Here is a 72089-nt window from a genome sequence, read left to right on the forward strand (position 1 = left end):
GTGTTAAGGGGAGAAATTCCCTGAAGAGAAGGATCTTCTCCCTGAACTTTAGAAGTGATAGGCCAACTCTAATGATGATGGGAGGAGATTCCAGAGTCGTGGGCTGTAGACACAGAAGACCTGTCTTCTGGTTCTCGCCTTCCTGCACCTCCGGAGTTCAAGTCTGCATGTATCATTGCTTCTTGTGTATTGTAGGCCTCAGGAGATACAGAGTTTCTCAGTGAGGAAGTTTGGGGATTTCAGGGTAGCAGCCTAGTAGATGATGCAGCAGGATGAGTGTCGGGGTGATGTGGTCGAATGTCACTTGAGATAAGACGAGCTGCAGCATGCAGGACACCTCTCAGGGGTGCTATGGTAGTCACTGGGAGGCCTTCCAAAAGGGCATTGCCATCATCTAGGTGTGAGAGGTCCAAGGCCTGGACAGTAGATCTGAAGTTGTTTTCTGGGATAAAAGGCTTGATTTTTCACAGGAGAGCGAGTTGTTACTAAGCTGTTTGTGTCCTCGTTGGTATGTTGGGTTTGAAGGAGAGGTGTCTGCCAGTGTCATACCTAAGAGTTTTGGCGCAGGTAGGCAGCTGGGGTTTGCATTCTTGAGAAGCATAGCATAGAGCAAGTTATGGATGTCAGGGTGTTAGGAGTTGTTATTCAGCAGTAGGAATTCAGTCTTGAAGGGGTTCAGCTTCTGGTAAGCACTAGACATCCGTGAAAGGATCAATGTGAGGCTGGCCTTAAGCCTGTGGATTCCTTTGAGGGAGGAACTCTTGAGGAAGATCTGCATGCCATCTGCGTATTGGTGGGTGTGGATGTTGTGTGAAGCGAGGAGAGTTCCAAGTGGTTCCATCTAAAGATCGAAGATCAAGGGGGAAAGGACAAATCCTTGCAGGACTCCCCAGGTGGTTGGTAGGGTTGGTGATCTAGAGGAATCCATTTGTATGAACTGGCAGCCTTTAGCAAGGTAGTATTTGAAGCAGCTGAGGATGAACTCAAATACCCCCATGTGGAGATGTAGATTTTTGGTGATTGTTTGTTGATTACTGTTTTGAATGCTGCTGAGATATCAAGGAGAGCAAGGAAGCAAGGATGGCCATCATTAAATGTTTTACAGGAATCATTGATCACCTTGATGATAGCTTAGCTGTTTCTGTGCTGCATCTTGTTCTGAAGCCAGATTTGTAGGACTGAAGGAGATTGTTAACCTCGACATGTTGGAGGATTTGAGTGGCTACTGCTTTCTCAAGGATCTTACCTATGAAGGGAAGATGGGTGATGGGGCGGTAGTTTCTGATGTCGTCAGGATCCAATGTTGGTTTCTTGAGAAGTGGGAGGATTTGTCTAGTCTCAAGGGACTAGGGGAGGATGCCTTTGGTAAGGGAGCTGTTTATGATTGTTAGGTCTCGGGGGAGTGCTTCAGCCAGAAGGATCTTGCCTACAGAAAAAGAGGATTACGTCCATGTGCAATGTTGAGTTGAGGGATGCTAAGGTGCCAGTGAGATCTTCAATAGTGAGTGTCTTGAAAGGTGTCCATGTAGTTTTGGTTTTCGGAGATGGGATGTGTAGTGTGCTGTCAGTAGTGGCGTTAGCGTCTATGTGTTGGCAGGTCATACTGACCTTGATGAAGGAGAAAGACGTGATTGCACTGGATTTTTCTATGGATTATTGTACAGGTAGGTCAGGCAGAATGTTGATGGAGTTCTTGATAGCTTTGAAGAGGGCTCTGCTATCATTGTTGGCCTTGGCAATGGTCTTTTGGTCATAATTGGCCTTGGCAGTGGTGATCAGTCGTATGCGTGTAGCACAGTGTTTCTTAAGCAGAAACTGGATAGGCCAACGATATAAAAGCAGGACTAACCCACAACAGTGACTGACAGCTGTGATTACACTTTAGTAGTGGGGAAAACAGAGTGGTCGGGTGGGAGTGGTGTTGTGATTCTAGGCATTTACTCTGGGCTTATACTGTGATATACCTGTGACTTTAAGGACACTAAATACAAAGGTGCTTTTGCTCAGATTGATATTGTAGTCCTGTCTGGAAAGCAGTTTATCCGAGCAGTGTCTGTGGTACAATTGGTTAGTACTATGGGGTGCTAACTGATAGGATGGTGGTTCAAGTCCACACAAGGGTGGTTGGCTTCAGGCATTACAATTAAATCACCAATTATGTTTATTTAATGTATAGCAAATAAATGAAGAGGTCTGTTTGTAAAAAGGAGGTTGAAACTCATTTCTTCCAGGATGGGGTTTTCAAATCAAAAACTCTGAGGTCAGGGGCACAGATTGCGGAACTTTGGGACAGTCCTGGCAAAACTGGGACATCTGGTCACCCTACAGACATATCATTGATAAATGAAGAATTCACCTGAATACTTTAATTGTTAGGCTTTGCAGGAACTCTGAAGAAGTTTGTTTGTTTGTTTGTTTTATTTCTATAGCGCACCGAACCTGGAGGTATCAGGGCACATTGGAACCGTTACAAGTGTTACAGATAGGCATGATCACAGAATACAGAAAAATACAATAAAACAAAGAGTAGGACAATTGGTTACAGGTGATGTCCAGTCATGGGAACAATAGCAGTGCAGAGATGAATAATGTACAGTATGTGCCCTTGGCGGTGCTGAAAACCTATTCTTGGCGTAGGTACATCTTAGTTAGCCATAAGATAGATTTTCTTCTGAAGTCAGAGAAAGAATGGGTCATCTTCAGGGAGGGTGGGAGTGAGTTCCATAGCTGGGCTGCCATAACTGGGAAACTGTTTCCTCCTGCTTTTTTAGTTTGTACCTGGGACTACCAGGCAGGAGGTATTTGATGACCTGGTGACCCATACTGAAGATCTGATGTTGAATTTTTCAGTTAAGAATGGAGGGGCTACATGGTTCAGGGATTTGTACATGAGACATGGTTTTGAGTTGGATCTTATCCTTGATCGACAGCCATTTATGCTGTCTTCTTGTTTGGGAGATATGTTCTCTCCTTGATATACTCAAAGCAGTCCTAATGCATTATTTTGCAGGATTTGTAATTTATTGATAACGCACTTACTTGCACCTAAGCAGAGTCCCTTACAATAATCCAACTTGGACAGGAAGAGGGCTCTGGCAAGTGTAAGGTAACACTCCTTAGAGAGCAGAGGTTTGCAAGCCCTTATCAATTTACCAGTATAGGCAGTAGCCGAAGCTGTGGCGTTAACTTGTTTTTGTAAATTGTGTGTGGAATCTAGAGAAAAACCTAATGTTTTTAGCTCTTTAGCCACTAGGATATTGTTCCCATTGATATTGAAGGAGGCATAATCTGTGTTGAGTTTATTCAGGTTAGCTGGGGATCCTATGATCAGAAGCTCAGTTTTATTGTCATTCATGCAGAGGCCATGGGTGCTCATCCATGCCTGAAAGATTAGATACATTGTGTTCACTAGTGTACATCAGTGTAATAAGTACCTGTTAATGGGAGGAGGATCTGGGTGTCCTCTGCATAGTTAGTGTAGCTGACACGCAGATGGTCCAGGTCATCGAATAGGGGCCTTGTGAAAATGTTTTACATAGTCGGTGATATGCAGAAGCCTTGGGGGACTCCACATGTAATGGGAATGGGGCCAGCTGCTGCTGATCGTTAAAAGACTCTCATTGTCCTGTTATTTAGAAAGGATTGGATCCATGTAATAGCGTTCTGAGAAACGTGAGCTGCTGAAGTGAGGTGATTGCATAGTACTCTATGGTCGACCAGATCAAACACAGCCAATAAATCCAACAGAAGTAACAATGTGATTTTCCCATTTTCTTTGAGTTCGGCAATCTGGGTTTTTAAATCAATCAACGCTGTTTCATTACCATATTGATGTCTAAACCCAGATTGCCAAGTCCGTAGGAGATGGTTAGTCTCTAAGTCTTCATGGATCTACAGTTATGCTACCCTATCCAGTATCTTCAGTAAGGACAGGACCATAGTGATTGGCCTGCAATTTGTCGGAATTGTAGGGTCCAGTGATTGTTTTTTAAGGAGGGGTAGAACCCATGACTCCTTTAAGTAGATGGGTACAATACGAGAAGTAAATGAAGCATTAATTAGTTTGGATATGAATGGCGCCATGTCTCTAGTGGCATCTTTAATTATTTGAGCCGGGCAACTATCTCCTTGGCACCTTGAGGGTTAAAGGGATGCAATAATTGTTTGTACCTCCGGGACAGAGACTTCGGTGAATTAAAAGCATTGGGATGGTTTAATAGATGGCTTTTGGGTGTGGAGTGCAGTATCTGAGTTTTGTAAGTTTAGGCATTTGTCAGCAATTTTACTTTGCATTGTGCCTATTTTATTGGTGAGAGCATTCTGAATGTTTGTGCACCAGAGTTTGTCCTTTAGGCACGGATCCGTAGGGGTAATGGGTGTCTCCATCTCTCTACAGATAACAAAGAGCTCTTTAGTGCTGGAGCTAGCTTGATTAATTCTATTGTTGTACGACTTGCGTTTAGTATGAAGTATCTCTTCCTTGTATTTAGCAGATAAATTAATCAGATTGGTTTTATTCTCTGCGGAAGGGAGGTGTTTCCATAGAGTTTCCAATTTTCTTTTTTCATCCCGTAAAGATTTTAACTGCAGAGTGAACCAGGGGTTCAGGTAAACTCTTGGTTTGCCTTTGCACATTTTGAGAGGGGCGATAATGTCCAATGCCTTGGTCATAGTGGAACAATAGATCTCTACTAACTTGTTGGGATCAGTGGTGCCCTCTAGGGAATTCAGAGTAGGGATCACTTGTGGCAGGATAGCATCCGCTGTAATGTTCCGTTTGTTCCTTGTAGGACATGGAGGCGCTATCAGGTTATTTGTATTTGTATTTTATTTATTTATAACGCACAAACCAGCAGGCCCGGGGGCATCAGGGCGCAATTTGTACAAAGTTGCAGAAAAAGAAATACAGACAATAAATTACATTACAAAATTTATAGTAACAGCATATTAACCATTTTTCTAATTACATATATTACAAAGATTACAGTGCCACTAGGAATAACAGAGGATATACCCTAGGGTGTACAGTAACAGTACGGCGGTAGCAGGCCAGAAATAGTATCAGAGGAAGCAGACCGGAGAATGTGAGACAGACGCAGAGCATGTCTTATTGCTGATCAAAGAGCCACGATTTGGTTTTGGTCTTAAAGGTGTTGAAAGAATCTTCAGCTCTGATAGTGGCAGGGAGGGTGTTCCATAGTTTAGAGGCTAGGACAGGGAATCTGGTGCCCCCCGCTTTTTGAAGCTTAAACCTAGGGATCGATAGACAATGAGTCTGGGCAGTTCTTAGTGGTCGGGGCTTTGTTGGCCAGGCATTTGTGCGTTAGGGCAAGTGTTATAAGGAGATTCTCTGTTTGACAGGTAACCACTTTAAGTTGGTTCAGTCTTCTGAAATGTGGTGGTTGCGGGGGATGTTCAAGGCCGCTCGAATAGCGTTATTCTGGGTGGTTTGGAGTTTGCTCAAGTTCTCTTGGCTGGTACCTAAGTAAAGAGCACTACAATAATCAATTTTTGCCATAATGAGCGTTCTAGCTAGTGTGACACTGTTGGGGGTGGTAAGAAATGGTCTGCAGGCTGCAATAAGTTTGCACGTGTAAGCAGAGGCAGACCTGACTGCGTTTGTTTGTCTGCATAAGGATAAGGTGGAGTCAAGGTAAAAGCCTAACGTTTTGGTGTCTTTTGAGACACGTATGGTATTACCGTCCATGGTGAATGACTGATAGGACAGCTCCAGTTTGCTCAGGCATTGTGCGGTACCCAGGATAAGGAGCTCCGTTTTATCATCATTTAGACATAGCTGGTGTTGGGCCATCCAGGCTTGGATGACCAGGTAGACGTCATTGATGGCCTTGGTGTCAGCTAGATAATCACCTGAAATGGGAATGAGTATCTGGGTGTCATCCGCATAGTTAGTGTAGGAGACACCTAGATAGTCAAGCACATCAAACAGTGGTTTAGTAAAGATGTTGTAAAGTGTAGGTGACACACAAGAACCCTGAGGTACGCCGCAGTGTATAGGGGAGGGATCCGCGGCTGCGGATGGTGCAAAGACCCTCATGGATCTGTTGCTCAGAAAGGATTTGATCCAGGCCGCAGCAGAGGAGGAGAAGTTGGCAGCAGAGTGGAGGTGCCTGCAAAGGATCTGGTGGTTGACCAAATCAAATGCGGCGCAGAGGTTGAGGAGTAATAGCATTGCTAATTTGCCTTTGTCCTTCAATACTTCGATCTGGGTTTTTAGGTCTATTAGAGCAGTTTCAGTCCCGTGTCTGGGCCGAAATCCGGATTGTCGTAGACCTAGCAGATTGTTGGATTCCAAGTAGTTTTGGATCTGAATGTAAGCTGCGCGGTCCAGTATCTTAAGCAAAAACGGTACTGTAGTGATCGGTCGGAAGTTCGAAGGTATACTTGGGTCAAGGGAAGGTTGTTGAGTAACGGGATCACCCACGCGTCCTTAAGGTTGTCCGGGACAATACCTGTTTTAAAGGAGGAGTTGATGAAGGCCGTAATGAATGGAGCTAGATCATGGGCAGAGTCCTTAATGATGGGAGCTGGGCAAGGGTGACCTTGGCAGTTGGATGGTTTAATTCTCAGGATGATATTTTCTACCTCAGTAACAGTGAGCGGTGAGAAGGTGAAAGGTATGGTGTTAGCAGTGTCTGACGGGAGGGACCTAGCTGGGGAGAGTGCGCGGTTGTCAAGCTTCAGGCTGTCCTGCTTGTCTTTAATTTTGGATTGAAGCATGGACATTTTATTTAGTAAGGCTGCTTGAATGCTAGCACACCAATTACTATCTTTCGTGCATGTGTCAGGAGGGGAGACTGGGGTTTCGAGCTCTTTCAGGATTCTAAAGAGTTCCTTGGAGTTAGAATTGGCTTGTAAAATACGATTGTTAAGCGTCCGTGAGCATAGTTTGGTTATAAGTGTCTGCTAGGGAGGTGGGATCAGAACATGAGTTGGTAGCCGCGTTGAGGGAAGGAAGTAGCAGTGGGAGGAGTTGTTCCTTAGTTATGTTTTTTTTACTACGAGTGGGGAGTACTGGGGCTATCTGTGTCGGAGCCCGCGGGGTAGCTTCAATGTTCAAAGTTATGATGTGATGGTCAGACCATAAGCAAGGGGAGTTGTTGAGGACCTGAATTTTCAGAGTATTAGCTGAGAGAGTAAATGACAATAGATAATGATATGTCCAAGATTGGGGTCTAATAGATGTAATTATAGTATCACAGTTAATGTTGGCTACCCAATCTAGGGTCCTTCCTTTGTCATGGGGTAAGTAATATACAATTTCATTTTTAAATAAATACTGTGTTGAAGGCTGTCTCGAAATGGTACTTTTATTACTCTCAGCTGGTAATGTTTTGGTTATGGCAAAAACCTTTTTCAGTATATTCGCCAATTCATTTCCGTTTTACTTGTAAATTCGAATTTCTAGCATACAACCCCTCCCAAATGTTGTTGGGGACCTAAGGAAGTAAGCACATGGGCTTTGCTATCTGTGTTTTCAGGGACATGGCATAATAATGCTCATGCTCCCCATGCAGTGAGTCCATTCCAGAGATACACCACCTTGTGCATTGGACACCTGCTCTCCAGCTGTCTCTTCTCTTGGTGCTGAGCCCCATAGAATACAGTTGAGTCCCACAATGTATTCAATCCAATTGTACACATAGCTCCTCTACCTTTTCCTACTCATGACTTCCTGTGCATCATATCTATCCCTCACCTTCATCCAACTATCTACCCAACTTTACTTCTCCCTGCCACTACTGAATGTTCTATAATACTCCTCCTTTGCCTATCTGATGGCACATTTGTTTCTCCCAAACAGCATTGCTAGTTCCCAGATGAAACTTCATCCATTCCAATTTGGACTGCCATGTCATATTGCATAAAGCTATGGTTTCTGAAGGGATCCCGCGTGACTCAGAGGTTAGACCATGTGTTTACAAACTGCAGGTTCAAGTCCCCTCACTGGCCTGAAAATAGTCAAATTGGTAGGTTCAGCTGTGCATTGGGTGGACATAGGTAATATTTCTGTGTGTAATGCTTTTTTACTGTTATACAAATATTGTTTTTTATCTTTATTTCCATTTCAAATGGCTCAGACCAGCACCTTTGTTTATCCCAACTGGCATTGCTAGTTCTCAGGTGCATCTTCATCCAGGCAGTTGGGCATCTCTTCCCAACGTCAAGTAGTATGGTGTAAACCTGGTGGCTTCATTCTTGGAACAATTATAACGATGGGTCAAATTAGCCACAGGCTGACACCGCCTGTTCTTATCAACTGGCATTAGGGTGACCAGCATCGGCGAGAGGGTTTGATTGAACCTCTCTATTTTGGCATTCTCCTGAGATTGGTATGGAGGCATACTGGTCTTCTTGATGGCAACCAGCTCCAGTATCTGCTTTACAAGTGTCGACTCAAAATCCGGTCCCTGGTTGGAATGAATCCTTACTGTCCAACCATAGTGCACAAATGATTTCTCCCACAGCACCCTGGTAACGGTGGTGGCACACTGATCATTAGGAAGGAACACCTGCGTGTTCAGAGTAAAGTGGTCTGTCACCAGCAGGAAGTTCTGCAAACCTTGCCTGTCCATCTCCAACATGATAACGTCGATGTAGTTGAGGTCCATGCGAACCCTGCAGGTGATGAAAATAAGCAGCATGATGAGTTGCAGTCTTCTTGGTGACATACCTGGAACTGTGCTGACAATAATACTGCATATCTGCTGCTAGTGTAGGCCAGAAAACCCTCGAGTGGACCAAACAAAAGATCAGTCAATGCTAAGATGTCCATGCTGGTCGAGAAATGCATACACTACTGCTCAATAGATCCTCTGTGGTAAAACCAGGCAATGCAATAGCCAAATTCCAACTTTACTTACCTTATTTAGGATTCCTCCCATCTGCACAAGTGTCTTCCACTCCTTCAGAATTGCAGCCTGTTCTGGGTCATGATAGCCATCGATGTCTGGAAGCATCCAGCTTAACTGACTTCAACACATACATCCGGGGGTGGTTGTCTCTCTCTCTGGTCTCTGAAAGTCGCACCATAGAGGTAATCCTGGAACTTGTCTGTGAAAGCCCACCTCAATACCAGAAATGCCAACTTGACTGGGTAGTTCCTCTGCTATGCATGCAGACCTCACGAATCTCTTCTCATCATAGTTCTCCTGGCAAAGGACAGCTCCCAATCCCTGCAGACTTGCATCAATGTGTGTGCAAGATGGAAGGCAACTGAGGATCGGTGTAGGCCAGAACTGGAGGGAGGATTCAAGGAGCTCAAGTGGTGAGGGTCTGCTTGAGCTCCTCGAATGCCTCCTGGTATTGGTTGTCCACCTATCATCAAAGGGCTCATGTGGATGGTATAAATGGTCCACAGAGTTGATGGTAATCAATGATAGGAGAAGTGTAGGGGTTGTTGGACTCTTGGATGATCGGTGCCTCCAGAGGATCCTCTGGGTAGTGGTGTAAATCCTCTACATCTCATGGGTCTAGGCATCATAATCACTCCCTGAAGGGAATTTCCTCACTCACACAAATCCAGTATTGCACTGTTTGGGCCTTGCCGATGTCCCAGGGGCTGGTGGAAAAAGCATTGGCTCACATGGCGACCTGTTCTCTCAGGTGGTCCGGGTCCTTTCTGACATCAGTAGCTAAAGTCCAAGGTCTTCAAATCCAGTACCTGTCATGATGCATGTCCCCAGTCTTGAGGGCCAAGCCAGCCTTTTCCAGGTTGCAGGCTTCCAATGGGGCTTTAAAGGCCACACATTGTTATCAGAAGCTCTCCTGGAGCCAGTCCTGGCACCTTTGGCACCAGGTTCATGCTATTTGATCACATGGAATAAGGTTCCAGTGAACATGAAGGCACACATAGCCCATCCTGAAGAACTCAGCTATGCAGTCTAGTTTCTAGGGTGTGGTTGGTCCTGGAACTACTTTAGCTGGGACTACTTTAGCTGGGCTATATAAACCGCACCCAAAGAGCAGAACACGCTTCGCGTTATTCTGCACTCCTGCAGCGTAACGCTCACCGTGCCAGCTCTGCTCCTGCTTACCTGGACTTCAGTCACACCCTGTTAACATCATCGGGGACCACGGACCATCAGCACCTGCCGAACAAGGGAAAAACAAGAAGAAGAACATTAGTTAAGTTCTTACCTGAGAGAAGCAGTCTTTCCAATTCCATCCGAGCGGCTCTTTCACCCGCCGCTCCTGAGGACCACCGCACCTGCAGAAAGGAGACAAAAAGAGAGAACGAAACTTACCCGGAGGCATCAGTAATCTCAGGATTCCATCAAAGCGGTCCACGCGGCTGCTACTCCGGAGCATCACCACACCTGCAGAGGAAGGAAAAAGAGACACCGGGGTAGCCGCGCAATAGAAAAATACTTATTTTAAAGTACATTCCGACGCCGCGCTCACGCGCTAGCACTCACCTGCATAAATACTGCTCGACGCCGTATTCAGGAGTCAGTTGCTTAATCTGGCATCTCCAAGACCGCTTCTGCAAAATAATAAGGACAATAGTGAAACTTTGGCAACAAGAAGAAACACTTAAGCAAAAACAGTTACCAAGAACCAATTGGTACCAAGACTTACTTACGGAGTCACAGCTGGTCTGGATTCCACTACAGGCCGTAGGATCAGTGAAGGAACTAGATCCAGTGCAGGTGCCTAAGAACATTAAAGCGCCCCTGCATTCAGATGCAGGACGGAGAGCCCAATGTTAAGATACCAAAGGTGAGACATAAGCACAGAGGGAAGCAGTTGGAGGTTTGAGGGAGGTGGGAGTCTTGCCCACCCTAAGCAGCAAGTTAACTTCCCCGTTCATCACTTTAGGGTAGCGCCCAAGCGTGAGTGAAGCAGTGGGACAGGAAGAGACGCGCGCAGACGTTCACCGTTCAGCTTCGTGCAACGCCCCTGTGGAGACCAGGTGAGCGTAACAGTACCTTCTCTGATTGGCTGGTAGCAACACCTGCTAGGGCTACAGGAGGGGTCAGGTGTGACTGCATGATGATGATGATGCATTCTGGTAAACATATGGTCTTATTGGCCACATTAATGACCAATACCTTGATGGTCTTGAGGCACATGCTATCCATTGTCACCATGGTCTCTTGTACTAATAAACCCCCTGGGATCTCCCCTAATTCTGATGACTCCATCGCCAGACATCTTGGGTGTTGCTCCCCACTGATTTGCACTCTGGCAGGAACCCTCACTGTGGCATGTGCCAGGACTGTGATCTGGTCCAACCAGTTGTTGTGGACATCTACAACGGGTCCATCAGGTAAAGCTCTGGACCGAATATCTATCTGCAAGCATGCCTACTGGCACATAGGGTGCATGGATACTGTGCTGACATATCGTGGTTCAGCCATCTCCCAACATAGTGCAGCCAATGCATTGAACATCGAGGAATTGGTTCTAATCACCAGCAGTGAGTGGGTTCCTCACTCCGGTTGCTGCACAACAAAGCCATGGAGACGATGGAGAAATTGCAGCCTGCATCAGATGTACGCCAGATATTTGTAGGGGTGATCTCTCTTGCAGAGGAGGATTTGTCCAGTCAAGAGATCCAATGGGATATCAGTTAGGGGTTTTCTATAGAACCATTCATACACAATGTTCATCTGTGAGCTGCTTTGCAGTAGCGTTTGTGCCTGCTATCCATCAATGGTAACTGTCACAGTGGCTGGTGGTCATGGGAGCCCTTTAGGTACAAAGTGTTCCAGTGCTTCTCTTGATGGTAGTTAGATTACAGGTGATCTATCTCATAGGTGGGCTAGCCAGTTTGGGTGGATGCTGGTTCTCAGTTGACTTTCCCACAAGTGGTGCCACTGCAGCTTTGGACCTGTCTGGTGACACAGACTTGCAGTTCTCTGTCTTTACAGTGTCGGTGCATAATAATTGTGAGGATTCAGTTGCTCCTCCGTCTGGTCCTCACTGGCGTTTCCCACCATTGCGCATGTTGGAATGTTCAAGGCCTGGAACTTCTCTGCAACTCGGATGTAATCTGGTGGGTTTGTGCACATACAGAAAGTGCTGCTCTGCTGTCCACACCTTTGGCAGAACTGCCCGGACTGCAGCGGTGCTGTTCACCATTGGTACACTTTGGGCAGCCGTGGTTCTTGAGCTCGAAGAGCTGGCATTTCCTCTCCTGGGAGGAGAGTGTAGAGTCTCTTCCAAGCTCTGGTAGCATGGGTGACCCTAAAGGCAGTCTTCTGGCTGGCGCCCTCTGCAGCTGCATCACCAAGCTGGTCTGATTCAATTTCACCACTTGATGTCTCCGGTCATATCCTGGGGCTGTGTGAGGAGACACCAGTTGACTAGGTAGACTATACACTGTGTCCTTCATCTCTCCTTCCGGGCCAGTTCATCAAATGAAGGTGGTTTCGGGATCCGTTCTCAGAGTCGCAGCTGCAGAAGCATCAGCAGCACTGATCTTGCTACACACATTACGTGTTGCTGCCTGACCAGTTTCAGGTTGTTTGGCTCAACCTCCTTCTGCTTGTAAGGCAGCTGCAGAATCGGTCAGTTCTGGCCATATATTCTGAGAGACTTTCACTGTGTTGGAGGTGGTTGGCATAATACTTAAATGTCAGCTCCAGATCTGGCTCAGTGGCTCCAAAGACTCCATCCAGCATGATTAATGTCCTTTGATGTGGGGTATGGGTGTGTGGCAAGCCATCAGAGACTCTCAAGAGCACAGCACCTTGTCTCCCTGTCAGGAGCTCTCCAGTCGTGGATTATCTGGTTGGTCTGGTCCACCCTTAACCAATATTCCTCTTCACATCTCGGGGTCGGTTTCTCACCTGAGAAGGGTCTCAGGCAGATATAGGGTCCATGTTCTGCTGGTGTCATGATACTCTCCATTCAACATATGCTTGACAGCATTCGCCATGAGGAAGCGTTCAGTATGGTGCCTCTATCCTCTGGTGTAGAACCGGTGCGTGCTACACCCAGGTGAAACTAGGGTTGCTTGTGGGTGCAGCTATGATGGCACCTACAGTGGTCACTGCAGGGTGAATGTGTGCAGTGTTTGTCAAGGCAGGGCAGGGCTTGAGCTAGGCATAGGTGGTGTGGATGGTAGGCTAGCCTATAACACTGGCCAGATGTTGAATGCCCAAAGAGGATAGGACACTATTGAGTCACACATGTGGATGGTAAGGGGCAATGTCTCAGGGTCGACTTTCTTAGGGCCATGGCAGACCAGGATGCTGGTCTCTGCTAGGCCAAGGTCTTTACCCAAGCGCTTGACCTAGCCTGTGAGGGACTCGACGGACATGGTCATTCTGAGCACCTGTTGTAGGGGTGTGCTCCATCGGACATCACCTATAATGAATTAATGGTCAGTCTTAATCCCCTCACGCTCAGTCCAGCTGGCTACCGGAACCCAATTCATGAAGCTGGTGCCTGGCTATCTTCTGTGGTGGCAAATCACAATTAATTCAAGAATATAAACAAATCCCTATCCACAAATGTGCACAAAAACCTATTTACACGATAGAAAAATTGAAACTTACACTAGAAATATGTACACTAACCCTGAGAAGAGAAAGGGTAGGTATGCCTAGGTCAAGGTAGGGTAGGATGGGATAGGTATAGGCACTCCAGAGGTGAGCTCAGCAGTGCCTCCAAGAAATGTAAGGGGGTGGTCTTGCCACTCTCCAACCATGCATCCCCATAAGGTTTGGTGGTGGAGGTCATGATGGCTAGCTTCCAAACCACATTTTCACCCTTTTGTCTCCTGACAGGGGAGCAAGGGGCTGGATGCACAATATATCAACTACGGGCATCCTTGCCCTGAAAGCACGAAATGCATCCTGTAACTTGGCCAAGTTATCTTTTGAATTTTTGGCTGTGGTCTCTGAAGCAACAACAAATCTCCTAAATGGAGAGTTGAGGGACAGCTTCAACATGCCTGTAAAGAAGGACAGTCATGAGTTTCACGCTAAATAAATGGGCACAAGAAGTAGGTGAAATGTGGCAGAAGACCTCACAGTTGCACAGAAGAGAAACGAAAGATATTTCGACTCATTATGAGTTGGGCAGTGCACAGTAAAAATGCAGCAGTAATAGCATTCATGCCACATTACCACACCACCCAACTATGAGTTTGGCAGAAATGTAAAAGATTCACCTCCAGCAATGAGCTGGGGGTAAATCTGCTGACTTTCTACCCATTTTCAGCGAAATTACTGGGGTGGAATTACTGCTGCAGTAATTCTGCCAAAATGCCCCATAGAGTCCAATGGACTCTGAAAAAATGGGAACATTCTCAGCCGCCACCACATGTGATCCAGCGGTAAATCTGCCAGACCAAGTGTTTATAACGGTAAGACCAGTGGATTTACAGACAGAATACCGTCCAACTCGTAATAACCTCCATTGTCAGGTGAGATTTCATTCAATTTCTGATTTGGCCATGTACTAAGCAGAGGTTGATGTAACATTGCCCATACATGAGTTCAAGTTAACATAAAACACACTCAGGCCTATAAATACTTTCTTAAATTATTTCAACATCTTCACCAACCCTCTCTTCTACTTCCTTCAAGCATTATATATCTTTAAAGCATTTAATATCAAAGAGCCGACATACAAAAAGTTTAATATCATAATACATCTTCATTAAGGAGACTTCAACATCATCCATTGTTAGGCAGAAACCTGTGCAGTTCCCTCTGGGACCACTGCAAAAAGTTTAAGACTACAGCTGTTGGCAGTAAACCCAATTGGTAGCAGTCTGTACCACCCAGAGTTACCTGGTAGCTGTGGCTGAGCAGTCAGATTTCTCTCAAGAAGAGTTAGGCAGTATATAGAGCATACACAGTAGGGCGGATAACACAGTAGAATAAGCAAACACTGACCAGAGCTTTGGTATTAAAAAGTATAGATTTATTTATTTAAAACACACTTTGTAAAAATACACTAACACTAATGAGGCAAGCAATTTCAAACACAGTCAATATAATTATATACAACCCCCTTATAAATATTCGACAAGTCTAGGTTCAAGACACCACTTATTTTCAGACAGAGGTGAGCGCATAACCTAGATGGAACTCTAATATTTGTTAAAAAGGGAGGGAAAAATGCAGGATATGAAACCAACTCAGTACCAACACTTTTAAGAGACAAATGCAAGTCAGGCAGGCAAAATCTACTGTATAGCACACAAAGTCAAGGGCCAGGCCCACTCTTGGAGAGAGCAAGGCTGAATGTCTCAAACACCACAGTGGAAAAGCACTTCCAGTCTTTGTAGAAAAATGTCACAGAACGGGTGGACCAGTTTCGAAAAGAAAGTTTAAGAAGGTCTGGAGGACGACCCAGTGGAAAGGTGAGGATTTACGGGACACCCCACTCTAACCGTTACAAGGGAAGTCAGGCGGACACAGTACATTTAAAGTGGGGAGACAGCTCCAGCTGGGGCAGTTGTTCCTGGCAGCGGATGCAAGTTAGGGCTTTGCCTGGAGGAAGAAAAGATCTCGACGTGGAGGAAAGCTGAAGATCGTTGCACTGCCAGGGAAGAAACCAGCCGCAGAGTTCTCGGTCACAAGGCACCACCTTTTGTTCGCGGTCCCGTGGTAAGTGTGGCTATCCGGTTGCCGGGGTGCTTGGCACGGGCAATTCGACCACACGACGTCGGGGGTGACGAAAAGAAAGGCAAAACTGGTTGTTCCCACCAGTCAAGGGAAGAAGAATCTCCAGCAGGGAGATCTCCTCTGTCGTTGGGAAGTGGTGAGTCGGTTCAGCAGGGCTCCACCGGTGGTGTTGTCGTTGCAGGTCAGCTCAGCTTCTCCCTCTTCGGATTCTTAGGTCCTGTGGCGACTTCTGAAGTTCCAGTCCCCAAAGGCCCTGCTTTTATGCACCAAAACCCCCATTCACACAGCCTAGCTGTCAATCAAACATGATAAGTGATGAGCACACAAGAGTGTGACTTGAGTTGTCGAGGCAACTCAGTCCAGGGTGCCTAAACCCCCTCCCACACCACCAGACAGAGTGGCACCACTTTGGAGGGCTTCTGTGCAGAAGCCCGCCAAAAGTGGAACAAAGGGCTCAACCTTGGGTTAGAATTACAGAGGCGAACACCATCGCCATTTTAGAGCCGAGTTCTGGCAGAAAATACCAACCAGTGAATTAATATTAATTTAATAAACTGGCGGTATGTCTGAGGCTATGTTGAAAAAGTATTAGCCTCGAACAATGGGAAAATCCCATAGGAATATATTCGCGGTCGAATATAAAAAGTAGTATCCACTGCCACCAGCCAAAACTCGCTCAGGGGGGACGGGACAGTGCCCCCTCGAACAACAGACCCAGGGGCAATCGAATTGCCCCTACCAGTACGTCCACAATAGGATGGTTTGTACTGGTTCTGTTAATAATTTGGGACTAGTAAAGCCAATGGTGACTTTACATGCCCTGGGAGACAGTAGTCAGTCTCAGGGTATGGAGTCTATGTTTGGGAGCCACTATGACATCCCTGTGTTACTGCACGGAGGGTGCTTTGTAACACACATAGAAAAAAACACATGAAACCCTATGGGGTGAAAGACCCCCATAGCCCATCAAACACATGGATAGTCAAAGGAACACCTCAAATCATGTCCAAGAGTGTGAGGAAAAGAGTCTCACTCTTGGTAGGAGAAAAAAATAAACTCCAAAAATCCAGCAAAGCTGCTGGGGGACTCACTAGGTTCGGGAAATTAGCCTCTACAGAGAATTCTCCCTAGCATCCATGTGAGGACTTCAATATCATCACATATCATCCATGTGGGGACCTCAACATCATCACACACCATCCATGTGAGGACTTCAATATCATCACACATCATCCCTGTGGGGACCTCACCATCAGCACACACCATCCATGTGAGGACTTAAATATCATCACACATCAACCCTGTGGGGACCTCACCATCAGCACACACCATGCATGTGAGGACTTAAATATCATCACATATCAACCCTGTGGGGACCTCACCATCAGCACACACCATCCATGTGAGGACTTAAATATCATCACATATCACCCCTGTGGGGACCTCACCATCAGCACACACCATCCATGTGAGGACTTAAATATCATCACATATCAACCCTGTGGGGACCTCAACATCAGCACACACCATCCAGTTGAAGGATTCAATATCATTGCATTCCAACTCTACTGAGACCTTGAGCATAATTACAAACTATTCTTATGGGGCCTAATATGCCATGACACACCATCCCTGTGAGGACCTCTATGTCATCAAACAACATCCCAGTGGGGACCTGAACATGACCACACACCATCCATTTGGTGGACTCAGTACCATCATATCAGCTCTATGGGGACTTCAGCATCATTACATTCATATTCACATACCTTTGTATGGCCAACTGGGTGCATCTGTGGCTTCATTTGCATCACCTGAATGCATTTTCCTTTGCCTTTTGGGTATTTTTGGTTAAATCGGCCACTATTTTTGGCAGTGTTTCGTTCAGTATTTTAACCTGAAGATAGGATGGAATTAGCATTTTTATTTACAGCTCTAATTCCACTGGAGGATTTAGCCCCGGGGGAATTATCACTGGTTTTCATTGCTTATTCCTCCAGTGCTAATTTCTTCAGGGTTAATTGCACCAGAGGAATTAGCGTCCATTTTCAATAACCCTTATATCAACTGATTGATCAACGTTGCAGCAATTCCAGTACTGCCACTTTGACCCTTAGAGATGAACTTGTAATGAAACCAAATTAGTATCAATTAAACATTAACCCTGTGAATATGTTTGTATAATCAGACAAAATGTGATGACAACATTCAATTAATTCACATATCAGACTATAGACAAGATGACATCAGTGGACATAATGTGTTGTCTTCACAGTGTGGACAAGATGACATCAGTGCACATAATGTGTTGTCTTCACAGTGTGGAATTCAATATCAATTCACCCTAAATAACGCAATGCAGAGTAATCTGGAAAAGACATTTGACAGTATGGCCTTTGAGCAACTAATTAAGGTTCCCACAGATATTGGGTAGCAACACAGTGAATGTTAGCATGAGTTGAGAACATTAGCCTGCGCTGTATCTAGACAGGATTGTGAATGTTAGCGAGTGCCACACCTAGACGGAATTATGAAGATTGTCAAGCACTACACTTAAAAGGAATTGAGAATGTTGGCATGTCCCGCACTTGGATAGAATTATGAACATTGGCCTTTGTGGTATCTAGATGGTATTGTGAGGGTTGGTGAGTGCCACACTCAGACTGAATTGTGTAGGTCAGCACATGCTACACTTAGACAGAACTGTGAATGCTTGCATGTTAAATGCCACATAACCCACTAACCAATATAAACTCTAACTCTCTGCATACTTAAAAAACTCACACAACCATCTCTCGCACAACCAGCTGCACGCCCCTTCACCACACTACAACAACACATAAGCCGCACCAACAGCACACGCGGACTGACACCGATCCAATACTCGCACCAAAGCTCAGCACCCGGTGTCTACCGAGTTGAAGCTGCCAACAGTACACCACTCCTCTCACTATCCTACGCCCTCTTCACCTTACTAACCCATCCCACCTTCCCATTTACAGATCCTCCAGAGCGCCTGGGGACTAATTCTGTTGGTGACGGTGCGCTATATAAGTACCGTTAACAAAACATAACATAACATCATCACACACCACCCCTATGGGGACTTCAACAAAATCACAGAAAAATAAGGAAGTTAAGTAAGTCACATTGTGATTGGTTTGTTACAAAAGTAGCCAATGCTTAAAATAAATCTGGAAGTGTGTTGTGCAACGAGGGAAGACTTATGTTGCCTATCAATTATATCCAATTCTGTAAACATACAAAATACACAAAAAACTGATTAATTTCATTATTTTACATTTAAACGCAGAGTTCGGGCCATTTAAAACACAATTGAATTTGTGTATAAATGGTTCCCATGAATCTGCTGTCTGCTGCCTAAGCATGTAGGGCATCTGATTTATCAAGTGTGTTTAAATTCCTATCTGTGTGTTGATGACTGAAATACCACACCCAGCCTGCGGGGGAAGAGCTGAGTAAAAAATCAACACACCAAAATAAACACAGGTCCCCACAAAGCCATTTTTTAAAAAGTTCTAAAAATTGGCACAGATATCTTTTAAGTTGTTTTAAGTCATTTGGAAGGCATTACCATGTGGGGACTTGGGTTTAAGTCCCCACAGTGAAATCAAGTCCCCACAGCGTGTGCATGTTTACACACCCAAGTCCCCACACACACACACACACACACACACACGCACACGCACACGCACACGCACACGCACACGCACACACACACACACACACCCCCCATAACAGCAGTCATTCCCCTGCCAGGAGCAGCCACTCCACAAGATCACAAACTATGTGTTAGGAAACGGTGTCCTGATGTTATTCAGGCTCAGCATTCATATGCCCCACGTCGTATAGTTACTGTTAATACTAAGTCCTTCCATGCAATTACTTCTCAACGACGCTCTGTGCAAGTAGCTCCACGGGTGTTTGTTTCTGCCCGAACTCGTCTTGCAGAGCGTGTTCGGTTGCCCTGGAAACTGGGCCGGCTCCCGTTCCGCGGCGGTCATGTGCTACGTGGCATACAGTCACGAGACACCCGATTCATAGGCAGTTGCAGGAAGAAGCCCGGCGCTTCTAGTTGAGTTGCATTGTTTCTGCTGTAAGTGTTTTTGCTACGTTTCCTCGGTTTACTGATTTCTTGCCTTGTTATACGGATTGCCTCTGTCTTTGACCTTCTGCTTAGTTTGCCCGCACTTTGTATCACTACGAGCTACGTTTTTGGTTTGCATTGCTGAAACCAAGTTACGTTTGTCTGCCATTGGAATTGTCCCTCTGTTGCCAAACCCAGCCTGCCTCACGGATCTTCTTTGCAATTACGTTGGTCTGTTATCATTGCTTCTGGTTCATTGTTCACCAACTACCTCAAGTGTTGAACTGACTCCCTTCAGAGTGTTGCTTTCTACGCATTGGCTTATCAACAAACTGTGTGTACTGTTATTTTCTCACTAAACCTGAAGTCCAGTACACCCCCTGCTCGCATCAGTTCTCGGAGACCTAATTCTACACGTCTGGAATACTTAGCTGATGTTTTCCCAACAATCACGGCAAGGAGACAACACTAACCCTTCCAACCTCTGGTCTGGGGACTACTACCTCTAGGCGTCCTTGTGCCGTCGGGTCCGGTGGCACCTTGGGACTAGAGACTCGGCACCTTAGTATAAGGCGTCCTCGTGCCGTCGGGTCTGATGGCTCTGTGTGTACTAGAGACTAGCCATCTTAGGTTCTAGGTGTCCACGTGCCGTTTGGTTGGGAGTCCAATGTTTCCCTGACCAGCAAAGAGATTTGCATTCCCTCAATGTGGTAAGCATTGGGTTTCTGTCTGATGTCATAGCCTTTGTTACTCTGATTTTTTCTGGCTTCTTATGACTCTTGTTTACTGTTTCAGGGAAAAGTCTTTTCTGTTTTGTCTATACTTCTTTGACCTACAGTCATGTTCTTAGCGCAGGTCAGTCCTTCATTTTCTATATGCCATGATTGTTTGTGCTAGTGCAACTAGTTGGTGACCTTTGCCATTCTTTCCATGGGTACCACATTGTCCAGTGTATTGTTGGAAGTTGTCATCGTACGAGGCCGGACGTCCACTGATCTCCTTCTTCTGGTCAATCTCCTTCTTGGTGTGTTTGGTTGTCACCTATACCCAAGAGGAACATTGCCTTGAGGAATCCTACGGCTACACGACAGAGTCAAGGCCGCTAGATTCCTAACACTATGCAGGCTGTTACTGTTGCACAGGCACGCCCTCATGCCATGAAGACTTGTTCATCGCTCTATGTACTCTCCCTTCTTCCAGGGCCTCACGGAAGCTATTTATAGATGCAGGAGCTGGCGGTCTCTCTGCCAACACACACATCTTTATTTGTTAATTTTTAGATGGGTGGGTAATGATGAACATTGAGTCGCCGTTCTTCATAACATGCAAATGCTCCAATCGGGTAGCAAAGATGAATTGAAGTTGGTTTATTGATACCCCTCCACAGTTAAAAGGTGTGGTCTGTTGCTCATGCTTAGGTTTATTTTCTTCACATTAAACACCATAATTCGTGGCTGACACCAGGTGGAGGCATACATTCTTTTAGCAAAATTGATTAGTGAACATTGCAGACATTTTTGTTTTATTAGCAATCCGACCTAAATGATTAGCAAATATTTCCATCACTTTTTGCAATGGGCTCAGAAGTTTTATTTTTACTATTAACTGCAAGAATTTACTTGGGCGGCTCTAGACACTGGACCAAATACATTCCCTGCTACATTAAGGAATCTGCATAATAAATGCCATGTTAAGGACTGTTCTTTAAAACCCTCCACGCAAATGAATACGTTTAAGGTTGAAGAAAATGGATGGGACTGTTTGAAAGGAGAGATCAGTGACTGTGTATGAAGTGTTACAGGTGACAGTATATGTGTAGCGGGAGAGAAGGGTCATCATTTGTAAAGAGAGAAAGGCCACCGTGGGTGTGTATATACATAGTGGAATATTGTTTGTTTGTTTGTTTGTTTGTTTGTTTATTTATTTAGTATAGCGCGCAAAACCCAGAGGTAACAGGGCGCAACAGAGGTCAGGAAGATAGGATTACTTAAAAACTTGGTTACAGAATAAGATAGGCATGAGAAAAAGTGCATTGCATTTACAGTTACATTGTGTGGGATGTGCATATATACATATAGTTGAGCGAAGGCTTACAAATTTACATATTAATACTGTGCGTAGGGGCAGTTCGGTTGCATTTACATATTTACAAATTTAAGGCTGTGCATGGTAGTCAGGTTATAGCACTGGCATGATCAGATTAGATGGCAGGGTTAGTCGTGAGGATCATTGGCCCGCAGCCAAGTGAGGGTGTTTCGCCTGAAGCTATAGTAGGATTGGTCAGTCCTAATGTGGAGTGGGAGGGCGTTCCAGTGTTGGGCTGCCAGGACAGGGAAGCTGCTGCCGCCGGTTTTCTTTTGTCTGAAATTGGGTACCTGCAGGCAGTAGGAATTGATCGATCTGGTGGGGCGGGTGGACGTTTTTTTCTTTATTCTGGATGCGAGATAGGGGGGGGCTGCGTTGTTTAAGCATTTGTGGGTGAGTGATGCCGTTTTGAGGGAGATGCGGTCATGGATTTTAAGCCATTTGTGTTCTCTTCTTTTGTTGGAGATGTGTTCCTTAGAGGGTAGGTTGAGGGCTGTTCTGAGAGCGTTGTTTTGTAGTGTCTGTAGTTTGTTGGTTATGCATTTGTTGGCTCCTAGGTACATGGCGTTGCAATAATCCAGTCTGGATAGTATTAGGGCGTTGGCTATGATGATGCAGCTAGCTTGGGTGAGGAAGGCTCTACTTGCCCTAATTAGCTTGCATGTGTAGGCGGTGGAGGATGCTAGTGAGTTGACTTGTTTTTTTAGTGACATGGTTGCATCAAGGTGAAAGCCTAGTGTTTTCACTGTTTTGGCCACTGTGATGGTATTGCCATCAATGTTGAAGGCCTTATAGTTGGAACTGAGTTTTTTGAGATTGGTATTGGATCCGAGGAGCAGGATTTCGGTTTTCTCATCATTTAGACATAGACCGTGTGTGGCCATCCATGCCTGAATGATGAGATATATTTTGTTTACCAAGGCCGTATCTGAAGCGTAGTTGCCTGAGAGGGGTATGAGGATCTGGGTGTCATCTGCATAATTGGTATATGAGACACCCAGTCTGTCCAACTTGTCAAATAGGGGCTTGGTAAAGATGTTGTAGAGGGTGGGAGAGACGCAGGAGCCTTGGGGCACCCCACAGGTTATTTTAATGGGGTCTGCTGAGGCTAGGGTGGAGAAGACCCTCATAGTTCGGTTGTCCAGGAATGATTGGATCCAGGCTATGGCCTCTTTCGAGAAGTGGGCTGCTGAGGCCAGGTGTTCGCACAGGACTGCGTGATCCACCAGGTCAAATGCTGCCGACAGATCGAGGAGTAGTAACATGGCAGTGTTCCCTTTGTCGTTAATCTCATTGATCTGGGTTTTAAGATCGATTAAGGCTGTCTCGGTGCCGTGCTTCGGTCTGAAGCCTGATTGGTGGGTGCCTAGTAGTTTGTGAGTTTCAAGATATTGCTGAATCTGCAGGTATGCTACTCTATCTATTATCTTTAACAGGAATGGCACCGTGGTGATGGGCCTGTAATTGGTGGGAATGGCGGGGTCTAGGGTTTGCTTCTTGAGGAGAGGCAGGACCCAAGATTCTTTGAGGTTGCTTGGTATGGTGTTGGAGGAGAAGGATGCGTTGATCAGCTTGGTTATGAAGGGGGCTAGATCCCTAGCAGCATTGGTGACAGATTTGTTAGGCTACATTTTTTCATGATGATACCTACTTTGGATCTTGAAAGCTAGCAACTGTCAGAGGAAGGCTCTAAAAAGAAAAGGTGTGTGTTGGGGTCATTCAACCGATGCCAAATCCTGCCTTAAAGTGCTAAGGGCATCTATGTTCGTCCTGAATTCTCATGACAAATCACGTTATGCCCTGCCCACCCCTGCAGTACAGTCATGTGGTTTACACAAAGGAGGCACACAATGTTGCTTAAATAAAGCCATTATGCATTCTCTGCAGTTAATGATTACACTCTCCATTACAAATGTGCCGTTTTGTTTTTGTTATTCTGTACTGTAGTGGCAGACCTCAGATGTTGAAATATGAAGGGAAGCATCAAGGCCGGTCTTACACCAGATTGCACCGCAGGCGGGAAGCATCGTTGGCACCCCACTGCCTCAAAATGAGAATAACAAAAATTGTATGTTGCAAATGTTGTAAATAGGGGGATATATATATATATAGCGACCACTATTATTACGGCGGCCAAAAATGACTTTATTGATGTAAAAACAATGTAAACCCCCCTTACACCACATACATATGCGGGGGGAGACTCCCCGCACCACCCCATATTGACATTATATTACATACCCCCGCCCACATATATATATGGTGTAGGGGGTCTAAAAAAAAAGTCGCCATTTTCGGCCGTCGTAATTGTGAGGGCGACATTTTGGGCCAATACCTAAATAGGACACTCGAGAAATAACTAGATGGAAATACAAATGCAATAGAAAATGCATATTTTAGATGCTAGCTGACCTTCTTAGAATGTTACCTGTATTATGTGCCTCATCATGAGTTGAGCGGTATTCCAGTGGTAAATCCTACCTGAATACAGCCTAATGGAATTACTGTTACCGCCACTTGGTCTGGTGGAATTACTGCGAAATTACAAGTGGTGGTGGGAGAGTTAATCCCCATTTTTTAGAGTCCTTTGGACTCTATGATTGATTGATATTTTATTCTCTATGGTGCATTTTTGGTGGGATTACCACCCGTAGAATTACTGCCACGATAATTCCACAAATTTTGCTGCTTTTCAGCAGAAAGTGGGAGGTTTTAACTCCGGCATGATGCTGGAGGTTTATCCCCCACTCCAGGGCCAGACTCGTAGAATGGCGGTGTGGGAAAAGTGGCAGTAATTCTGTTAGCGCCAGTTTTTTACTGCTCCGCCATACTTGTAATGAGCCCTATGTGTTCTTGACTTTGCTCTTTGCCACCCGCTAGGAGAGAGAGAGCCTGCAGATGAGGCATTCAAAAGAGGATTAGGCCTGCATGTGAATGACAGAGGCAGGAATCCATTCTGGGAAGATCAGTGCTACACCCCCTTCAGAGTGGTTGGACCTGGGCACTGAGAGGGTCTTGTAGCCGTCAGGTAGGAGCGTGTCAAAGCTAGTGACAGGGCTGGCTGTGAACCATGTCTCAGTGAGACCGAGGACATCAAGGTCAAGTTATTCCAGAAGGTGGCAGATGTCAGAGAAGTGTTTGACAGCAGAGCAAGAGTTAAGAGTGGCAATATGGAGAAGGTTGCCATCCTTGAGGGACTTCTGGGGAGGGGTACAGATCAGAGGTATGCCCTTCGGAGTTGTAGAGGGAGCCTGAGAGGGGGCAGAGAGGGAGGGAGAAGGTAAGGTAGCCCCGGAGGAGGCAGAAGGGGGAGGCGAGGTAGCCGAGGAAGTGGGGGAGGGGACAGCAGGAGAAGAAAGGAAATTGATGAGGCACGGGAAGCATCTATCAAAGAGGTGAAGGTTGGCCTGAGGGCCTTGGACCAAGACGGTCCAGTTCGAGTAAACATTAATGATGACCTTGGCAGAGTGGGAGGAGGCCAGGAGGGCATCCCATCGGGTGCCACCATTAATGGGAGAAGAGGAGAAAGGAGAGAGCACAGAGACCATATGAAGGTCCAAAGATCAGGCGAAGGAACGAAAAATAGGATGTCAGTGAGAGTTTCCCTGGCGGAAGCACTGGTGTAGGTATCAGTGATAGGGAGTCCTGGGCTGGAGGCCAGGATATCCTTTTTAAACTTCTTCCTACAAGATTTAGTGACTAGAGCAGGATAGTCGATAGAGAAGCAGTTAGAAAAGATAGGGGAGACAGAGAGCACCAGAGGGTAGGTGAGAGAGGAGAGAGGTGGAGGGGAGAGGGGGAAGCACTAAAGAAGAACAATAGAGTAGGCAGACAAGACAGCGCGAGGCAAGCAGGATGAGCAGTAGGCCAAGACAATGAACGCAGGATTATAGAGCACAAAAACACACCTGGTTTGAGAATCCTGAATGGAGGGAGAAATGCCTAAATTTCCAATGCAATTTTAAATACTGTTACAGTGCATATTATAAAAACAGCAGGAAAAACACGCCACAGTTTGAGAATCCTGAAAAGAGGGAGAAAGGCCTAGGTTTCACCATGCAATTTTTAAATACTGCTACAGTGCATATTATAGAAACAACAGGAAAAACACACCTAGGTTTGAGAATCCTGTAGGGAGGGAGAAGAGGCCTAGATTTCACAATGCAATTTTCAATAGTGATATAGTGCATATTATAGAAACAGTGGGAAAAACACACCACAGTTTGAGAATTCTGAATGGAGGGTGAAAATGCCTAGGTTTCACAATGCAATTTTAAATACTGATACAGTACATATTATAAGAACAACGGGAAAAACACACCCACGTTTGACAGTCCTGAATGGAGGGAGAAAAGGCCTAGGTTTCACAATGCAATTTTAAATAGTGATACAGTGCATATTATAAAAACAGCAGGAAAAACATACCACAGTTTGAGAGTTCTGAATGAAGGCAGAAAAGGCCTAGGTTTCACAATGCAATCGGTGTCCATCAGGGGAAAGTTCTCAGGGTCCTCAATTTGTTGATAAACCTTACCAATTATTGGATCCCCTTTTTGAGCCATAATGAAATCAGCATCAGGGTTCTCCTTACTCCATTGTGCAGTTGAGAGTTCATTGTGAGCATTTGTCTGGGACTTAGTGATAGCAGTGACCTGGATTTCCCACAACAGGGACTCGATCTCAAGTAGATCCCCTTGGATGGCTCCGGTTTTGGCCAGCTGATCCGCTAGGTCATTTCCAGTTTTGTCTGGTCCCTCTACTTTAGAATGACCCTTGATCTTTTTCCAGTAGATGGTCATCCCATTTGAGGTGACCAAATCATCAATATTTTATATTAATTTTCCATGTTTTAATGGTTTATTATTAGCACATATCATGCCTCTGGTTTTCCAGTTAACCAGGTGCTCCACAAACCCGTTCCGTACATAATCTGAATCAGTGATTATGACCAGTTTGTGGAGTTGGTTTTGGACGGCAGTGAGGATGGCTTGATGCCATCAACTCTGCCACTTGACTACTTCAGGGACCGATTTTTGTACCCAGGGTTCTGGGCATCATTCACCCATGCATTCCCCACTCCGGCCACAAGTTCCTTTTCACCGTTGTTGTCAACATGGTAGGCGCACCCGTCCACATAGACAGTGGGCATTCACCTCACACTTGTCTTCTTCATAGACTTTGGGCCTCATTACGACCCTGGCGTTAACCAATGGCGCTATTAGCGCCATGGTTAACGCCGGTAACTTACCGAATCTGCCATGGTGAAATGTGGAATTACCACCCCATTCCAACGTTGGTGGGGCGGTAATTCCCCATTTATCATTGGCCCTTCACCATTCCCATTTTTGCCCCATAGGGCTCAATGGGAATGGGGAAGGTGGTAATTACGGTACCACAAATTGCGGTACCGTAATTACCTTCAAGGTCCCTTTGCGGGTCCCTACTTTAACAGCTGGTACAGACCAGCCGTTAAGGTCGGGAGCCGCAAAGGGACTTCGTAGTAAGGCGTTAAGGGGTTAACGCGCCGCAACCTTTTACGGCGTAGGTAACCCCTTAACGTCTGGGTCGTAATGAGGCCCTTTGTGTGGGAAATTAAGGTACGCCTCCGTGTTGTCCTTGATTTTAAGAGTTTCGTCCTCAAGACGGTTTTCTCTGGCACAATCATGCAAGTCATCCAGACCTTGCGAGAGGGGACTCTTCTTGTTTTGGCCGTATCTGACCTCCACAGGAAAGCCTTGCATTGACAGAATCCACAAAGTAATTCAGGAATTACTCACATTTCCAGCCCGGATTCTGTCACTTTGAAGATATTGCAAAGATTGGTGTGAAGTCTCCACTATGATGTGTGTTAGGGAGAATTCTCATTTTATGGCTAATTTCCCTCATCTAGTGAGTCCCCCAGCAGCTTTGCTGGATTTCTGGAGTTATTTTTTTCACTTGGTAGGAGTGTGCCTCTTTTTCCCACTCATACCTGTGTTTTTGCCATGCTTATTTTATCTGCTTTTGTGATTGTGGACTCTGGAGTACACCACTTTAGTAGCCCCCTTCTTTTGTGTGTTACACAGCATCTTCAGTGCAGTGACACAGGGTTGTCTTTTAGACTTCCCACCGACTCCATTTCTGAGGCTGACTACTGTCCCCCAGAAAAAGGTAAAGTTGCCATTAACTTTACCTAGTCATTTAACCACAGATCCAGTACACCCCATCTTACATGGAGTACTGGAAAGGGTTATTCCTTAGCCCTTTTTATCTGTACCTCCTAGAGCATTATTTCACTCTTTTAACATTTAGACTTGCCTGGTGACAGTGGTATCTACCTTAACTTTTGTACCACGATTATACTATATAAACGTGGTATTGTTTTAGGCTATTATATTAGCCTCGAACATAAACCCGCTTGACCAAATACTCTTTCTTTTGGCTCTGGTTGGGTTTATTCTCCATTTCTTTTTGTTAAAGTCCTTCTTGTGTTAACCAGGTTTGCCTTCTTTGTTTACTGTCTTTTGGCGGGCTTCTGCCAAGAAGCCCTCCTCCAGGCGCCTGGGTGTCTAGGTGGGCTGAATGTGAGGGAGGGGTCTAGTCACCCCCTGCACAGGGTATCCTAGGAAACCCAAGTCACACTTTGCCATGATTGGCTGAGGTGGTTGTCCAGGCTGGACAACCCCCCTGCTGCTAGATTGACAGCCAGGCTGTGTGAATGGGGGATTTTCACATAAAAGGCAGGTCTCTTGGGCTAGAAGTCAGAGTCGCCACTGGAACTACAAGGAACCGAAGAGAAGTGGAGAAGAAGACGGCTCCTGCAAATACCCTGTCCCGGCGAAGCCCTGCTGCAGTCCTGAGCTATCTATCCCTTGACGACCAGAGAAGATCCAGTCCGGAGTCTTCTTCCCTTGAGCCTAGTGGGGATAACCAGCTCATCTTCCACAGCCAGAGGATCCTCTTCTTGGTCGAAATTGCTGCACAATGCTGTAGTGGTCTGGATAGCCATCTGAAGAGCCTCTCCTTTTTTTAAAGAGCGCACCTTTTATTCACCGTCGCTGCTGCCGGCTTCATCCCTGTGTGTTGCAGACCCCTCCAGATGTTCTCCTTCACACCGAAGCTCCAGGAACCGTGGGTCTGCAGGAAACTACCAGGTACAACTGCCGTGGCACCAGCTCTTCATTGAATAAAGAACTGTGTTCTGCTTGAGGAATTAGGGTGAATCCCTTTTCTTCGCCTCCAAGGCTTGCCCTTGTCTTCCCTCCTTCTTATAACTTTTGCTTCCTCTGTTGACAATATCTAAGTACTCCTGGCAACGTTGAATCTTGAACTGTCTGACTGTGTGATCCTCGACAACAGGAACCCAGTTCCACTTGACACTGGCTCCGGCCTATTGACTCTAGAATTTCTGTCAACGAGTGTTCTCTGCTCCAGGAGGATAGCTCGGGGGCAGTGTGCTCGCCTTGGAAGCAAGACGACACAGAGCACCACAGGTTCGATCCCTGGGTCCGCGCTTAGAAACCTCTGGGTATTAAGCGCGTTATAAATAACCCATCATGTCATGTCATATCATGATTCTGTGTGCCTTGACAAAAGTATTGCCTATGATTTTTGCCCCCAACTCTCTCTGGTTAACTCATGTGATAAGTGTGTTTTTGCCCCAGTAGCATTTCTTGTCACGGATACGTGTATCTTTAGTAAGAACAAACTGCCATTACTGTCAAAAAGTGATCGCATACGTATTCCCGGTAACGTCTTTTGTTTCACAACACCGGTCTGTTTAAAAATAGGGTACTTACCTTGAGATAGAGTGTACCAAAGTGAATTGGTTGGTTGTAGTGTATTTTGCGTGTGATTTTGAATTGATAGAAGTTTTGTGTTTATAACAAATGGTTTAAACATAAATGTACTTATATTTTTTACCTCAAACCTTGAGTCAGTGTTTGCTTGAGTCACAGTAATAGTGGTCCCTTTGTGTAATCTCTGCTACTGCTCATATACTCTTGAGATAAGCCTGGCTGCTCCGCCACGGCTACCACTTTAACATAGTAGTACAGGATTGTACCAAAGGTAAACATGTATTACCACTTGTAGTCTTGATTGTGTGCAGTGGTCACTAATGGCACTGCACAGGATTCTGCCTAACAATGTATTCCCTCTGGATAAACGGGCGGTAATTCTTCAATACCCACACTGTTGCCAGGAGTGGCTTCTCACAATCATTGAATTTTTCCTCCACAGAGGATAAAGTCTTACTCGTATCGGAGATTACTTTATTGACCTTGTCATGCTTTTGATATAATACTGCAGTCAAGCATGTATTTGAGAACCCTGTCTCCAAGAAGAACTCCTTGTTTATGACAGGGTAAGCTAGGCAAGGTGCTTGTGAGAGGCTTCCTTTGAGTTGTCTTACTGCCTCAGCTTGTTCTGGACCCCAATCCCACTTGACCCCCCTTCAACAGATGGATCAGGGGTCTCGTGATCTCCGTGTAGTCCTCAATGAACTTTCTGCTGTAATTAGTTAGTCCAAGGAGGCTCCTTAGTTCCCACACAGTTGTGGGGTCTTTTACTTTCTGGAGTGCTTCTACTTTATTTTCGTGGGGACAGAGACCTTCAGGAGCTATCTCATACCCCAAGAAATTGACACGGGTCCTGCACCACTGTGCCTTTTGGAAAGAGAGTTTTGCTCCGGCAGCCCTGAACTGTGTCAGAACATAACAGATCTCCGCTATGTGTTCCTCCACTGTTGAGCTTTTGATTAGAACATCATCTACATAGGCCAGGTTACCCCTTTCACCCAAGTTGGGCATGGCCTTATGCAGAAAGATGTTACATTAATTGCCGGAGTTGATGTATCCTAAGGGAGTCTGGGGCCATGTGTCCTACTGCCCCCCGAAGGTAAAGGCCAGCTTGTATTGGTCCTCCCTACTGACAGGTACAGTCCAGTACGCATTGGTCAGTTCAATGGCAGTGTATACCCTTGACCCCTGGATCTGGGCCAGCCCTTGGTCAATGTAGGGAAGAGGCCATCGGGAAGTATGGACCTGTTTGTTGAGCTCCCTTAGGCCAGCATGAGTCTCCACTGGCCGGTTGGTTTCAAAATCCCCAGTACTGGATTATTGAAGGTGCTGTGGACTGGACGAATTATCCCACGGGACTCAAGGTTCTTAATTATTTCAGTAAGGGACTCCATTGATGCGAGAGGCAAGCGATATTGCCTCACAAACACTGGAGTCATGCCAGGGTCCATGGGAATTGTTGTTTTGGGGATGTCGGTGCAACCACAGTCATAGGAGTTGACTGCAAAGATATCTTGCAAATCTAAGAAAACTTGTTTCAAATTTTGCTTTTGCTCCAGAGTCTCACAGGCATCAGCTAGGTTGATTCTCTCTTCAACCAACTGCCTGAAACCTGGAAAGAATTCTGGTTTGGCTATCTCAGCGGCTTCCTCCAGCTGGAATGAGAAGTCCCTGGTCAAAGTACGGACTTAGACTAATGGCTTCAGGTGGGGAAGGCAGTCCTGGTTGACATGAATGAAAGATCACTTCATCCCTCCTGAAGGCACAGGTCACATCTTCCTTACCATAAGGGTAGGAAGAGTACACCAGGAAATTCCCCCCATGCCGGGTGAAGATCCTGTCTGGTGGTGTGTCATTGTTGCTATTACTGTCAAAACAGTCCTTGGGGATTGGTCCTAACAGTTCGTTACCTAAATCTATGGAAAATGTTGGTCATCAACCTCCATTCCAATAATGGTGCCTGCGCCCAGAGTGATAATCTTTAGGTCGCTGTTATCCACCTCTATTGGAATGGTGTTGTGTTCTATATTGACTAGTGGTGTTCGGTTTACCCCCAACCCTTGCTGTTGGAAATGAGCATTGAGATGAACATAGGCCCAGGATTTTTCAGGTTCTGTCCCCTTTTAATTTTTACTTCCAGTGAGAATTGTCAGGTCTTGGATGGTGACTTCCTCTCCAATCTGAATTTCAACTGCATATGGCAGCAGTTGAGCTGACCGAAATGCTTTCTCTGGGCCATCAAAGTCCATGGGATTACCTGCTAATCGGGGCCAGGCTTTGAAGTTTATTAGGTCCAAACTAATGGCAGAGCAATTGAGAATGTCACTGCCTAAAAAAAAGCAGCACAACCCAACAATTATGGACTATGCTCTTGTTGCCTATGGACATTTTGAGCATACACCTGCTAGGCAGGCGATGTTTGGAATTGGGTGTTTCCAGGTCCATTTCCCAATTGTCTAACAGTTTAAATGTGGGAATGGCTGGATCTTTTGGAGTTTGCGGAACATGGCCTCGCTGAGGAAGCTCTTACCGTTGTTCACACATAGACAGACGAGAACAGAGTCCTTCCCCTCATTTAACTGAATAGGGATGAACAACTGCTCTCCAATTTTCTGAATATCAGCCAAGCTTTGAGCTGATGTCTCATAATTTTGGACTATAGGAATGGGATTTTCTGATTGTGAATTTGTATAGAATTTCAGAGTGTTCCCTTCCAGTGTGGAATGCCACCTTAGACTGGAAGGAAGGTTGATTTTCAGAAATAGAGAGGACTCCCTATCACCAGTTTGTTGTACTACTGCAATTACTGTCACGTCAGGGATTCCGTTATTTTGAAAATGGAATTCAATTTGGTCAGGTTTCTGTTCAACCATGTGGCATGTGCCATTTAAACTAACATGGTTGACATTATGTTTCAATTTTATTGGTCGGTTAGTCTGGGTCCAGAGGACCTTGTTTACATAATCTATGAGGGGAAACAATCTATGCAGGATGTCATTCCATGGTAAACATGGTGTGCCCTGTGGAGTCACAACTATGACCGGGTGCTTCACCTTGTGTTGCCCAATTTTAATGTCTAAATCCGCAGTTCCCTCGCAGGAATTTCATTCCCATCGAAATTCTGAAGTTGTCCAGGAAGAGGGGTGAGAGGGATTTGGTATTTCTCCCCCTTCCCGAATTCAGCTGATCAAAGGCCCTTATTGACAGAAGGGTGGCTTGGGATCCAATGTCCACCAGTGCCACAATTGTACATTTCCCCTGTATTTGGACCGGGGCAAAAAATCTTCCCTCCTTTTCCTCAAGGAGGCAAAGATAATGCAAATTTTTGGCCAATTGGTGGGTTAATTTCCTTGCTTTGGATTCTGACAGAGGGGTGATTTGGGCAGGATTTAGTTTGGGATCTTGGAAACCTGTAAGAAAAAGGTGTCAACTGGATATGGGGGAAGTTTTGGGCTCTCCTGGTTCTGATTCTGGGCTCCCCCCGCCTTTTTGGAGGCAGTCACCAGAATGGGTTTGAACAAGGGGATTTTCTTGCTGATCATTCCAGGGTTTGATGATGGGTTGTTTTAACTCGGTCCCCACATCTACCTAGTCTTGATCAGGATCTCTTGAGACCCATTTTTCTTTGGGAGAAGTTCCTCCATCCCTGAAGGAGAAGATCCTTTTCCAAGACTCCTCTCTCCTTCAAATTGGAAGATTTGCACCTCCTCCACAAAATGGTCCTTTTTAGGCTCTTTATTTCTCCTACCCGCCCTCTGTTCCTTAGTTTGCAGACTTTCGGGGACAGGAGATTCTGGTTCCGCTTCCTGGGTTTCCAGGGGCTTTCCACAAGTGGGGAAGGAAGCTTCCTCTAAGGCTTTACACTCCCCTTCCCCCTGTGCCTCGTCCCTGGGAACCGGTGGGTTGTCGGGGTTATTCCCCCGTCATTGTTCTGTAGTACCGAACCCTTGATTTGAGGAGTTCTGAGTCGTCATGTTCATTGGAGGGTTTTTCTGCACCCTAAACATCTGAATCAGATCCTGTGCCATGTTCTGGACCTGGCGCTCCAGTTGGGACACCCGCTGTGGCTGGTACGGGGTCCTCTGATCTACCTTTGGTTGATCACAGGAAGAATAACTGTCCCTTCTCCCATAATACCCCTGGTTAGGATGGTTTTGGTACCCATCCACCCCTGGCCTCCCCTCTCCTGGATCGGGCTCAGGAAAGTGGGACAAGAAAGAAGGGTTCTTTTGTGGGTTGTGGTTTGGTGGGTACCGGGGAAAGAAATTCAACCCGGCATTTGGGGGATTATTGCTCTCCTGGGGAAAGTGAGGAGGGAAGTTTCCTGGGTTGGCGGCTGCCTGGTTGGATCCCCCCCTTCGGCTGGAGGAGTCCACACATAGCCCAGGATGGGTCTGTTGACCTTGTAATGGGGGCTGATGTAGTCTGGGGAGTTAGGGGACCCATTTGTGGGTTTACCTCCCTGACTCCCTGTTTGGGATTGGCCCGAGGGCCTTCTGGGTCTTGGATTAGTAGGATTAAAATGGTCTAAAATGGGGGCAACCTTCACCTCCGCCACCTTAGCAGCAGGGGTGTTGGTTGGTTTTGAGTATTTATTAGGACTTTTACTTTCTAGTGGCTCCCTCACCAGCTGGGTCATAATGTATTTAGGGAATGCATGAAAGAAGGTATTGACAAATTCCCTACTGTAGTGCGCACCCTCCTGGTGGTCTGCGTAAAGGCACGTTTCAGTTATTGGACAAATTCTTGTGGGGCCTGGTCTTCCCCAATTGCAGGTTGTAGGATGTCTTGCGGGCCTCTTGAGGGTTTCTGTGGATTGAAAAATGCTTCAAGATGGCCGCCCTATAGGATGACAATCTTGAATGGTTCTGATCCTCCAGCCCCGCAAAGAAGCTGGAGTATTCAGGTGAAAATGTCCACTTGACATACTGAATACATCTTTGGCTGTCCTTCAGGTGGTAAGTCTCCATCATTTGCTCAAGCAGCTCAAGGTGCTCCCAAACGCTCCTAATAGCCTTGATTTGCTCCAGGGCATCTTTCAGTAAGGACCTCTTAACTTTGTTGGCCTTTTTGGTTTTTAGCACCCTGGTCCACTCATCTTCTGACTCAGAGGCACTGCTACCTGAGGTGGCTGTCTGATCCTCTAGGCTCTCCCTGTTTCTGCAAGCTTGGATATGGCTGGCAGAATGTGGGGGCCTAGTGGTTTGAGACATATGGCGCTCAGAAGAGTCTTCTGACTCTCCCTTGCTCCCAGGATTGGCTAAGTACCCCACTGTCCTAGCTGGGAAGATTTTTTAGGATGCTCTTTGTTGGCCTATTTTCATGGAATTCCCCACCTATTTGACCGAATGATCTCTTGGTAGGTGATCTTTCTGATGATCCAGTTCTCTGATTCTCCCCTCACTGGAGTCTCCCTGATCAGAGAGACTGGCCCTAACATTTGGGAACCTGTACATAGATGCCCGCCCATCCATTTCTGGGAGGCGCCGATCTATCAGTCCCATATTTCCCATTGAGTTGAAGACTGCCATCCCCGTGGCCCTTGGCCCATGTGAGCCAGTGGACATGAGGGTGGCAGAGTCCATGAAACGGAAGGGATTAAAGTCCCTGATGCCAGGATTCCTGAGGTTATGCTCAGGGGTGTCCCTCTCCCATCTAAACTCATCTTTTTCAGCCCCTATTTCCTGATGACATGCCAATATGTGATCTTTTTGCTCCTCTATTAAGGCCTTACTGGTCTCTATGAGTTGTTCTTGCATGGCTATCTATCTATGGAGCCTGTCATTCTTTTCACAGAGCGCCTCATTGTCTCTCTGTGCTTCCTGCCTGAATTGGGAGTATTGTGCTAAGTTCTAGCATCTTTGGCCTGATTGCTCTCTCCCAAGGCATCTTCCACCCTCCTGGTATGCTCTAGTAGCTTCTCATATTCGTTTTTTACTCCACTAAGCTCCTGGAGGGCCAACTTTTTGTTCTAACCTGGTTTTTAACTGGCTCACTTCCTGGCCTAAGGCGTCCCTCTCTTGACATAGAGCTCCCCTCTGCTCAGCCAGGTCGTCCCTTTGTTTTCTAATGGCATAACATTTCTGGCACTCCTCATCAAAATCTGTTTTAGTGTGGAGATCCTTCACTCTTAATTTATTATTTTCCTCCTTTAGTTCATCAATCTGACTTTCTAGGGCAATTATCTGCCCTGCGCAGGCTTTATTATAATTTAGTTGCTGCTCCAGCTTTTGTTGGCTCTGTTGTAGATAATCCAACCTTCCTTGACACTCTTTTTGCAGTGCCGTTATTTGGTATCTTGCTCTGCCTTCTCTTTCTGTAGGAGATCCAGCACAGATCTTCCTTTAATTGTTTGAGCTACTGTCTGGTTTCTCTCTCTGATTCTTGGCTCTTTTGTAGCCTTTGCTCTGCAGAGTCCAGATCATTTGGGTTTTCTCTAGGGATTGTACTTGCCTCTTTGCCAGATCTAGACTTTCGCCATGTTTTTCCTGTATTACTCCAATGTGGAGGTACAGGTAAGCCGCTATTTTGGCAAGTTTACATTGCTCTTCTTTTACTTTTGGGGCCATATGCAGTTCACTAAATGCCTGGTGTAATGGACCTTGGTCCTGCCATGTATCTAGGGCTATGGCAGAGACTTGTTATTTGATTTCCTGCAGCAAGACTTTCTCATCCTGCTCTGGCCACTCGCCCCTGACAAAGAGTTTGTGCAGGGGGTGTTCCCTAGCAATAGTGATTTCCACTGGGGTTGTCATTTTGGAAATATCAATTTACTAGATTAATTATTTCAGGGTAAATTTACTTTTTCAAACAGGCCTGATTTGTAGAGTATTAAGTTTAGGTGCGCTTATACAGTGTAGCACAGTACTCACACCACACAAAGTATTATTACTCTGCAGGTTAGTCTGCTGTGTTAGACTGTCATGGGTGGCAATCAATCAAATCCCGGACGAGCCCCCACATTTGTTAAGGATTTCAATCAGGTGATACACTCTGCTCTCGGCCTAATGTACAGCGCAATGGAAAAACATATTTGATATATAGATTCAATTATTTGAAAGATGTACCACTCGTATCACACCCCTTACTTAAAAATACCCCGGGTCACGCTGGACCAGGAATCAGGCTGGTTTGTAAAAGGTATTATTCATTTATTTAAGATCAAAATCACAATATATATTTTAATAGGTAAACAACAACCCACAATGGGGTGACAGAACACTGAATAATATCTTTAATACACTAGGACTAAGTAATGAGCAAAACAAATGCAGCACAGCAAATAATATGTTTGTGTTGGTTACAGATCAGATAGCACTATGGTTAGAAATTCTGCCTGCAACACACCTCCACCCACCAATAAGCAAATTTAAATAAATGTGAGAAGATAGCAGGTATTCAGAACTAGTACAGATCCAACAGTGTCTCACTTCCCCCTTTCCCCTTGCACAGAAAGATAAAAACGAAGTGAGTTTTTCAACGGTCAGAATTACTTTTAAAGTGGCTGAGCAAGAACTGTAAATGTGTGGAAAAATGCTTAAATTATTAGAAATTCGTATGGGAGCCACTTTGAAGAGTTGCACACAATCACCAGCAATGATTTAGTCCAAAGAAAACATTTGAAACCTTAAAGTCCAGGTCAGAAACAAATGGAAGCTATTTCACACGGGTAAACATTTCTCAAAATGGGAATTCGCAGCAAACTTTTCTGTGTGCGATATTCGCGATAACGGGAGAATTGCACTGTTTTGAAATGCGGTTTTGGGTTCTATGGATAGCTATGGATGTTAGGTACAAGTAGGAGTTGACATTTCGTTTCTTATCACAAAGACTGAGGGAGTTATAGAGGTTTTATCAAAAAAAGGTTGTTTTTGCGAGATAGGCGTGAGAATAGAAAGAGGCTTCAGTTTTAAAATCAGAAAAATATTGACCATGGACTAGAGCATCCAAGCTAAGCCACCAGGATGGCAAAACACAAGAATCAGGAGTGATTCGTGACTCAATCCAGGTTCCTCGATGTCCACCTCGGAGCGCTAGGCTGGTCACTCGAATGAAATTAATAGATCAAAGTTGACAAAATGACTAGGAAAGAGATGCTTTTACAGATAGACAGAATAAGATTTCACTACGGATTTATACAATGTTACTGATTATGGAAGTAAGGATAAATCAGAGGTTAGGAGGGGATAAGATACTGCACGGTAAGCAACAGTTTCTAGCTTCCTGTTAATACTCACAAAACAAATGGTTTAAGATTTTGGACCGTCAGGATTCTGGACCATTGAATCGGATCTATCAGGGACAAGCAGCTGGGCACATTGGACTGGACAGGGTCATCAAGGCTCTCTGGTCACGGCACAGGATTGCATGGGATCTTCCCTTCTTGGCTCTGAGGATATTTCAATTCAGCAGGCAAGCATTAACAACACACCCGGCTGTATTATGATGCTTCCCCAAGGCTTTTGGGATACTTTTCTAGAATTTGATGCCTAGCTGAGAATGGTTCAGCTATGCATAGGCCTTTGCTTTGTCAAGTTTCTGGAGTATGGAACAAGGAAGATGTAAATTTCAGCAGCAGAGCGCTCCGAGAGCAGTCAGGAGCTAGAAAAGTTGCAGACGTCCCTATGTGTTGTCAGCTGTCTCTATTTATGCTATAGAATGACATCACAAGAGTATTGGGCTAGCTTTGCTAAGCTTGCCCCTGTGAATGGTGATTGAGTCAGAGTCTACTCTCGGCCTTGATATGAGGAGAGAAACAGAGTGTCATCTTTATGGTATAATTTTATGATGCTGAGAATCCACCCCTAGCCACTGGAACACAAAGTATATTTTTTGGCAAAACACATATTTACACATGTGCAACCTCTATAACAATCACATACACAGATTTCATATTTTATGGAGTATCTGCTCCACAATGTCCCACAGCTCAGCGACTTTGTTTTGCTTTTCTGCAGAATTTTGTCAATTTTGTAATGAGAACAGGTTCCAATATTCCTGTAAATTTCCACAAATATGCACGTTTACCATGGGAATGCGTGTATAAAGTTTCAAAAATCTAGCTGAAATGCAGTCCTCATAAACCCACATTTATTGCCATTCCTGTTCAGAATAAGCTACACGGTTGTACTAAGTTTTCAAAGGTCGTGCTAAAAATTAGGTAAATTAATCTGCCATTTTCAGATTTTGCACCCCTTCTGATAATAAGTTATAAACCTTCTAAAAATGTCCATTACATATCCTGTTAACACCAAATGGTCAGTATGTGTCACTCCTTGAAGCATGTGGTTCCCCCTCCTTTGGAATGTTCTTCTGTCAGCCAGGAGTTTCCTGGGCTGCAGCAGTTTTACGACCCTTCACACCTTCAATATCCTGGGTTGGAGGATGTCCATTGTTTAGTCCTGGGCTAAACAGCAATTAGCACTTCCCTGTAAGTTTCAGCTGAGAGCAAGGCCCTCCTTCTGGAAGAAACCTGCTCTTCCAGTTATTGCAGCTCAGCAAGGTTTAATTTAATTGTTAAATTCTTTTGGCTTTACTTTAGCACGAACAAACTTGCTGCATCACATAACAGATAGAATTCTCAATCAAGATTTTAAACCTATGGGATCAAAAACAACTACAATATGGGTTACTAAAAGTAACAGGCCTCTTATATTGCAAACATCTGACTTTCAGTTTATAACATTTTAAAGTTTAATCAGGAAGGCCCCTGACAGCTGTCATCACAGGTAGCCCTCTGCTGAACAGATATTGTTTTACATATCCACAGGCAGGCCACTTTTGCTGTGGAGATCTCTTTATGCTCTTAGCCTTTCAAGACCTTGTAAATTCACAGTGATTCATTAAACTAAGTGAATTTTAGCACCCAGCGAGAATTTTGAATATTTGGAAGGTGTTCTGTACCGGCATTCTGAAGTTTCAGCAGCAAAGAAAAGGTGATTTAAAGCAATATTTGGAGTTTCATTTAGCAAAGCACTGCTTTTTTCTTCTGCACTCCACTTTCAATTGTTATGGAGCCCAGTGACACATTTCAGTAGTGATAGCTCCAACACTGACAACATGCGTGGCAGATTGGGCAGCCATTTTTTTGTGCGTTGAAAAGCGCGATTTTCAGGGTTTTTGGCGCACATAAGAGTTGTGTGGCCATTTTGCTGTTTCTGGCACCACCATAACAGACTGATGCAGCATAGCAGAGCAAAAGTGGGTCAATACATCCCACAATACTTACATTAGTTTTGATCAGGGTGCACTAAGTTAAAATACAGCCGCTATCTGAGGGAATTCTGCATTACAGCTGGCTGTGTTAAGGAATGCACATTTGACCTTTGAACCTGCCATGTTGCCACTACAAATCAGCTGCTGGAAGATGATAGTAGAGACAGCAGCAGTGCATGTGTTCACTTTATCTTTTGTCATAGGGTATTATGAAAGTGAGAATGATTAGCAGAGCTCCCTTTCAATTATATAATTACTTGCATTCATTTAGCACTAACATTTTTTTTTAAAAAAGACTATACCTCTCTCACAGATGGCCTTCTGTCACACTAGGGGTAAAATATGTTTGGAATTTGTGGTGAGTGGTTACAGATCTTCAACTTAGAGCTAGTGTTCCACATGGAACGTGGTTTGGATGTTTTGAAGAGCACCCTTAGAAAAGATTAAAGAGTCTGGTTGGTTGGGTGTGGGGGAGTCCTGAGTCCCATGATATGTACTTTTGTGTCTGTAAACCTCTTTCTGCTCTTGTTCCTGAACCCTAACAACTGGCAGACCAAGGAAAACAAGGCGTGCTGACAACTTACTTACAATATGAGCGGACCATCCACTGCTTCACTGGTGACGAGTTTCACAACAGTGCTCAGAGGACTTTGATGTGAGCGCTGCTATTGGGGTGTAGCACATCCTGGACACCTGGACACCTCCCCCCATGTTTCTCCCCCACACATAGACCCTTTTGAGTGTGCCATTTGTGTTGTGCCACAAACTCACGAGCCGGGGTGATTAACGGTTCTCAAGTATGTCTGACGACAGTGGCATTCATATGAGCCCCTTGACAGCGAAATACAGAGGAGGACGGTTTGAACGTTTGCCCTGGTTGCCCCATTCAGCCGTACAAATTCAGAAAGCAGGGACCAGCGCAACAGTAACGCGTCCCCTGGGGTCTACAATGAGGAGGGAGTTTTTCACTTTACCATGTTAGCGAGAATCCGACAACCGATCGGCATGGTTCTTCATGCTGGAATGAAGACGTCAGCATGGGAGAAGGAACCATCTTATAGTAACGTCTATGGCCGTTGGTCTTGTGCAGCCATTGCCCTGCCCACAGTGTGCTGGAGGGGATCCCACCTACCCTGGCTTAGAGATTTCAGTGCTACGTAACGGCCTTAGAGAGATTGGGGCTGGCCTGAGAATTCAGAAGTCCACTGTGAACGCAGGAGCTAGTGTTATATGAACTTGTGGACAACAATTCAATCCTTCGGGATGCTCCATGGCAAAGGGGCAAAACACAAAAATGGTTGAGAGTTTGGATATCTGGAGCAAAATGGACCTCGAATTGGGTAGGTTTGTGGATCCCCGGACCTATGACTGTAGTTGGAAAACGGGGTGGAGGTAATGTGTCTTGAGCCTGTGTGTATGCTGTTCTGTCGCTGTTTTTCTTCTGTAGTGGCCCATGTTTTAACAGGTTAGGATTTTTATTTTTGCAGGTGGTAGTGATAGGTTATTTAGAGGTTGTTTGTTTCTTTGGTCTTAAGTTTTGTGTAGTGGCCTCATACCGCTATAGGTTCCCTTGCTCCTATTATGACGCTTATTTTTGTATTGGGATTTTGGGAAGGAGTTAGAAAAGTGCACATTGTATGTTCAATTTGTCAAATGTATGCTCATTAAGTGGTTACCAGGGTGGGTGTTATTCATACAGTTTTTGTGCATAATTGCTTACACATCGACAGTTCCTATGGATTCTCAAAAGGACATTTCTTGCGGTGCATGAAGTACATTGAATTGGTCAGATTTATGCTCAATAAGTGGATGTGAGGGTGGGTGTATTCATATATTGTACGACCGTACACAAGGACAGTTGCTGCGGATTCACAAGAGGAAAGCACCAGCAAGTTATATAACCTGTGGATTTCAGGGAGGAGTTTTTACGCAGCGTGTTAAAGATAGTTTACATTGCAGTAATGCATTTTATGTTCTGTGTTATTCGAACTCAACCATGTTTTACGTGCTTACATCACATTCAGGTGCAAATATAATTGTTCATACATGAGTGGGTGTTTAGGAGTGTGTATGACTATGTATGTGTTGGGTAGTTTAACGCATCCACAGATGGGTATTTACTGCACATTTCAAAAATGAAGTATTATTGTTCAGTGATACCAGATGTTGTTTTTAGCGGTGTGTGTGAGTGCGTGTATGGGTAGGCATATGCACAAGTATTATTGTTCCATGATAGCGGATGTTTTAGGAGTGTCTGCGGTTGTGTGTAGGCCTAGGATGACCCATCCATTGGTGGGATTTTAGATCACGTTAGAACAATTGATTTGGTTTTCGGTGGGAGTTTCAGCCTTTGTTAATGGTGACGCACGTATTATTCGAGTTATAGGGTGTGGGTTTTTGAAAGTTTGTGTATGAAAAAGTTATCTTCAGCATACTAATGCTATTATCAATTTGTCCCTGCAGTTCAGTATCGTGTTCGATATGACTGTGAGTTTCATTGACAATTACGTTGTAGGTGCAGAGTATTTGTTCTTGTGTGTTGGTATTTCAGTTTTAAGAACAGTGTTTTCCTGCAAAGTGTTGCAGTGTTAGTACCAGTTCTGTTAGAGGTGTCCTTTTTCTACTTCAGTGCGCGCCCTTAAGGGATGGTTGTGTTTCGTGTTGAGTAGTGGGTTTTTTTTGGAACACGTTGCAGCGACTATATTAACTGGAGACATGTCTCAACGTTGTGCTTTGCCTTTCAAATAGCGTACCACATTTTGATTTCTGGTAATTATGAGTAAGGTCAAGGAGTTCCTCCTACGGGGTCATTGGTTCTGTCTAGTTGCTGGCAGATGAGCCGTCCATGCTCAGGCGTGGCAGGCCTGAGGCCCTGTGGTGCAGACCAGGGCAGAAGGTGTTTGTGCTTTGATGGTTGGGTAGGTTAAATTTTTTTTAGCAAGGGCTGTACTTGGGCATGGCAGGCTTGAGGTCCTGAGGGGCAGCTTGGGACTTATGGTGGTTCTTTTTTTTCATTCTTTGCTCTTGCAGGTACCCCTGACAGTTTTGGTAGAGTGGGAGGAAGTGGAGTTGTTCGTTGTTGGTCGTTTTGGTACGTGGTACATGGTGCATGGTGTTGTTGCATCAGACATTGATTTGGTTAAACGTTCTTCAGTGCGCCCCTTTCTAAGGAGTATGTTTGCTCCTGTTGATTTGTCTGGTCCGGATTGGTCTTGCCGATGGTGTACCATATGTTGTTCCTTTTTGCAATGATCTTGTTCTACGTTGTTGGCCTCATCGTAGGACACGTTTTAAAGCGTGTCATGTGTATTTAGGCAATGTGACTGTGCTGGTCACGATTTTAATTTCACTTCCATGTTGTGAAGTTTTTACGAAGGAAGAAGTGTTGTAATGTGTGGTGAGTGCTTATGGATCTTCATCTTAGAGCTAGGGTTACACATCGATTGTGGCTTCTGGATGTTCTGAAGAGCACCGCTAGAAATGATTAGAGAGTCTGGTTGGTTGGGTGTGGGGGAGTCCGGTGCCCCATGATATGTACTTGTTGTCTCCATCTACCTCTCTCTCCTGTTGTTCCTGAACCCTAACGACTGGCAGAGAAAGGACAATAAAGCGTGCTTACAACTACCATATCTAGTGGACTTATATTGCTTCAGAATGCTAGTGTCATTCCTCTCATGGCTCCATAAGATGCCCCAGTGCACTACAAGGACCTAGAAGTCCCTGCTGTACAGCGGGGTATGTCAAATATGTTTTTCTACTTCTATTGCTCTTGTGCTTGGAAAAAAGAAACTGTTTTAATTAAAAGACTAATAAGTATTCTTCCTTGCTGGAAATAAAAAATACATGGGGTGTAGTGGGAGGGATATGGTTAATTTGTAGTACACACTCCCAAAAGTAACCCACTCATATTGTTGGTCTACAAACATTTGGCTCTGAGACTTACACAAATTTGAATGTAGCCTAAAGAGCCGTACACCAAGATCTGATATTTACACTCATTTCCCAGTCAGACAATGTTTCGATTCATAAGTTTATTTTGCGTGCAATTTAGGAAAATGCATTGCTCTTTATTTATATATTTGCTATATTGTCAAACTATTGCCGCAGATGTAAATGACTGTGAGCAAGTGCACATATTGCATGGTACCCTTTAACCTTTATGCATCAATATTGTGCAGTAATAGAAAGACCACTTTTTCTAGACACATCAAGCAGTATCAACTGATTAATGGATGTATCTGGAATTAAATGACTTTGCTGGTTCTGAAGCAATGCTGTTCAGTCAGAATAGTCTGTTTTGCAACGTACAACATGTAAAACAAACAACTAAATCTATTTCTGATTGTGCATTGTGTGTAGCATCTAATGTAAATAGATGAAAAATTAGCATGTTTTGTTCAGATAATGCTGGATATTTGTAAATGACAAATACATGGATACAATGCTGTAATGTAGTTTAAAGAAATACTCTGAAAAATAAAACAGAAAGGCTTGTTTGTCCTTGAATGTTGTATTCAAAGGGATGTTCTCTTCTTGTCTCATGGCACCAGCTGCACTGTGCTTTGCATGAGAATGCTGTGCTTAATTTCAGTAGCCTGCAGAGAGATGTTGCTTGGTAAGTGCCTCCTCCTGCAGATCTGCAAGATCAGAGTCATTGTCATCTGATACAGAAAAACATTCTTGTTATGCATCACTCCTTCAAAACTCGGTACAGAATTGTCCTAAGCTTCCCCTCTCGAAACTGAAAGAATTATGTTTCTTGTTTGGAAAAGCTTGTTTGGTTGATGCATTTGAAAACTTATTGCTGGATCATGTATTATTGTGTGGGCAACGTGGAAACAAAATAATTCTAAGGTAAATGCAATGACTGTATATTAATGTTGAAAGTCCTATTTGAATCATAGTAAATGATGTGGCAAATACTTCTGGTTTATATTTTCTATATACATCCAGTGAGCCTACATTGAATATTAGACACGTCATTTTTGCCTTGAAATGATAGATAATACAGTGTTATAATTACAGGGCCTGTGGTAGCGCCCCTGTAATTAAGGTTAAGTTGCTCAACTCATAGAAAGAACCTCACCAAACTTTGCAAAAAATAGTGTATGCCCCCCCTCGGAATGATCTTCTGCTGTTTTGCGTAGTTTTGTCCATGGGGGGTAAAGTGGTTAGGAAAAAGTGTGGAAAACACATTTGGGGTTACTTGGTGGCCAAAAGAGGGTTTCGGAAGGGTGTGGGGTTGAATAAATTCGACATGGTGTTGTTTTCATAAGTGAAAAAGGCGTGCAGGTGCTGCTGAGTCGGCGTTCACTTTTATGGCTGCGGACATCATTTGGATTGCTGGGTTTCAGGGCGAGTCTTGTTATTTGAAGGTGTATTGTGCATACTTGTTATGTGGTTTAATTCTATTGTGGTGGTTGTGGCCAGTGGCCATGCCCCCAATAATCTGGCCACTGGCAAAACATAGAATAGGGTATGATGTTGTTTCATCAACAGTTGATTTTTTTGAGGGAGGGGGAAAGGACACATAATGGATTGGGGGGGTTGGGAACAGTTAAAAATAGGTGAGTAGGGGGGCATTGGTAGGGGACACCCCAAAAATAAAAAATACAATTTCGGCAAAATGTTTTCCTAAAAACACCCGTCGTAAAAATGACTGTTGATGATATGAAATAGAACCTAGAATAGTAATATGTATATAGTAATGTATGGGTGTATGCAGTATTTGTAATATGGTGGTATTATATAATTGAAGTTGGTGTGGCAGAGTGTCTGGTGCAGAGGTGCGGACGATTCTTTCTAATCTGTGACTGAAGCTAACTTCAATTTTCAACAGCATAATCAAGTGAAAGTGGCCATGCGTACCGCAGAAAGCATCGGAAGCGTGCTTCACAAGGTCTAAAGGACTACAAATCCTATCATTCCTACAGCGCCTCTCTGTCATTCAAAACTCTGCCTCCTCCAATGCGTGTTAGTCTCAAAACCTCTCAGCCAGGCGAAGCGGAGCAGATTGTGGCAGAGTGTCTGGTCTCCGGTGGCAGGAGGAAGGAGGAAGGACTGCTGGACCAACGACCATTGGAATTAGTACATCAGATTTCCAGGATGTTGGAATTTCCTGTTTGTCAATTATATGCAAGAATAGCAGCATCAGAATCTTTGCCCATTGATCAGGGTTTTCCTTAAGTAGAGAGTTTTTGAAGCCGCCTGGCCCTGAGACTCTTGGCTTATTCAATTTATTGATCGATTCTCTAACGGTTTCATAAATTATGTTTAATACAATCCAGCTGTTTTGTTTGTTTTTGTCATGTTTGGGTCAAAACATTTAGAGAAATGAGCAATCCACTTGGGGGCAGTTATGAAACTCAACATCATTGCGTCTTGTGGTTTGTCCAGATTGTTAATAATCAACCACATTTGAGAAGTGTTTTTGTCATACATGTGTTTATGAGTGAAGATTGGTTTGTTGGTTCTTCCGTTTTTAATTTCGAACGATTTTAGTAGAGTTGTGTATGGCAATGTTCTAGGGGTCCTGGATTGTATGTTGGCTATTATTGTGTCCTGCAGGTTTTTGTGTAAGTGTAATAGCTGGTTGGCACCTACTCTTAATCTGTTACATCCTGGCATTACTTCTAGCTCTACTTTAGGTGCCCATGCTGTTCGTTCGGTGGAATACAGCCAGATTATCTCTAAGAGGTTATGGCCACTTTGTGGTTTCTCCACTACTTGCATTGTTGTTGGTAACTTCATTATATTCTCTGAAATGCAGATGTAATGAATTATCTGCCCTTGTCTCTCCATGTTATAGATCCAGGTTTGTCTTCTGTGGGACAATTAGTGAGCAGATGTATGTCCCTTGCTGTTATGGCTCGTTGCCAAGTTATGACTCTTTTTCGTGCAGCACTTAATGTGATGGGATCATCATCAGTATCATAGCCTTCATTGTTCTAACACTTGGCATTCAAATCACCACAGAGAATGTGGGTTTATTTGTGTGGTGGAATGATTGTCTGAATTGCAAAAAGGGCATAATATGCCATGATTTGCATTCTGCTGAAGCTGGTGAAATATAATAGATTCACATTTTGGTATGGATACATATAGAAATCGCTCATTAGGGATGTGGTCTTGTGAAACATGGTTGCAGAGAGAGCATGTATGCTTCCATGTGTATGAAATCTGGAAGATTTCATTTATAGAGATGTTTTTGGTTTCCAGTACTTGTACTAAGTACATTAGGAATTCTTGTGAATCTTCTTGTGTGTTTATGGAACATGTTACCATTCCTACACAGTATTTTAATTATTGGCTTATACTTGAGACACTGTACGTGCTGTCAGGATTATTTGTGGCATTTCTGTGAAAGGCAAGCATTTACAAACACAACTGGTCTGAGCCGTTTAAGTAAATGTTGTGAAGAACTGGTGGCAATTGAAAGAGAAGATTCATTGTCACATTAGCAAACAGTTTACTCCAGTTGGGTTTCTGAATTCAAATGGATCAGAGAGTTCTGTTTGTGGATCGTTAGATGGGCCTGCAGATCTTTCTGGAGAAGAGACATTTGTGTCTTTATTTTCTGATGGATGTGAAGTTGACATTGTACTAGACAGGTTTGTTGTTGTATTGGTTGATGCAGGAGTTTGTCAGGCCAGAAAGGTAGACACCCCTCAATGATGGAGGGAATGTATTCTGTTTGCCGAAGACCAATTGCCTTATGTGTTTAGTATTGGAAATACATAGCCATAAGCTTGACTAAAGTGCGGCCATTTTGAAGTGATTGAAATCGCCATTTTGTTTTCTAACGTTCGCCTCTTGCTTTCTGTTAAAACTGCTTTGCTGAAAATGTATTCTGCTCCACTAGTACATTATTGTTCATGCATAGAGCAAGGCCACAAGTGACTTGCTAAAACAAAACACAGCAACCCAGACAGAAATGCCCAGTCTCCTCCCTCACAAGTCCTTGGGAGTAAGCAGCAAGGCATTTAATCAGTACACAGATGCCAGCTAGTCTCGCTAATACAGTAGAATTGTTAGAAACAAACATTTAATGGCTTGAATTATGCTCTCCTTTATGGCCCCCCTTCCATGAGCCCTGTAGAGCCCTGAAGAGTGAGTTGACCCCCAGTACACAAATAGAAACTAGGAGATAGTGAGTACTGGAATATGTCTCTACCCTGCACGCAGCTTGCTTGCAGAGAACAGAAGCAGTGTATTCTTATAAGAAAGAATTGTGTCTGCAGGCTCATGAAATTGCAAACTGTTGCTAAATAAATGTCTGAAGGTGTCATACCCGTCACAATTGTCAATTATCGGACCCAATTCAAAGGAAATACATTATGGGTGGTATTGAATGTGTCACCACTGATTGTGAGATGCTTGCTTTGTATATATGTAACTGTTGTACGATTCTCACTCTCTTGCGTCCCCCGGGGTCTGGAAACACACGTCACGGGCAACTGAGACTATTTGCTTTGCAATAAACCCTAGCTTTTGGGAATACAACCTCGTGTCTGTCATATCAGTTTGTGAGTGGTGATTGTGCCTTGTTTCCATACGCGAGGGTCCCCTAGGGGCCCTTTCAAGTTGTTTTATTAGTGGTATTGGTGGGAAATCTGCTATAGTTCTGTTTCTATTATTTGTCTTTTAAAAGGTTCTTTTTTTGAGGTACTTGGTAAATATTTAGATGGGGGTATATAGCCTGTTGTATTTTAGGCTGCAAGGAATGTTTGCATCAAAGCTAACTAGGAATAGACCATTGAGTGTATGCAGATGTGAAAGTGCTGCATAACTCATACCTTCTTTAGTATGTACTGTGCTGCCAATCAATGCTTTATCTAGGGTTAGACCTTGCGATTTGTGTATAGTGACAGCATATTCAAGTGACAGATAAAATTGCTCTCCGCGTACATACATGTCTTTGAAAAGAAGGAAACGTCCTATTGTTCGGCCAATTTTTTTAACTTGTGCAAGTTTGTCAAAATGGATATTGACAAACTGAAAGTTGTCATGCGGATGTGTTTGGAAGCCAACAACTGTACTAATTGCTCCATTGAATAAGCCTTGCTCTACGTGAAGGCTACGTTTTAGAATTACACTGCAGTTCAGACCCAAAGTTAATATTTTATCCAATCGGGCTGTGTTGGAGATACATGTTTCTAAGCTATTTAGTTGTGCTTTTGCTTGTTAATACATAGGAAGTGTCAAGCCATGCAGTTCTAGTATGTCTGAGGAGCTGATATGCAGTATGGGTTGCATTTCTTTTTTCAACATTGTCCTGTTGAATTGACTAGAGCTTGCAAGAGTTGGCATTAAGGACATACATTTTAGATTGTATTGAGTTAATTGTTCCATGGCATCAGGAACAGATGAGTTTCGCCAATATACCTCATGGATTAGTCTACTATTTAAGATGGATTTTGCATCTTTTGTAAGCAGCCCAGTTCTAATGCTTTTAGAAATGTTAGCATATGTGAGGTCTGCAGACTGGCACATGTTTTCCGTTAGTTCTGTGTAGTGAACATGTTGCCAGAGATTTATATATATATAGTGGAACTGTGCTGCTATAGTTACATGCATATACCTGGTACATTAATGTACTTACTCTGTCGGGTGCAAAGGGTATTCATTTTTCGGTTATTAATTTCAGTGATGTGTTTCTTTCCTGTAATTGTAAAAGAAAGTTAGTGGGGATATGTGGTAATGGTGAAGTACTGTTAGGAAGCAAGGTTCATATTTACAATGGAAGGAGGAGTGGTGGGGAAAAAATTCATACAATTGCTTTGTTTAAAAATGTGATTTTAGGAGCATTTTCATGAAATTTAAGAAATGTGGAGGGCCATTTGCGCAAGCTCTGTAACATTTTGTAAAAGAGAGGAAATGTTCATGGAAAAGAGTTGTAGTACAATTTTAAATGGAAATTGGTGTGTATAAGTTTAATGTGTTAGGAGTATATACATACTTGTCAACATGATGCATTTTAATCTGTAGGTGTTTATATAATCATAGAGATTTTGTTTGCATTATGGGACTTGTAGTGCCACTTTTACCAAAAGTAGGACTGCCTAAGCAGCGGACGATTGGATTGTGTTATGTTAGGAAGTATACATTTACTGTTAATACATTAAACTAGCTCACACTGAGTGCCAAGTACAAATGGTCTACAAATCAATTGTTTCTGCTTTTACTTTCTTTTATGAAAAAGTGACACAGTGTTGCTGGAAATGAACATTTGCATTTTTAACTTTCTTAAAAAAGGTTCCAAAAAAGATTTTGAAAAGCACAGAATTTCATATGTTTATCTGATATACATGTCACAGTTTTAAATTTTGAAGTGAAATTGTATTTTATTTGTATTCATGGACTTGTAGTTTGAGTATTATAATGGGCAAAGTCAATTGGAGGTGACAGCATGCAAGGAAAAAAAGAAAGACTTATACATTGGAAGGGGCGATGTTGGGATATATGTATTTGCTGCCAACATATTAAACTGTGGGACACAACATGCCACTTCAAAATAGTCTACAAGTCTATTTTATCTGGTTTTCCTTATTTTATGGAAAAGTGACTGAGTGCTGCTGTACATACGTATAGGCATTTTTTAACTTTCATGAAAATGCTTGTAAAAATAATCATCTTGAAACGCAGAGCATTCTAATTGTTTGATGCTTCATGTGAGCAGGTGAGGAATATTGCAGTGCATGGCATTTGCGACAGTGATTAAAAGAGAATATGCTTATTGAGAAACGTATTACAGGGTAAGTAGCAGGAACTCTCTATATATATATATATATATATATATTTGTGAAAGAGTTCAAGAAAGTTTTTTTAAAAATATAAGCATGCATGTACAATGTTTTGTTAGTTGCAGATCTTGTTGATTCTGGAAATTGAATCTGGGGCAGTTGGACAGTCGTTTTTGCTGCAGTTGTCTTTCATTAACAGGAGATATGTAAGCTAAGTAACCATAACTTGTGCGCTGCTACGACAAACATTTGTGATGTTCTCTTTGATGTCATTGGTGTTAGTCTTAGCAGTGCACTGTAGTGGCTCAAGTTATGGTTGCTTAGCTTACCATAACTGCCAAATTTCTGAGGTTTTTGGGTTTTGCTTGTAACCCTTTAACAATGCTTTTTTCATTGAATTTCAGATGTTTTATTAGTGCAACTTAACCATAATGTCCCTATAACAATATATATTATTTTTATATATATTATATATACACACAAATTATGTACTATCTCACTTTCTAAAAGTATTAAAGTATATCTATATGGCAGGTTACATTAAAATGTAAACAATGCTATTACATGAATTAAACTTTAAAAAAGAATAACACTTTCAAAGAGATGGGGTATCTACAGTGCAGTATAGAAGAAATAAATGCTGTATGATTACCTAAAAAACATTATCCATGTAGGTAACCAAGAACTTGGTTTTGCATCGGCAAATTCTAAATTGCCCACAATATCAATAGTTTGTGTACCTATAAAGACATTTCACAATGAAGTTATGTTTCAATACTGTACAAACATTATTTAATATTAAATGATGACACATGTGCAGATTAATTTATGCAACCTTAACCAGGAAACCAAGATATTTAACCTAACTGTGTCTTCAGTTTTACAAATAAATGTGTGAAGACATGCCAACATTGTAACATTATTTTGAATACAAATCTTTTTAAAGTATAGTCACACCTATATTTCAAATTATGTGTGTGTAAACGTATTAACACTTAGCAAATGCTACACTAAGAACTTTAAACAATGTAATTTCCATACTTCTTGTGAAATCTGTGTGTGTCCTTTTTTTGGTCAGATAAACACATGAGAAGTTAATACTTATATTTCAAAATAGGCACATCATATTTGACTTTATAAAAACTGTGAATTGTTATTTAAACTTCTATTTGCACAGATAGTTGTGTGCAATGTGGAATACATGTTTTATTAAATCAAACCTCATTTTGAAATATAATAATTATGTCTACAATTCCATTCCAATACTTCTTTTTTATTTGGTTTGCATCCTTATTTTGACCAACCAACACCAAAGAAGCTAATGACAATTTTGCATGAACTACTATAAAAAAAAATGCCCACAGTGTAATTAATCAATACATTGTATGACTTGTGTGAAAATGTCCATACTGCAGATAGAAGATCTTTAAACATTGATCAAGCTAACACTTAAAGTAAGCTGTTTTCATTTTTTCATTAAATTGGAATACTTTTTTAAAACCGTGTGTGCGTCATTATTTTGACCACCTGCAGACATGATAAATAAACACAGTGGGCCTCATCACGAGTTGGACTGTTGCCCTTAAATGTGGCTGTAACGGTATTACCACAGCATTTAAGGCCGGGTGCTAAATGGACTGTTTTACCTCCAACTTTTTTTCTGGAGGTGAAAATCCCATTTAGCGCCCTGTTTTCAGCAATATTACCACTGGATGTATTAGCCCACAGTATTAGCACCGAAAATACCCCATTAGATCCAATGGATCCATTGGGGAATCAGGATTTACCATTCATGCCCAACCCGTGATCCAGCGGTAATACCGCCAGACCGGTGGGTTCTAAGGCTATTACAGTCAGGCAGTATTACAGCCGGGATACAGCCCAACTCGTGATGAGGCCCAGTACATCTAAATCCTTCCCTAAAACTCTTATTAGTAGTTAGATGTTATTTATTTTGCAAACATTGTACTTTATTGTTTTTGTATCTACATCCTACCGTTTACTTGTTTCATATGTAAACAGTCATGACCTTCTACACTCCCTAACACTCAAAATATTGTACATGGAATGAGTCATGTAACCTAGCCCTCACAGGGAACACTTGGCCATATTAAAATATACACTGTTTTAAACAATAAAACAGAAGAAGAAGATTGCAGAATGCTGTTTTTTTCTTCTAGGTTATGTTATCTTCAGAATATTATCCCTACATTTATTTCATACTAATTTTAAAATACATCCTGGTAACAATCCATCTTCTACTTTATATAAAACACATATTACCCTATTCTTCCGTTTCAAACTATTATTTCACAGGTTTATGTTCACAAATAATATAAAACATATACATGCCGATTCATGGAATGAATGTGTGCTGAAAAAACAGCGCACGCGTGCGAAAACGTGAGATTCGCAGTGAAATAGCGAAAATGGCAGTGCAAGTGCGATTATCGCATAGAAAACAGCGCACATCTATTCATGGAAGTCCGTGCATGAGCAAAATGTGGGATGTGCACTGAAAAAGTGTGCGGCGCACTCTGGCGCACGCTGGCACACAGGTCATTGAACGGCGTGCGATAAGGCCACAGCGAATTCGCACATAGCGCAGCGCACATAACAAAAGTAGGCGGAACACGGGGAGTTACACGCAGAATGGGGAACAACTTGTGAAAATGTGGGCGTCACGGGGGAAGTACAGGAGGCAAGTGCGCGGAACGCCCACACGCTCACCTACAACACGTATTCATGGCATCAAATAGGGCAAACCAGCGCACGGCCAAAAACGCGCACAGGCCCATACATGTCCGCCACACGAAAGCAGGCGGTAGCGCCCATGCGCAGGAAAAAAAATGGGCGCCAAATTGTGCTCTAACATAAAGCACCTATATACAGCTCTTATGAATGTCCCATACTGGGCCCTCTTGGACAAATGACGTGCAAAGGGGTACGCGACAAACACGGACACCCGTGTGTGAATAATAGCATGTGTGTGTATTTCGGGGGTGCCCGAGAAGTTCTACACGCGATTGTGCTGGGTGCGTGGATTTCAGAGGTGCACGAGAAGTTCCACACACGATTGGACCTGGGGGAGCGTGATCGTGTATTTCAGGGGTGCGCGAGAAGTTCCACACGCGATTGGCCTGTGCGCGTGTATTTCAGGGGTGCGTGAGAAGTCCTACATGAGATTGGGCTGGGTATGTGTATTTCAGGGGTGCGCGAGAAGTTCCACACGTGATCTGGCCTGGGGGAGCGTGTGCGTCTATTCCAGAGGTGCGCGAGAAGTTTTATACGCGATCGGGCTGGGTGCGTGTATTTCAGGGGTGCGTGAGAAGTTCTACACGCGATTGTGCTGGGTGCGTGGATTTCAGGGGAGCGCGAGAAGTCCTACATGCGATTGGGCTGGGTACATGTAATTCAGGGGTGCGTGAGAAGTTCCACACGCGATTGGCCTGGGCGCGTGTATTTCAGGGGTGCGCGAGAAGTTCCACACGCGATTGGCCTGGGTGTGTGTATTTCAGAGGTGCGCGAGAAGTTCCACACACGATTGGCCGGGGCGCGTGTATTTCAGAGGTGCGCGAGAAGTTTCAAACGCGATAGGGCCTGGGGGAGCGTGTGCGTGTATTTCAGGGGTGCGCGAGAAGTTCTATACGCGATTGTGCTGGGTGCGTGGATTTCAGGGGTGCGCGAGAAGTTCCACACTCGATTGGCCTGTGCGCGTGTATTTCAGGGGTGCGCGAGAAGTCCTACACGAGATTGGGCTGGGTACGTGTATTTCAGTGGTGCGCGAGAAGTTCCACACGTGATCTGGCCTGGGGGAGCGTGTGCGTCTATTCCAGAGGTGCGCGAGAAGTTTTACACGCGATCGGGCTGGGTGCGTGTATTTCAGGGGTGCGTGAGAAGTTCCACACGCGATTGGCCTGGGCGCGTGTATTTCAGGGGTGCGCGAGAAGTTCCACACGCGATTGTATTTCAGAGGTGCGCGAGAAGTTTTACACGCGATCGGGCATGGGGGAGCGTGTGCGTGTATTTCAGAGGTGCGTGAGAAGTTCTACATGCGATTGTGCTGGGTGCGTGGATTTCAGGGGTGCGCGAGAAGTCCTACATGCGATTGGGCTGGGTACATGTAATTTCGGGGTGCGCGAGAAGTTCCACACGCGATTGGCCTGGGCACGTGTATTTCAGGGGTGTGCGAGAAGTTCCACACGCGATTGGCCTGGGCACGTGTATTTCAGAGGTGCGCGAGAAGTTCCACACACGATTGGCCGGGGCGCGTGTATTTCAGAGGTGCGCAAGAAGTTTCACACGCAATCGGGTCTGGGGGAGCGTGTGCGTGTATTTCAGGGGTGCGCAAGAAGTTCTACACATGATTGTGCTGGGTGCGTGGATTTCAGGGGTGCGCAAGAAGTCCTACACGCAATTGGGCTGGGTACGTGTATTTCAGGGGTGCGCAAGAAGTTCCACACGCGATTGGCCTGGACGCGTGTATTTCAGAGGTGCGCGAGAAGTTCCACACGCGATTGGCCTGGGCGCGTGTATTTCAGAGGTGCGCGAGAAGTTTCACACGCGATCGGGCCTGGGGGAGCGTGTGCGTGTATTTCAGGGGTGCGCGAGAAGTTCTACACGCGATTGTGCTGGGTGCGTGGATTTCAGGGGTGTGCGATAAGTCCTACACGCGATTGTGCTGGGAACGTGTATTTCAGGGGTGCGTGAGAAGTTCCACACGCGATTGTCCTGGGCGTGTGTATTTCAGGGGTGCGCGAGAAGTTCCACACGCGATTGGCCTGGGCGCGTGTATTTCAGGGGTGCGCGAGAAGTTCCACATGCGATTGGCCTGGGTGCGTGTATTTCAGAGGTGCGCGAGAAGTTTCACACGCGATTGGGCCTGGGGGAGCGTGTGCGTGTATGTCAGGGGTGCGCGAGAAGTTCCACACGCGATTGTCCTGGGCGTGTGTATTTCAGGGGTGCGCGAGAAGTTCCACACGCGATTGGCCTGGGCGCGTGTATTTCAGGGGTGCGCGAGAAGTTCCACATGCGATTGGCCTGGGTGCGTGTATTTCAGAGGTGCGCGAGAAGTTTCACACGCGATCGGGCCTGGGGGAGCGTGTGCGTGTATTTCAGGGGTACGCAAGAAGTTCTACACGTGATTGTGCTGGGTGTGCGTGGATTTCAGGGGTGCGCGAGAAGTCCTACACGCGATTGGGCTGGGTTCGTGTATTTCAGGGGTGCGCGAGAAGTTCCACACGCGATCTGGCCTGGGGGAGCGTGTGCGTGTATTTCAGAGGTGCGCGAGAAGTTTTACATGCGATCGGGCTGGGTGCGTGTATTTTAGGGGTGCGCGAGAAGTTCCACACTTGATTGGCCTGTGTACGTGATTCCATTGGACCAAAGGCCCTGACAGCGCAGGCGCGTCTGTGTCGTGACACGCGCAGGCATTTCCCTGTACCCGGGGGAATGTTACAAGACCAAAAACTACACGTCCGAGTGTCAGCTCGCGTAATTGGAGGATAGGGCCTCAGTGCGTATATGCGGAAGTGACATTGGACGTGTGGTGCGGTTTAAAAGGTACGTGTAGGACGTCATTTCCTTGTACGTGCTTTTCGTGGAGAGTGAGTGGGTGAAATCTGTACTTCTTGTCGGTTCACACGATATTTACTTCCCAGCGTTTCTAGTTCGTACTCCCTGTTACCTCTGTCAGTATTTTTCTGATTTTCTCTTCGACCTGTTTCCTCAAACAGCGTTGACTTCTCCTTTTGTCCTGTCTCCTCAGACAGTGTACAAATCTTCTTTTGGCCAGGGTGTTGCCAACGCGCACACATGCGTATTTTTCACGCTCTTTTCCCAGGCAGACGGTGAGTTGCGCACGTATTTACCAACTGTGCTAGCCCCGTGTGTAGCGTACCCCTTCAGAGGTCATTGTAGGCTGCGTGTGACACGCATACATTCATTTTTGTGTTTCTGGGTGGCACAGCGTAGTGCGGGTTCCTTTTCCCACGCACGTGGTCTACGCGGGGTCACGTGCATGTCATTTTCTGTTTTAGGGGTGCCTGTGCGTTGCGTGACCCGTCATCTTTCCCCAGGTGTTCCATACAGCCTTGCTAGAGCACTTGGGTACGAATTCCATCTAGTACCCTACCCCTTTGACCCCCAATTGCCCAGGACAATTGTCTACTGCAACTCCCATATGCACAACTCCATCAGTGCCATGGCTGGGAGGCGAGCAAGCGGTAAGGGTGGCAAAGGTGGCCGAGCCTAAAGAGGTGGGCGTGGTGGGCACGGTAGGGGACGTGGCCAGGATTTGCAGACTACCCCTAGCCCCCCACGTGTGGAGGACCAGTCAGGGACACACATCCCCCCACCCCCATGGTTGAGGGAAACGTGGCTGACACCATCCCTGCTCAGCCCTTTTTGGACCGGCCCGTTGTGGCACCTGACCTAGCACAGGGGGACTCCCAGGCTGACTTCCAGGTCACCAAGTCTAGGCCATGGGTGGCGGCGCAAGCCAGTGTCACCAGGCCACGTGGTACAGGGGCAGCCATGTCATCTGCTGCCCCGAGTAGGTGGGGTGGGGAGGCTGCAGGGGCAGCTGCAGCTCCGTCCACCCCAGCTTTGACTCTCCCAGCCAGGACAGTGTTGGTCCCGGTACATCAGACTGAGGTCCCCCCTGCCATCATCACACTTCAGCTAATGCCTGCAGAAAGTCATGTGGTCAGTGTGCCATCGCACACTACTACTACACAGTCCACCGGTGCTCCTGCCTCTAATGTCCAGAGCGGCGTAGGGCACTCCGGATCCCCACCACCCACAAAAAGAAAGAGGAAGAGTGCTTGTCCAGTACAGGCTGATGACCCCGACACGGCTACACGGTCCGGCACGCCAAGGAAGCCTAGCTTCAATGATGCCGAACTGGATGCACTTGTGCAGTATGTGTCTGAACATGACGCCGTAATGTTGGTCACTTCAGGGTGTAGGATCACACCTGCTCGACGTCAGGCACACTGGCAGTCCATCGCGGACAGCATAAGTGCCCTTGGGTTTGTGAGGCGCACAGCTGTTGAGTGCTACAAGCGCTGGAACGACCTTAAGCGCAGGGCAAAGAAAAAGCTGGCCTCAAGTCATGCCGCAACTCTGGTGACTGGAGGTGGGTCTCCACAAGAGGACATTTAACTCACTCTACATGAGCATGTTGCTGGGACCTACGTCACAGAGGAGCAGATCCAAGGTGTGGGAGAACTGCCAGATTACGAGGCATTGTCCGGTGAGTGCACATGCATGTGTGTGTGATCCACGTGTATGTTGTTTGTGGGAGGGGTTCTGGTTGAGTGCCAGGTCAGGGTGTGTGTGCCTGAGTGTTTTGGGCCACCCATGTGCTTTATCCAATGCATTTGGCGCACCGGGATTTGGGTATTACAGTATCCCTTCTGCCCACAGTAGGCATTTTGCACTACATCGCGCCAGTTGCCCTTGAAGTGGCATCTTGCAACAACATTGTTAGGTATTTAGCTGTGTTTATTCAGGCTGATTGTTGAAATTCACCTGGTTCTACTGCGCATCACTCTGCCCTATTGTCACATATATGACATGCCTATGATACATGCCATCTGTGTGATGGCATGTGTCATGTATGTGTATTGGACATGCCACTCCCAGGCCAATGTGTGATGACACTGCTAGCCAGCATGCAGCTAATGTGTTGCTCTTCCATCTTGGTGTCATCAGTGTCTGACATTTTCCTCCCCTTCCAACTCATGGACAGTGCATGCAGTGGGACATGTGTAAATCAAGTACTGGTACTGTAGCTTGTCTGGCCTAATTGCGTGCCAGGGTGCTAATGCCTGTTTCGATTTTTTGTCTTCCATGTTTTTGCAGAGGATGACGCACTTGATGCTGTTGAGAGTGAGGAGATGGTGCAGACCCATGAGGGATCCAAAGCACGACCAGGCACCAGTGGGGGACGTGGTTTGGTGGTGGGGGAGAACCCTCTCTTGCTGCAGGCCATACTGTCCAGCGGTGTCCCTGGCTGCACCTCCCCAGAATTCTTTTCAGGTGTTGATTCGGATGAGACCTATGTGGATTCGCAGGTATGTGTTCATGGAAGGGATACTGTTCTGTCCGACCCACCTGCACCAGGGGTAGAGCCCACTATGGGGATGTCAGTGTTGGTAGGTGCGCCTGTGGTGGTTACGGATGCAGGACCACACTCCGCAACATCTGATCCTGTTCCTGGGCCAGCAGATCAGAGGGGAAATGCAGTCCTGCAGCCTCAGGCAGTGCCGACACAGCAAGGCGCAGTTCACCTTGCCCCAGACAGGTGTGGTGCCCGTCACCAGGCAATACCGCATGGGAGCAATCCATATACGGTATGGCCAACCAACAGGCAGCATCATCAGAAATGATTGCTCAAGCCATGGAGAGGGTGGCCACTTCCATTGTCCCCCCAGAAAGGCAGATGGAGCTACTACAGCAGGCAACAGACTCCATTTGCCAATCAGTCAGGGAGGACATGTTGGCGTCCAACAGGGACAGACAGGCGGCCCTGGACAATCTGAGTGAATCAATTTATCTAGATGCCCAGGGACAGAGGGAAGCCCTGAGGGCAGAGGTCCGGCACCTCAGGCAGACTCTTGTGGACCTTGAGGCTACTACTGTCACCAGGACGGAACAGCTGCTGGAGCGCATCACCCGTACGCTCTCAGCAGAGATGCAAGCAACTCGGGCGGAGGCCCGGGCAACACGTCGGGTGTTGCATGGGGATCTCCGCACCATATCCCTCCAGAACGAGGCCTTCCACACCCGCATGCTTGATGGAGGACCAAACTAGGGCTTTGCGTGGGCTGCCTCCCATAGCACCACCACCTCCTGTGGCAGCAGCAGCAGAGGTTGAGGAGAGCGAATCCGGCAGTGAATCTCCCACGATTTAGTAGCCGTGCAGGCCATGAGCCCATGGAGGTGTTTTTTTTTTCCCAACATTCACACAGGTGGCTGTTGGTGGGTAACCTGTCCTCGGACCTCCTGGGTGGCCTCCCCCACCTCCCCTGGCCCACACATGGCCATTTTTGATTTTTGATATTTGATTTTTTGTTGCAGTGTGTTGCCTTGTGTGGCTCCCGTGGGCATCCACTGTATTCCGGCTGGGCACATGCAGGCTTGTCCTGAGTTTGGGTTAGATGCTTGGGTTTGTGAGACACACACCCCTCCTGCTTCCCATTTCCATGGGCTTGCAAAGGGTGTGCCCAAGTGATAGTGACTTACACAGTTACGTTGGAATCCCACGACATGTGTGGGCAGTCTGTAGTCAATGCTGTGTATACATTCCTAGTGCATATTGTTGTTGTATTGTGCACTGCCTGGTGTATTGATGTGTGCTTGTGCATCCATGTCTCCCTCCTAATTTGCAGGTTCATTCCTCATGTCTTCACAAGGCCGTCCACTTTGGAGATGGAGTTCATGTTGTGAGCAGTGGACTTCCAGATGTGCGTGGCAACAACACTGTACAGTTGGAGGTGGTGGATGTGCTGGCATTCTCATGTTGTAAGACTACGCATCCTTTACCTTAGTACTGTCATGTTTATGCTATGTAGATTGTATTGTGGTAAGTATTTGGTCATGTGTGTTGTTATTTCTACATTTATGTGGGCATATTGTGTGTGGCCAGTTTCCATTAGGGACACTGTACTTTGTGACACGTTGTTTGCTCTCACATGGCATGTCATGCCATGGTGTGTTGGGTGGCGGTGCTGGGGAGGGGTTGGGTGACATGGCACTGTTGTCATGTTGTATCTTGCAAGGGGGTAATGATTTTAGCAGCATAGAAGTGTGTCTTTTGAACACAGCATTGGTGGTGTTTGTGTAGTTAGGGAAGCACACAATGGAACATTTCCAGATGTACAATCTCAGGCTGGTATGGTTGTGACAGTTGACTGTCCATTGACACATCATAATTGTCAGTTACAATCATCATTGATTGTCAGCTGGTATGTGCCAGGGATGTGTGCACTCCACAGGTGTGTGATTTTATGTGAAGTAATTAGCCATGAGCTGCGTACGGGCTGCCCCTCCCAGTGCCCTTTCCCCTCCCATGCGCAGCGGGCATGCATGTGGTTGGGGATGTGGGGGCACCACCATGTCCATGGCCAGGCTCCGGCATGTTGCAACGTTGTGCAGGACACATGCTGCCACTATGATCCTGCACACTACTGGGGGAGCGTATAATAGCTGCCCACCAGAACGGTCAAGGGAGCGGAAGCGTGACTTGAGCACTCCGAATGTGCGCTCCACGATGCCCCGGGTTGCAATGTGGGCTGTGTTGTCTCTTACCTGGGGTGGCGTGGTGGGGTTCCGAATTGGCGTCATCATGTGGGTGCTGAGAGGGTAGGCACTGTCCCCTGGGAGGTGGTGATGGGTATCATTAGTGGGGTTGTGACATTACTCAGTATCTGACATGCATGCATGCACAGTGGCATTTATACTCACTGAGCAGCCATGTATCGCCATGCCGCCCAGCTTCTATGTCCCGGTTTAGGGTAGACATTCTGTAGATGAAACTGTCGTGGGTGGAGCCTGGATAGTTGGCGTATACTGAGGTGATGATTCCCTTGTCATCACATACTACCTGGACGTTGATGGAATGCCAGTGCTTGCGGTTTCGATAGATGTGTTCAGTTGCCCTGGGGGGACGTAGAGCCACATGGGTGCAATCAATGGCACCTAGAACTTTGGGGAATTGTGCCACCCCGTAGAAATCCTGGGCGACAGCCTCCCTTTCTGCAGGTGTTCTGGGCAGGTATATGTGCCTGTGGACTGATGGGCGTGCAGTGATGATGGCCAAGACCTGGTGTAGGCAGCATGACTGCGTGGCCTGTGACACCCCCCCCCACTATGGCACTTGTCTGCTGAAATGATCCAGTGGTCAAGAAGTGCAGTACATTAAGGACCTTCTCCAGGGGCTGAGTGCTTGGGAGCACAGGGTGGTTGATGTGAGGTCATCCTCCCACTCACCAGGTCGAGTATTATGTGAGGTGGAAACCTGTACCTCCCATACACATGGTCATCAGGCATCCCAAAAAGGCTGGTTCTGGGTGTAAAAATTCTGGCCCTGACTATCCTCCTCCTGCGTTATCCCACGCCCACTGCTGCTAGGAACGGTATATTCATCCTGGCGTCTGAGCTTGTTTGTTGTTTGCGTGCACTTTTATGCTGTGCGGGTCGACGTACGCCTACTTCCTGCTGGCGTACGTGTTTCCAGATTGGCCACGTTCGATTCCATGAATACGTGTTGTAGGGGAGCGTGTAAAACTTCCCGCGCACCCCTGAAATACACGCACCCAGCCTGATCGCGTGTAAAACTTTCCGCGCACCCCTGGAATACACGTACCCAGCCCAATTGCGTGTGAAACTTCCCGCGCACCCCTGAAATACACGCACACAGCCCAATCGTGTGTAAAACTTCCCGCGCACCCCTGAAATACACGCACCCAGCCCAATCGCGTGTGAAACTTCTCACGCACCCCTGAAATACCCGCACCCAGCCCAATCGCGTGTAAAACTTCTCGCGCACCCCTGAAATACCCGCACCCAGCCCAATCGCGTGTAAAACTTCCCACGCACCCCTGAAATACACGTACCCAGCCCAATCGTGTGTGAAACTTCTCACGCACCCCTGAAATACACGCACACGCTCCCCCAGGCCCGATCACATGTGAAACTTCTCGCGCACCCCTGAAATACCCGCACCCAGCCCAATCGCGTGTAAACCTTCCCGCGCACCCCTGAAATATACGTACCCAGCACAATCGCATGTGAAACTTCTTGCGCACCCCTGAAATACACGTACCCAGCCCAATCGCGTGTGAAACTTCTCACGCACCCCTGAAATACACGCACACGCTCCCCCAGGCCCGATCGCGTGTGAAACTTCTCGCGCACCCCTGAAATACACATACCCAGCCCAATCGCGTGTGAAACTTCTCACGCACCCCTGAAATACATGCACACGCTCCCCCCAGCTTCCCGAAACCCGTAATACACGTTCCCCGCTTTGTGTTTGCTGTTTGCCAGTCCGGTGAACTGGTCCAGGGTTGGCGCAGACCTTTGCAATGGTTTTGCGATCTTGATGGCTTTTCCTTGCGCGAATGCATTCTTGGGGGCGTAACTGGCGCTGCTGCAGGCTCGCTGCGCCACTCTGCGCCACGTCTGTTTTTGTAGGCGAGAATCCATGAATACGCTGTGCGCGGAATTTGTTTTTATCGCACGCGGCTGGCGCAGACTTTCGCACAGGCACGCTGTGCGCCAGCCGCGTGCAACACTTTTGTGAGGAATTACATGAATCGGCCTGATATTTTAAACTGTTGGTTCTAAGAACATTAAATAAGCATTCTTCAAACCCTTTGGCAGTCTAGCTTGATGTGTCTTTAGAGTCATTAGAAACAAGCCAATCTATTTCTGTACGCACCCATGTTGTGAAATGTCCACATTGCATGGATGTCCCCTAATGAAAAATAATTTCACATGTCTCAAAAGGTTTCTTACTAATAGAAACTTGACTACTTACCAAATGCAATTTTCCTACCATCTACACTTATCTTTGAAACATAATCAATAAATACTAGATTTGTCAGTGTTGATTGTAAATTACAACCACAGTCACTGTACGGCATGTCATGGAATGTTTTAGTTAGAAGATCACAGAACAATACACTTTTCAATACACATAAACAAATCTTTTCAGAAATATCCTGAGTAGTGCAATCTTTCATACATTGTGGACACATATGATTCCACTTGTAACTCATTCCTACATACCTATCTACACTAACAGTAGCTTGCACTAATACATTTAAGACAGTCATTAAACATGCTTGACTTTCTTCCTGTGTTTTTGAGAAAATTGTTGATTTTCACTTACAACAGCTACTACATTTTGGATTGACATTGCCGAATGTGTACTGTATGGCTTTTAATCTACAGATATTTCAAGAATTGAAAGTTCCACACATAGCTGCTTGTCTGCTGTGGAAGCTAGTTCTTGCGTCAATGGTGTAATTTGAAACAACATACACAAAGCTGCATTAGAATAGCATTCAACTCCTTTTTTTATTACTAAATCTGGAATGTGAGTATGACATAGTTGAACAACTCTCCACTGCGGTAGATTCTGTTGTTTTTTCGTCTTAAGAGGAATGATTTGATTTGAATGTAGCTTCACTTACTCCTTATGTTTCCTGGCTAAGTACTTAGCAGGTACAAGTATAAGATTCAGGTGAGGAGCAAACAGTACACGTAACATATTAGATTCCCCAATGCAAGAAATGTCAGATGGCACTTTTCTTTCATCAACGTTTATTAAAAATAAACCTTCAATATTTGTATTTATTTATTTTCTTTAATGTGATATAGTTTTAACATAATTAATTACACATAATAACATTTAGAAATATAAACAGAACATTACATTCATTATTCCATGTTTAAATTTGACTCAAATTCATTTAATCAGAACATAAACTTGAACAATAACAATGATAAAAATATTAAGAGAAAAGAAAAGAAGAGACATGTTTACAGGAGAGTGCCACTACGTGAATACATTCCTTCTATCATATCATTCGCATTAATACCTAAAATGAGCCACATGCCAATAACATTTCATAGTGTTTTTCCAATGCAGGCCCACCCATTCAAAGATTCTAATAAATACCTAGTACAATAGATTTCATATGCGCTTATAATAATGTATCAGCCATTCAAAGGCCATCAGCAAAACATAGATAAAGGATACCTAAACAGAACAGGAATGTGAATAAGGGAGACCTATCATTACCCTTGTCACCTTCACACAGCAAACAGGTACAGAACATAAGATGGTTTACAATGTTCAAATAATATCAAAATAATGCCATCGCATTGCCCTCCATCTCATAGCCAATAGTCATAGAGTACACATTCTATTCAACTATGGTCAAACACTTCTCTACCACCTTCCAGATCCTGTATAAGGCCATATGTAATCCACCATTATTGGTGCTAAAACATTGTCTCCAGAAAAGGGGCTCCTTAATCATGTCCAAACGATGTACATATTGACCTATGCATAGACTGTCCCAAGACAGGGTCACTCAGTCAGGACATGTTTTGCTGTCTCACAGTTGTCTTTATTGAGACAAATATGGCAAAAGCACTCCAGTTTCGTAACAGAGAGTGTCGAACCAATGACACTCAGCACTGGTAGACGGTTTATCCACAGGAGGTTAAATCTTCTATAAGTGCATACGTTTTGTATCTAGGTACGTTAAACGCCAAGAGGAGCTGGTGTGCTAGATAAGGGCTGGCAAGTCCTGCAGAGGGTTAGAGATGCTCACCCTGCCGCCTGGGAACACAGAAATAAATGTTGCACACTGTGCGCTCTGCGTGTGTTGGGGCTTTTAAGCCCAGCCCAGAATGAAAGTCACAACATTGGTAGACAGACTACCCGCCGAACTCTAGACTGACAAGACAGAATAACTTGGCAGCAACAGCTATCCACGGAAAAAAATGTACGACATTGCGCTCTCTGCGTGTGTTGGGGCTTTTAAGCCCAGCCCAGAATAAAGTCACAACAATGGTAGACAGACTACCAGGCGAACTCCAGACTTCCAAGACAGAATAACTTGGAAGCAACAGCTATCCACGTAAACATACATTGAATGTGGCATGCTCCGCGTATTTTGGGGCTTTTAAGCCCAGCCCAGAATGAAAGTCAGAACAATGGTACACAGACTACCAGGTGAACTCCAGACTTCCAAGACAGAATAACTTGGCAGCAACTGCTATCCACGGAAACATATGTCACACACCGCGTGCTCTGCATTTGTTGGGGCTTTCAAGCCCAGCCCAGAATGAAAGTCAGAACAATGGTATACAGACTACCAGGCGAACTCCAGACTTCCAAGTCAGAGTAACTTGGCAGCAACAGCTATCCACAGAAACACACGTCGCACACCTTAACTATTTTTCACATGTGGCAGAGTTACATAGGACATTCCTTCTTTAAACACTGTATGACCAATGTCAGTAAGTGCTGCTTCTAAAGATAACCCTTGTGATTTACAAATAGTAATTGCATATGTTGAACACAATGGAAATTTTGTTCTTTTCACAAAGGTATCCTTAAAAAGAATGAAACATGCAGAGATCAGAGAAATCAAATGAGTTTCTTCTACACGATCAAACTTTACTTAACATGTTCAATATTTGTACTGTTAGTAACAGTGTGAAATGGAATCACACTTCCCATTGCTCCATTGACTAGATCAAACCTACATTCAAGTTAATATTTAACATTCATTGTGCATTCATGCACAGTTTTAAAACTGCTTCTAGATCTGCTGTTTTAGAAATTAAATTCTCTAGAACTAATCAAGCGTTTGTGCTCGTATCTAACTCTAATGGCATAACATGACCATCTAAAACATCACACGATTTTATCTCCACAATATTCTGCTTCTATGACAGTAGCATTGTAGAGGTAAACCTGTTACACTCTGAAATTGCGCACATCAAAGCAGCACAATACATGTTTCTTTCCTGAAGTGTCAACATGACATCAGTCAGACTGCAATCTGTATGAAACATGTTAGAAACCTGTCTTCCCTTTAAGACTGTTTTCTCATTCTCCTCAAGAACACCTATACAAATCTTATTAAGCATTTCTGCATACGCTAAGTCTAGTTTGTTGTCATGCTCCACTAGTAGCATCAACAGTCGATAAAAACTAACACCTTAAACATTGAATGCTGCTAAACCTATCGGAGCAGTTACAATGCATGACTAAGAGCAATCAGTTACATTTTGGATCATAGCTCTTAATGCATGAATTAAAAAAAGATGTACCTTTTCCTGCTTGACCACTAACATACAACAATACCGGTTTGTATTGGACACAAGAACATTCATGTTTGTCATGCTGTACACCATACCAGAACACATCTTTCATTTTATAATGAACTTCTTTTTGTTCCATATTCACTAATATTCCATCATAATTTGCATCTGCAAATTTAGTTTAGTGCATTGCACTTTCTACTTATTCCATGGCAAGCTCAACATAAGTTTGAATATTTGGCTCACCAAGCACATGTTGAGCTCTGCTCTTAGTGCTTAAGTAATGTGGAATAGAATTTTGCAGCTCATTTAATGTAAATAAGATGATCAAAGTAGAGTTTCACTGGGTGGGTACTGAGTTTGTCAGGTTGTGATATATCTGTAGTTGGCAGAGTACATTTTTAGGGTGATAAGCCAAAAAGCCTGAATGAAAAGAAAACTAATCTTATACTCCACAGAAACCATTTTGTTCATAACCTAACAATTCATGATAAAGTAGCCACATATGATTTGCAGGGTCTTAACTGTATAAAAAAGTCAGACAGAATGTATGGATCACTGCAGAAAAGTTGAAATACAAACTATGAGGCCTTAGCCACTATAAATTCACCTTCTTCACTTTGCTTCATAATTTCTCAGAAACCATTTACCTGGTATATTTTTCCTGAAATGCCAACATACTTTACTAATACCTAGAATACTGTAGGCATAACTTCAAAATACACTTCCCAAACCACTTCTCAAGGTAATATATTCTCACTGCAAACGTCCCCGTTGAAATTAACTTTCCCTGTACGATGGCAGAATCCATGAATAAAAAGAAGAACATTTGCCAACATCATAACCAAGCTACCATTGATCAGCAGCATTCAAACAAATAGACTTGTCATATTTAAAGCTACATTCAAAAACTTGCATAAATGTGACATAACGGGAATTACTAATATGTCCTTGCTTCTTTTTCTATAGATAGGCCTGGCGAATCCCATAGCTGGAGGAAATCTATAGATAGGCCTGGCAAATCCCATAGCTGGAGGAAATCTTTCACTTCATATATGCAACCCTTAACATGAATTCTTAGACTGCAGAACAAATGGTCACTATGATCTGCACAATTAGCTTAGGTTTTATTCAGTCCTAGCACCTTGAAAGTGTACTATTCAAAACACAAATGCATTACAAACTGAGAAACTCAGTTGCCACCCATTGAAACTATAATTTGCTCATCCTATTTTCGCTACATGCAATCCTTCACACACTACTCCAATCATATGAGGCTAATCTACAAGAGGTATGTCCGCCTATTAGACGAAAGGCATTCATTCACCAGACATTAGAAAGAAGGGAACATGGCCTTCTCTCTCTACATTCATTGATCACTATACAGTGAAGGTGCAAAGTGGGAATCTTAGTCCTGAGCACAGTAAACATGGCATAAATTAGCATAACGTGTTAATTCACATTCATAAATGTGTTGCAAGATAATCTGTTACACATCTTTGGTTTGATGTACCAATCTACCATTCATGGATCTCTGGTTTGTCCTCAATTTATGAGGAAGGTGATAAGGGAGGAGAGCTTCAAGGTAATGCACTGCCACTCAGTTGTTCCACCCAGCTAAATCAATTTTTCACACCTTACAATCTTCTACTTAAAGACTGTAGACCAAATCCAGGCAGATAGCATTGAGTAGCCTGCTGGTCACGTGAGTGAACCCTGCCACACATTTGCTCCTCCCACCACCCATTTAATCAGTCCTACACAAGCGTCCTCATCAAAGGAAGTTCAAAGACAAGCACCTCACCTGTTTGTACATGTTCAGGAATCATAGGGCCAATGGCCCAACCTGCTATCCTGCATTTCACCTACAAACTAATCACTACTCCTGCTACTCAACACAGGATATCAGCATGTATGTCCTGCCTCCACTGCCCATCCCCACTCTCCTTAGGGTTTGAATGGCCAAGTGCCCTAGACAGCCCCAGAAAACTATCCTAGCGGACCTCATCAATAATGACCTTGGCCCCATGCCAGTGACCATTTCTTCAGTAATACCTGGCTTTTTGTAACCATAACTTCAGATTACAATTCCCAAACCACTTCTAAAGAGAAGACATGCCCACTTGAAATGTATACATTGAAATTTACTTTCCCTGTTAGATTGCTAGAATTCATGAATTACAACAAATAAGAAAACACACATTTGCCAACATCAAAACCAAGTTAGCATTTATCAGGTGCACTCCATCATAAGACTTGCAATATTTAAGGCCTCATTAAAAATCGTCCAAAAATCTGACACAAAATTGGAAATATATTTTTTTTCACACATAACCATAGCATAAAATGTGCTACAGCTTGATCACTCTCCTGAAAACACTTAGGTAAAATATGGAAAACCCTACTTTCCGAATAATACTTATAAACTTGACTAAATCAGACACCTAAACATACTTTATTTATCTTATATAAACAACCTTTCATATTGTACATGAAATATAGAAAAACACACAATCACTCACCTTCAACTGCTCTGAATAATGAATAATGAATAGATCTTCACAATAGCCAAACACAGAACATGTGTACACTGTATGTTCTGGAATCAGAATGTCAAAAGTCCACACAAAAGTCACTTCATAGCTTTCCGAAAGTAAAATGCCCAACACATTTATATTATAACCTATACCAGTCAATACACCCCAAAACATTCCTTCTAAATAATACTTTGTAGAACATGTAGATACACAATTAAATTAAAAAAATACATAACCATGGCTATAATCCCGGTTACACTGAGAGGATCTTCCCATAGCCGCTGGTACACATACATTTTTCAAATCCACTGAAAAAGCACACATTGCAAAGGTTTCAAATGTAACTCTCACATGCCTTGCGTTGAGAACATCCAAACAGAAGAGATATACAAATCTGTGCTAAAACAACCATAAAATATTATGATTACTGCACCAAAATACAAACAGCTATAACCTGGGTATAATTAGTGGGTGCATAACCGTGGCTACTGAAGCCCACCACAAAGCAATCCTCCTTTTACTTGATCTGTCAGCAGCGTTCAACCTCCTTAATCATGAAATCATTTGTCAACACCTTGCCTAGCGCCCACTTTTCTAACAAGGCCATACAATGGATTGAATCATTCCTCTCTAACCGCATGATGAGAGTATTCTCCACATCAGCAGCAGTTGCACCACCACCTGTCTCCTAGGAGTAACCCAAGGCTCTTGTGCCATGCCCATGCTGTGCAATGTGTTCATGTAGCCTCTTTTTGATGTCCTAGACACATAGGTGGTCATGTACACTAACTACGTGGATGACACCCAACTACTCTTACCTATCACAGGAACCTACGACACCAATCCTAACCTACTCAACAAAATCTGCCTCACTATACAAGCTTGGATTGTGCAACACAAGCTCTATCTCAATGTTGGTAAGACCGAGCTACTAATCATTGGCAGCAAATCAAAATTTAATAAACTACCCCAACTATACAAATCCTTCAACATTGACGGCAACCTCATTACAGTAGTTAAAGAGATAAAAACCTTAGGTACCTACATTAACTCCTCACATTAAACCGACAAGACAATGCATTAGTCTCTTCAGCAGCTTACATGTCCAAATTAATCAGAGCTAGTAGACCGTTCTTATTCATAGACAACTGCACCACCTTAGCCAGAGCGCATATCTTATCAAGGATTGACTATTGCAACTCCCTCTTTGCAGGCACCAACACCCGAAAAATCAATAAATTACAAATATGCAAAACAATGCCATCAGAGCTGCTTTCAACACCCCTAAACATGGACACATCTACATGGCCAGGCGTAACCTCCATTGGCTCCCAGTCCGTGATCAGATCAAATCTCAAAACCCTTTCACTGACTCATAAATGCCTACATAATAGCGCCCCAGATTACCTGGCAAGTAAAATCTCGAAAACACAGTCCATCAGACCCACCTGTTGAACCTAAGAGGGCCAAGTCCCCATCCCTAGGTTCAGACGACAGAAGCCAGATGGACCAAGGTTCCCAGTGATTGTGGCCAAACAGTGGAACGCCTTGCCTCTGGCCTTAAGGACTGACCACTTTGTATGGTCCTTCTGCAAAGGCCTCAAAACCTGGATGATCGCCCAAGATAGTAACTAACTAAAGGCTCACTGTAGCACAGAGAGAAATTAGCCAATTACCTACACATTCCTATTGGAACTAGTTATTAACTACAACCGATACAACTGCCTCATGTAGTCTTTGTTACTATCTTTGCTTTAACTGTCCTGTACACCAACACTAAAGTACTTTGTAACCCTCACTGTTCCTTGTGTGATATAACTATGATACTGCATGTAAACTTTTGTCTGTGACAACCAACCTTTATAACTGGCTTTGTAAGCTAAAAGTGCCTGGGTGCCTCTGGGCTTTGTGCGCTATGTAAATGACAAAACAAATAAATTCATTTTTTTTTTATAAAGTCTGACTTTCAATAGGAACACATTTTCCATTGACTAAACCTTCTTTGACATCAAGGTTATGTTTTTGAATTACTCTGCAGTTTAGGCACAGAGTTAATAGTTTTTCTAATCCAGCTGTGCTGGAGATCCCTTTTTCTAAGCACTACTACTTTGTGGAGCTGATGTGCACTATGGGTTGCATTTCTTTTTACAAAATGTTATTGTTGAATTGACTATTGCTTGCAAGGGTTGGCATTAAGCATATGCATTTTGTTGAGTTAATTGTTCCATGACATTAGGGGCAGATGTCTTTTGCCTATATATAACTCATGGATTATTCTACTTTTTAAGAGGGATTTTGCATCTTTAGTAAGGAGACCAGTTCTAATGCTTTTTTAAATGTTAGCATTGGTGAGATCTGCAGGCCGATGCATGTTTTGGGTTTTATTTTTATTTTTCTGACATTTGTAGAGCGCACACATACCTGAGGGTATCAGGGCGCTTCCAGTTACATGGACCCAGGTTGGGCGAAGGCATAGGTGCAGACAAGAACATTTCAGGCATTACAGTCGTGGTGAACAGTTATGAGGCCATAAGGTGAAGCATAGGGATAAATAAAGAGGATGCAGTTGCATGCATGGTAATACAGTTGCAGATCGCAGGGCAAATGCATAGATTAAACAAGGGAAATCTCTATATTTTATAAAATGCCAGCAGGAGGCTGCAGTAGAGGACTGTGGGATTTATGTGAATAGCTAAGCTATGAGGGTTTTGTGGAAGATCCAGTATGATTCATCTGTTCTGAGGGCAAGTGTGAGTAAGTTCCAGTGTTTGGCAGCCAAAACTGGAAAGCTGGACCCTCCCACTTTAATCCGTTTGAACTTTGGTGTGGTCAGCTTGTGAGAGTGTTGGGCTCTGGTGGGTCTGGTGGAGTGTGCTTTGTTACCATTTTGTACTAGGTAAGGAGGGGCTGTGTTGGAGATGCACTTGTGGGTGATTGAAAGGGTCTTGAATAGAATTCGGTCCTTGATGGCCAGCCAACAGGCAGTTCTTCGGGCGGCGGGGATGAGTTAAGATGTGGGATGTTGTGAGCAGTGCGCAAAGAACTGTTTTGAATGGTTTGGAGTCTTTTTAGGTTCTGTGTGGATGTGCCTGAAAAAAGAACATTGCAGTCGTCAAACCGTATTCCCACAACTGCCCGAGCGATAGTTAGGCAGATGT

The sequence above is a fragment of the Ambystoma mexicanum genome, chromosome 6q (assembly GCF_040938575.1).
Source record: "Ambystoma mexicanum isolate Mex_15411 chromosome 6q, UKY_AmexF1_1, whole genome shotgun sequence".
Taxonomy (NCBI): domain Eukaryota; kingdom Metazoa; phylum Chordata; class Amphibia; order Caudata; family Ambystomatidae; genus Ambystoma; species Ambystoma mexicanum.